The following is a 71,463-nucleotide window of genomic DNA, read 5'->3' on the forward strand; positions in this document are numbered from 1 at the left end:
TTGTTGTTGTTGTTGTCTGCCATGTGCTTGGTGTTTTGTTCTGTTTCTCCACTGCCCGCCTCCAGACTCCTCCCACTTCTACTCCCCTGCTCTGTCAGCACAGCTGCTGGCAATCCAGTTGATCACCTCCTGGGAGTATATCAACCCCGGTCCTGCACTCCAGCGCCGTCAGTCTGTTCTGTCTTCTCACCCGCAACCTGTCAGCGTACCTGCAGTCTACCTGACCCGTCCCACCTGACCCGTCCCCTTGTCTTGTGGACAGACGCACGAGCTAACTGTCTGCTAGAACTCTGTTTCAACGTTGGAAAGATGATTATGATAGATAATTCTTTTTATTTGTGAAGTTAGCATCGTCCCAGGATGGACTCAGAGGAGGAGCTAACTAGTGATGGTGAGATGAAGCCTCATGAGGCATCGAACCACTTCAGCCAATTGGTTCCAGAAAGGGTTCATTACTCGAAGCTTCATGTGCACACGAAACCACCTACTGGCCAAGTGTATAATCACAGGCAGCTGTATCTGAACCACATCATGTGATGCATTGAATGTTTGTGTCTGTTATGGCTGTTGGGAATGACTATGAATTACAAAAATGTATGACCAAATAATTTCTGTACATAAATTATCACATATGTGCATAATAAAATATTTTTTGAATGTATTCTGTGTTTGTAAATTTTCCCAAAATGGTAGTATCATATGATATGGCAGGTTGTGTAATCATGTTTTTCTGTCACTAGGAAAATGTCATGGGCTTCAGCAGGCAGAGGACAGTGGAAGTGCTTGTGGAACTAGGAAGAGGGGACTGAATATGCTTGTGTAACTTGGACAATGATGTACAGGACAGGGGACATTTTATTCATTTTTATTCAGAAATAACAGTTTCTCAACAGTTTTTGGTTTTAAACGATTCCTTTTTTTTGACACAACCTCTCCGGCCTTTGAAAACACCCTTTCACAGGGTACAGAAGATGCTGGCGTGCACACAAACGCAAGAGCAAGTCTATATAAATTTGGATACAGTAAATGTTGCCTCTCCCAGTACTCCAGAGGGTTTTCCAGCCTGCTTATATTTGGCTCTGACAGGTAGCGCTGGACCTCCACAGTGGCATCTGCTGTCACATTTAGAGTCTTCCGTGCCTCCATGACGCTGGTGTCGAAACGATGCCACAGTTTGCTACCTAAAAGGAAACCACAGATCATGTTTCTAAGTGTTCTCATAGGAATAATTGATCTCAAAATGTAAAATAATAGATTACCTCCTGTGACATCATGAGAGGTGGAAGCCTGGGGGATTTCCTCTCTGCTTTGTGTTGACCGTATAATGGTGGCACACTCGGAGGTCAGTCGTTTTATTGCTTCGGTGGCTTTTGTTTGGCTGAAAAATCCTATTACTTTAAATCGGGGGTCCAGGAGGGTAGCAAGAGACATGTTGCTCATCGACTGCAAAGTGTACAGCTTCTCCCGGAGTTGCCTGATGAGCTGGTCTCCCATTTCCAACGCTGCTGCAGGTGCCGGCTTTGTTATTTCCTCCTGAAGGGTGTGATCCAGCATCTTCACGAGGGGGACAACTTTGGAGGCAGACACATTTTCCTCTGCTGACAGCTCTACAGTGGCATCATAGAAGGGAGACAGCAAAGAAAGGCACCCTCCAACAATGTTGAACTCTTCTGATGTTAGGAAGGGGATGTCATGTTGTCACCCAGCTAACGCTGGTCCTACTGGCTCCCTTTGCTCCACCAAACGTTGCAGCATCAAATATGTGCTGCTCCATCTGGTCTCCACTTCTTGCATGAGCTTCATGTTTGCCATCCCCAGATGAAGTTGCACTTGTGTAAGCTTCTCCTTTAAAGATACAGATGAGTAGGCCATTAAATCACTGCAGTAGGAACACAGACAAACTATTAGCGTTATTAGAAATTGGAATAAAGGGAAAGAGCATACCTCAGCAGTGGTGCTGCTTCTAAAGAAGCCAACCAGCTTCCGTGCTTTGGCCCGGATGCCAGAGAGCACAGGCTGCTGGTCAAGTGTCTTCTTCACTATCAGATTCAGTGTGTGTGCAATGCAAATATGGTGCCGAAGCTTCAGCTCTCTCACACAGGCAACCATATTGGGAGCACCATCAGTGACCATACATGTCACCTTATTGGCGATTCCCCATTCCTCCATCAGGGAGGCTTTCACACGAGCTATATTTTCAGCAGTGTGTGATTGGGGGAATGCCTGCACTCCTAACAGCACTGAACTGAGTGTGTTTTCTCACCCACAAAATGGCATGTTACAGCCAGGTAGGCATCCATATTGATGGATGTCCACATGTCAGAAGTAAGGCTAACAGCAGCCACCTTTTCCACTTTAGCCTTAGCCTTCTCCTTAGCTGACTCATACTTGGCCTCCACCATGGCCTTCAGAGCCTCAAGGAAAAAATATATAGTGCTGAACTGTGAGACACAATAAAGTACTCATTTGTTTCATGCATGCACCCATACATACCTGCCTTGTAGGGAGAACATAATTAGGATCCAGTTTGGACACAAATGCCCTGAATCCAACATCATCCACAATACTGAAGGGCTGTGTGTCCTTCACTATCATGGAGACGAGGGCTTCATCCAGCTCTTGTTTTCTGGTGGCTGGTTAAAAGAGAATAAATACAGAGTCTGTTACCTGTCTTTATTTGAACAATAAACAAAAGTGAACAGGGAAAAATTGTGATGGTGCATTTGTAATATTGTAATGACTTACCTTGGCTGGGTGAAGCTCCAGTTTCCTCCTTATTCTCATGCAAGGCACGGTAACGCCTCAGCATGGATGATGTGTTGTTATTGTACCCCAACTCCTTGGAGCACAATAAACACCTCACCTTTGAATAAAATAAGAAACTGTGAAAAATACAGTTCTTGATAAGCAAACCTAATGTGTCTGAAATAGAGTTAGATTTAGCTTACCTTATTAGGAGTTATCAAATCAAAGTGTTCCCACAGGGGAAATCATCCTCTTCCCAGCTGGCTCCATCTTATCACCTCCTTCTCTCCTCACTCTCCTAAATCTCCAAACTATCTCTCTCTCTCTAACTTCTCCAAACTATCTCTCTCTCTCTAAACTCTCCAAACTATATAAACGCTATCCAAACTATCCAAACTCTCAACTGACCGCAACTCTCCACCAACAACCCACATTTTGAATGGAGCCTGAGGGGTTTATATTGCCGTCAAACCTCCCGGCAACACCTGAACCACTTCCCGAAGCAGTCACGTGGTACAGCCGGGCAGCGAGGCTTCGGACGTCATCATTTTTGGCTCCTCCTCTAAATGAAGCAAGCCTCGACACACGCTTCGAGGAAACGCCCCCTCCGTTACTCGACACACGCTTCGAAGCGTCGGCACATCTCGTAACATCACTAGAGCTGACGTAGAGATGAATCAAAGAAATCATCTAACATCAACTCAGGGACTTATTTGATGTTAAAACCTCCATGTGGAGGGTTAATGACAGGGAATAGAAAAACTGAAGAGTTTAATATCAACCTGAAGGAAGTGTCTTAAAGACAGTTTAATACGACTATTAGAGACATGTTAATAAACCTGGACAGACGGACGTGATGGAAACATGATCAGGTGACACATGCTACCTGGTGGGACATTACATACCCGCGGTCAACCATGAGTCCTATGATATGTTCTTTACAATGAGGAGGACAATCGATGAACAGCGTGAAGGAGTTGAAATTTGGTTAAATGAAAGAAGTACATGGATGAAGGGAAATGCTTTAGGATGGAGAATAAAACTTCAGATGAATATATATAATTATACATAATTATATATCATCTAAATAAGTGTAATTCCCCAAATTAATACATTTTACTTCCCCTAATAAATGAATGTTAATTCCGAGGGGTCACCGGCTTGTTTCATAGACTCTGGATGCAAGTCCAGGTCCTGTTCTACACACTCCCGTACAGTAGGTGGCGGTATGCACCTGAACTACTGTAATGCAATCCGCCAGTAAACGTTAAGAAGAAGAAGAAGAAGAAGAAGAAGAAGAAGAAGAAGAAACCCACGACGGAGAGGCCCACAAGGTCGTGTAGCAGCGAAGAGCCATGATGTCCCTGGCCGCCCGTTCAGGGGCTTTCTCCCCGTACATGCAGGCCACAGCCTTTACGGTCTCCGGGCCGCTCAAAGCTCTGGTTCCCGGGGTGGTGGTGAAGGGGGAGAAGGTTTTGTTGAACCCGAAGAAGCCGTTCCTGTGCCGCGAGTCGCTGGCCGGTCAGAGCCCAAAGACGGGTCCCGCTGTAACGGTTAGCATCAACGGTGAGTCCCGTCCTCTGTTAGCATTAGCATCACTGAAGCCTACCGTGAACCACCGCGGGCTGGCAGCGAACACATCATCGGTGTCCGTCACATCTGTCACCCGGTAACCTCCCCGGTTACCGGGTGACAGCTGGCTAACGTCACCAGCTCGCTGTTCCAGGGAGTTAGCTCGTCTCCTGTTAGCCCGGGAGGTTAAACAGCGGCTCCACCTCCCGGTGGGTCTGTGTGGGTGTAACGGTGTTTCAATTAACGTCACAGTAACACATCAGTGTAGTGATGGTTGGTTGGTTGGTTGGTTGGTTGTCGACATCAGTGTAGTGATGGTTGGTTGGTTGGTTGGTTGGTTGGTTGTCGACATCAGTGTAGTGATGGTTGGTTGGTTGGTTGGTTGGTTGTCGACATCAGTGTTGTGATGGTTGGTTGGTTGTCGACATCAGTGTTGTGATGGTTGGTTGGTTGGTTGGTTGTCGACATCAGTGTTGTGATGGTTGGTTGGTTGGTTGGTTGTCGACATCAGTGTTGTGATGGTTGGTTGGTTGTCGACATCAGTGTTGTGATGGTTGGTTGGTTGGTTGGTTGTCGACATCAATGTTGTGATGGTTGGTTGGTTGGTTGGTTGTCGACATCAGTGTTGTGATGGTTGGTTGGTTGGTTGTCGACATCAGTATTGTGATGGTTGGTTGGTTGGTTGGTTGGTTGTCGACATCAGTGTTGTGATGTTTGGTTGGTTGTCGACATCAGTGTTGTGATGGTTGGTTGGTTGTCGACATCAGTGTTGTGATGGTTGGTTGGTTGGTTGGTTGTCGACATCAATGTTGTGATGGTTGGTTGGTTGGTTGGTTGTCGACATCAGTGTTGTGATGGTTGGTTGGTTGGTTGTCGACATTAGTGTTGTGATGGTTGGTTGGTTGTCGACATCAATGTTGTGATGGTTGGTTGGTTGGTTGGTTGTCGACATCAGTGTTGTGATGGTTGGTTGGTTGGTTGTCGACATCAGTGTTGTGATGGTTGGTTGGTTGGTTGTCGACATCAGTATTGTGATGGTTGGTTGGTTGTCGACATCAGTGTTGTGATGGTTGGTTGGTTGGTTGTCGACATTAGTGTTGTGATGGTTGGTTGGTTGTCGACATCAGTGTTGTGATGGTTGGTTGGTTGGTTGGTTGTCGACATCAATGTTGTGATGGTTGGTTGGTTGGTTGGTTGTCGACATCAGTGTTGTGATGGTTGGTTGGTTGGTTGTCGACATCAGTATTGTGATGGTTGGTTGGTTGTCGACATCAGTGTTGTGATGGTTGGTTGGTTGGTTGTCGACATTAGTGTTGTGATTGTTGGTTGGTTGTCGACATTAGTGTTGTGTTGGTTGGTTGTCGACATCAGTGTTGTGATGGTTGGTTGGTTGGTTGGTTGTCGACATCAGTGTTGTGATGGTTGGTTGTCGACATCAATGTTGTGATGGTTGGTTGGTTGGTTGGTTGTCGACATCAGTGTTGTGATGGTTGGTTGGTTGGTTGTCGACATCAGTGTTGTGATGGTTGGTTGGTTGGTTGTCGACATCAGTATTGTGATGGTTGGTTGGTTGTCGACATTAGTGTTGTGATGGTTGGTTGGTTGGTTGTCGACATTAGTGTTGTGTTGGTTGGTTGTCGACATCAATGTTGTGATGGTTGGTTGGTTGGTTGGTTGTCGACATCAGTGTTGTGATGGTTGGTTGGTTGGTTGTCGACATCAGTGTTGTGATGGTTGGTTGGTTGGTTGTCGACATCAGTATTGTGATGGTTGGTTGGTTGTCGACATCAGTGTTGTGATGGTTGGTTGGTTGGTTGTCGACATTAGTGTTGTGATGGTTGGTTGGTTGTCGACATCAGTGTTGTGATGGTTGGTTGGTTGGTTGGTTGTCGACATCAATGTTGTGATGGTTGGTTGGTTGGTTGGTTGTCGACATCAGTGTTGTGATGGTTGGTTGGTTGGTTGTCGACATCAGTATTGTGATGGTTGGTTGGTTGTCGACATCAGTGTTGTGATGGTTGGTTGGTTGGTTGTCGACATTAGTGTTGTGATTGTTGGTTGGTTGTCGACATTAGTGTTGTGTTGGTTGGTTGTCGACATCAGTGTTGTGATGGTTGGTTGGTTGGTTGGTTGTCGACATCAGTGTTGTGATGGTTGGTTGTTGTCGACATCAGTGTTGTGATGGTTGGTTGGTTGGTTGGTTGTCGACATCAGTGTTGTGATGGTTGGTTGTTGTCGACATCAGTGTTGTGATGGTTGGTTGGTTGGTTGGTTGTCGACATTAGTGTTGTGATGGTTGGTTGGTTGGTTGTCGACATTAGTGTTGTGATGGTTGGTTGGTTGGTTGGTTGTCGACATCAGTATTGTGATGGTTGGTTGGTTGTCGACATTAGTGTTGTGATGGTTGGTTGGTTGGTTGTCGACATTAGTGTTGTGATGGTTGGTTGGTTGGTTGTCGACATTAGTGTTGTGATTGTTGGTTGGTTGTCGACATCAGTGTTGTGATGGTTGGTTGGTTGGTTGTCGACATTAGTGTTGTGATTGTTGGTTGGTTGTCGACATCAGTGTTGTGATGGTTGGTTGGTTGGTTGATTGGTTGTCGACATCAGTGTTGTGATGGTTGGTTGGTTGGTTGTCGACATTAGTGTTGTGATGGTTGGTTGGTTGGTTGTCGACATTAGTGTTGTGATGGTTGGTTGGTTGGTTGTCGACATCAGTGTTGTGATGGTTGGTTGGTTGGTTGGTTGTCGACATCAGTGTTGTGATGGTTGGTTGTTGTCGACATCAGTGTTGTGATGGTTGGTTGGTTGGTTGGTTGTCGACATCAGTGTTGTGATGGTTGGTTGGTTGGTTGGTTATCGACATCAGTGTTGTGATGGTTGGTTGTTGTCGACATCAGTGTAGTGATGGTTGGTTGGTTGTCGACATCAGTGTAGTGATGGTTGGTTGGTTGGTTGGTTGTCGACATCAGTGTAGTGATGGTTGGTTGTTGTCGACATCAGTGTTGTGATGGTTGGTTGGTTGTCGACATCAGTGTTGTGATGGTTGGTTGTTGTCGACATCAGTGTTGTGATGGTTGGTTGTTGTCGACATCAGTGTAGTGATGGTTGGTTGGTTGTCGACATCAGTGTAGTGATGGTTGGTTGGTTGTCGACATCAGTGTAGTGATGGTTGGTTGGTTGGTTGTCGACATCAGTGTAGTGATGGTTGGTTGGTTGTCGACATCAGTGTAGTGATGGTTGGTTGGTTGTCGACATCAGTGTAGTGATGGTTGGTTGTTGTCGACATCAGTGTAGTGATGGTTGGTTGTTGTCGACATCAGTGTAGTGATGGTTGGTTGGTTGTCGACATCAGTGTAGTGATGGTTGGTGGTTGTCGACATCAGTGTAGTGATGGTTGGTTGGTTGGTTGTCGACATCAGTGTAGTGATGGTTGGTTGGTTGTCGACATCAGTGTAGTGATGGTTGGTTGGTTGTCGACATCAGTGTAGTGATGGTTGGTTGGTTGTCGACATCAGTGTAGTGATGGTTGGTTGGTTGTCGACATCAGTGTTGTGATGGTTGGTTGGTTGTCGACATCAGTGTAGTGATGGTTGGTTGGTTGTCGACATCAGTGTAGTGATGGTTGGTTGGTTGTCGACATCAGTGTAGTGATGGTTGGTTGGTTGTCGACATCAGTGTTGTGATGGTTGGTTGGTTGTCGACATCAGTGTTGTGATTGTTGGTTGTTGTCGAGATCAGTGTTGTGTTGGTTGGTTGGTTGGTTGTTCATTCAGTCGGGATGGGCATTTCAAGCAAAACTTTTTTTCGAAATTTGCCCAGAATATGGTTATCAATCGAATATTTGATTGGTAGATATTCGCATGTACGAATAGATTTTGTAGATTACAATGACTGTTCAAAATGCGTGTTCCATCGGCAGTGTTTAGCGTAGCTGACGTGTGTTTGTCCGTTTGTCTTGCAGGCTGTGCCGGAGTCCGATTGGCCCACACAGATATCAGGGTCCCAGACTTCTCTGACTACAGGCGTCCCGAGGTTCTGGCCCCCAACAAGTCATCCCAGGAGAGCAGTGAGTCCAGAAGAACCTTCTCCTACCTGGTCACCGGTGCCACGGCCGTGGTGGGCGTCTATGCCGCCAAGACGGTGGTCACTCAGTTTGTGTCGTCTATGAGCGCCTCGGCCGACGTCTTGGCTATGTCCAAGATCGAAATCAAGCTGGGCGACATCCCCGAAGGGAAGAACATGACCTTCAAGTGGCGAGGCAAGCCCCTGTTCGTACGTCACCGCACCGAGAGCGAGATCGCCAAAGAGACCGCCGTCAACATCGCAGAGTTGCGGGACCCTGAGCACGACAAGGACCGGGTCATCAATCCCAGCTGGGTCATCGTCCTCGGGGTGTGCACACACCTGGGCTGTGTGCCCATTGCCAACGCCGGCGAATTCGGAGGCTACTATTGCCCCTGCCACGGCTCGCACTACGACGCCTCGGGTCGCATCAGGAAAGGCCCCGCCCCCCTTAACCTGGAGGTCCCCTACTACGAGTTCCGAGACGACGACACGGTGGTGGTGGGATAGAAGGAGCTTCCTGTTTGTGTTGTCATGACAACAAGATGCTGTCTCTGTGTTCCTTTTACATTGATGAGTGCAGATGATGTAATCCGGGAAGACATGGTGGACATGAAAACACACCTGCCATCTTTAACTTATACAGTCCATGTTGTATTCACCTCTAATCAATAAATCAATAAACACTTTATTTTATCTGACGTCTGTGTGTCGTCTTCCTTTTGTTTAAAACCCTGCATCACTACTTCCTGTTTCCTAACATGCCCTCTGGTACCTCGGTATGTTGCAGCATGGGTGGCCCCGTTTTCGTGGTCACGTCACAGCTGGAAGTTTGTGTTCATGGTAAAACAATTTAATACCTGCTACAGGTGAGTGAAAAAGGGTTTAAAGGCACAGTTACCTGTTATAGGTGGAGATCATCAGCAGGTTACCTGCTACAGGTGGAGGTCATCATCAGGTTACAAGTGGAGGTCATCATCAGGTTACCTGTTATAGGTGGAGGTCATCATCAGGTTACCTGTTAGAGGTGGAGGTCATCATCAGGTTACCTGCTACAGGTGGAGGTCATCATCAGGTTACCTGTTAGAGGTGGAGGTCATCATCAGGTTACAGGTGGGGGTCATCATCAGGTCAGCTGGTACAGGTGGAAGTCATCATCAGGTTATCTGTTACGGGTGGAGGTCATCATCAGGTTACAGGCGGAGGTCATCATCAGGTTACCTGTTAGAGGTGGAGGTCATCATCAGGTTACCTGCTGCAGGTGGAGGTCATCATCAGGTTACAGGTGGGGGTCATCATCAGGTCAGCTGGTACAGGTGGAGGTCATCATCAGGTTACCTGCTACAGGTGGAGGTCATCATCAGGTTACCTGGTACAGGTGGAGGTCATCATCAGGTTACCTGTTATAGGTGGAGGTCATCATCAGGTTACCTGCTACAGGTGGAGGTCATCATCAGGTTACCTGTTAGAGGTGGAGGTCATCATCAGGTTACAGGTGGGGGTCATCATCAGGTCAGCTGGTACAGGTGGAAGTCATCATCAGGTTATCTGTTACGGGTGGAGGTCATCATCAAGTTACCTGTTATAGGTGGCGATCATCATCAGGTTACCTGCTACAGGTGGAGGTCATCATCAGGTTACCTGCTACAGGTGGAGGTCATCATCAGGTTAGACGTGGAGGTCATCATCAGATTACCTGTTACAGGTGGAGGTCATCATCAGGTTAGACGTGGAGGTCATCATCAGGTTACCTGCTACAGGTGGAGGTCATCATCAGGTTACAGGCGGAGGTCATCATCAGGTTACCTGTTAGAGGTGGAGGTCATCATCAGGTTACCTGCTGCAGGTGGAGGTCATCATCAGGTTACAGGTGGGGGTCATCATCAGGTCAGCTGGTACAGGTGGAGGTCATCATCAGGTTACCTGCTACAGGTGGAGGTCATCATCAGGTTACCTGGTACAGGTGGAGGTCATCATCGGGTTACCTGCTACAGGTGGAGGTCATCAGCAGGTTAGATGTGGAGGTCATCATCAGGTTACCTGCTACAGGTGGAGGTCATCATCAGGTTAGACGTGGAGGTCATCATCAGATTACCTGTTACAGGTGGAGGTCATCATCAGGTTACCTGTTATAGGTGGAGGTCATCATCAGGTTACCTGCTACAGGTGGAGGTCATCAGCAGGTTACAGGTGGAGGTCATCATCAGGTTACCTGTTAGAGGTGGAGGTCATCATCAGGTTAGACGTGGAGGTCATCATCAGGTTACCTGCTGCAGGTGGAGGTCATCATCAGGTTACAGGTGGGGGTCATCATCAGGTCAGCTGGTACAGGTGGAGGTCATCATCAGGTTACCTGTTACAGGTGGCGATCATCATCAGGTTACCTGCTACAGGTGGAGGTCATCATCAGGTTACCTGGTACAGGTGGAGGTCATCATCGGGTTACCTGCTACAGGTGGAGGTCATCAGCAGGTTAGATGTGGAGGTCATCATCAGGTTACCTGCTACAGGTGGAGGTCATCATCAGGTTACCTGGTACAGGTGGAGGTCATCATCGGGTTACCTGCTACAGGTGGAGGTCATCATCAGGTTACAGGTGGAGGTCATCATCAGGTTACCTGTTAGAGGTGGAGATCATCATCAGGTTACCTGTTAGAGGTGGAGATCATCATCAGGTTACCTGTTATAGGTGGAGGTCATCATCAGGTTACCTGCTACAGGTGGAGGTCATCAGCAGGTTACCTGCTACAGGTGAAGGTCATCATCAGGTTACAAGTGGAGGTCATCATCAGGTTACCTGCTACAGGTGGAGGTCATCATCAGGTTACAGGTGGAGGTCATCATCAGGTTACCCACTACAGGTGGAGGTCATCATCGGGTTACCCGCTACAGTTGGAGGTCATCATCGGGTTACCGGTTAGAGGTGGAGGTCATCAAATTAAAGGTGGAGGAGATCATCAGGTTACAGGTGGAGGTCATCATGAGGTTACCTGTTATAGGTGGAGGTAGGGGGCGTGGCCTGTGGCCATAAATAAATGATAATTGAACTGATGGTAGGTGATAGTGTGTGCTGAGTAAACCCAGTGATGGTACCACAAGCCGTCATACAGAGACACAGGCGGAAATCACGGAAACACCACTGACTCCTCCTCCCCTCCATCCCTTATATACCGTCCACTGACTCCTCCTCCCGTCCATCCCTTATATACCGTCCACTGACTCCTCCTCCCCTCCATCCCTTATACACCGACCACTGACTCCTCCTCCCCTCCATCCCTTATACACCGTCCACTGACTCCTCCTCCCCTCCATCCCTTATACACCGTCCACTGACTCCTCCTCCCCTCCATCCCTTATACACCGTCCACTGACTCCTCCTCCCCTCCATCCCTTATACACCGTCCACTGACTCCTCCTCCCGATATCCCTTATACACCGTCCACTGACTCCTCCTCCCGATATCCCTTATACACCGTCCACTGACTCCTCCTCCCCTCCATCCCTTATACACCGTCCACTGACTCCTCCTCCCGATATCCCTTATACACCGTCCACTGACTCCTCCTCCCGACACGTCCACAGGAGACGCAGACTGGAAGAATGGATACCTTTAAACACACAGTTCTATCTCATGAACACAACATGAAGCAACACAGGACCCCTGATCAAATAGACAGACATGTTTATATGGGATATTTTACAGTTAATAATACAGGAACATATAATAAATATGACTCAGCAGGACTTCTCACAATAAAACCCCCTCAAGCCTCATGAGTGTAGTAACTCAACGTGTCCAGCAGAGAGACGTATAACTCTGTTCACATGCCAACCGATTTCAATAAGCAGCTTTTCTAATGCACATTTCAATATAAAGAAGTGATGAGACGATCGTGTGGACAAACCGAGAGTTTGTGAATGTGACCTGAACTGATCGTCATGTTCAGAGTTATTCCAGATATGAATGAAGACATCTCGTTGTTTCCTTCCTGACACAGAGGTCATCTACCTCTCCACACCGCTGCTATAAAAAGAAGATCCTTGTAAAAGCATTATGGCTCCCTGCAGGCGTCTGACCGATGAGTCACATCCCTCCACAATCAGAGCAGGTGATCATGAGGCTGTTAAACAGTAACCAGGCAGGTCAAAGACCTCAACGTGCAGCAACTCTTCTGAACTTTGTTTTAAAGGCGCTGCACACCTTGGTGAGAATGACTTCCTGTTTAATGTAACGTGTAGATAATGAAATAACATGATGAGGACAAGACGACAACCTGAGAGAATGAACTACTCTACACAACACTTCTATTATTTAACTAAATGTCCTGCTCTACCTGTTTATGAGTCTGAGCACCGGTCATGTTGAGAAGAAGAGAGGGAGGGATGACAGGACGAGCAGACTCCGCCCCCTGGACTTTGGAGGGTGTTTTAACTGTCCGTCTCCTTAGCGGTCAGACGCTGCATCGCTCCTCTTCATCTCAGCCAGAGACCGACATCACGGTGAGTACACCTGTAAGAACTGATCAGAGGACAGCTGATCGATAGCACTGATGGTCTGAAGGTGATTCACTGTTCTTAATGCAGGAGATTCTGTTCACCTGCTGCTCATCACCACCTGTATGATGGTCAGAGAAGGTTCTATGTTACAGCGATGGGCAGGATGATGTGTGTTGATCTGACATTCAACAGACGGCTGAAACGTTTTATCATGTTCATCTGTCTGATCATTTGCATTTGAAATGTGATGAGTCAAACTGAGGAAGATGCTGTAGAGCGTGGAGTCTCCTCTTCCAGGACTCCTCAGCTGTGTTCAACAAGCAGCTCTGAGTCTGTTACAACTTTACGAGACGAACTGGATGAGACGAATCCTGTTAGTACAGAAATAAATACAACCTCATTTAAAAAAAAATAGTGACGCTGTGTAGAACAGAAATTTAAAAAAAGAATGTGATGATTGTAAATGATGTAAAACCATATTTAATTGAAAATAGAGCAAAACCAACATATCAAATGTTGAAACGGGGAAATGTTATTGTTTTATAAAAATATCTGCTCATTTTGAATTTGATGGCAGTGAGGTGGATGATCATAGTTGTGGTGTCAGTGGGAACAACAGAGCAGCATGCAAGCAGAGTTTTTCAAAAACATAACTGAAATTTATTTGGAACAACAACAAAAAAGTACACCAGAGGATGCACTCCTCCACCTTCCTTTTAGACTTTGTCACTTCCTGTCTGCAGCCAATCAGGGAGGTTCTCTGGAGTTAGTTCCACTTCGACCCAAGTGGAATCCAACTGTCATGGATCAGTGCTGCTCGGTACTCAGTTCTACTTGATCACATAAGCGAGAGCAGTGTACGCCTTCCTGTTTGTATACACATCAACATGGAGTCAAGAAATTACATATTGAGAAGGGAGGAAGTCGATTCCAGCAACATAAATAACTCAAAAAAGTTGTTCCAGGATGATGTTCACCACTGAGCTGCATCACCTCTTCTTTTAACAACACTCTGGAAACATTGGGGAACTGAGGAGACCAGTTTCTGGAGTTTAGAAAGTGAAATGTGGTCCCATTCTTGCCTGATAGAGGATTTCAGCTGCTCAACAGTTCAGGGTCTCCTTTGTTGTATTGTTCATGTCCTGATGCTCCAGATGTTTTCAATGATTGACAGGTCTGGACTGCAGGAGGCCAGTTTATCAGCGGACTCTTCTACTAGAGAACCATGCTGTTGGAATACGTGCAGAATGTGGTTGGACGTTGTTCTGCTGAAATAAACAAGACCTTCCCTGAAAGAGACGTTGTCTGGATGGCAGCATATGTTGCTCCAAAACCTGAATATATCATTCAGCAGTAATGCTTCCTTCCAGATGTTCAAGCTACCCATGCCATGTGCACTAATGCATCCCTGTACCATCACAGATGCTGGCTTTAGAACTGAGCTGATAACAAGCTGGATGGTCCCTCTCCTCTTTAACCTGGAGGATGCAGCGTCCATGATTTCCAAACAGAATCTCAGATTGTGATCCATCAGACCTCAGGACAGTTGTCCACTTCACCTCAGCCCATCTTCAATGATCTCGGTCCAGAGAAGGCGGCGGTGTTTCTGGATCATGTTTCTATCTGGTTTCTTCTTTGGAGAGTTTTAACATCATTTGTGGACGCAGCGATGAACTGTGTTCACAGATGATGGTTTTCACAAGTGTTCCTGAGCCCATGCAGTGATTTCCACTCCAGAATAGTGTGTTTTTAATGCAGTGCTGCCTGAGGGCCCGAAGATCACCACCATCCAATATTGGTTTCCAGCCTTGTCCCTTGTGTTCAGAGATTTCTCCAGATTCTCTGAATCTTTTAATGATATTATGAACCGTAGACGATGAAATCCACTAATTCTTTGTAGTTTTACATTGAGGAACATTATTGTTGCACTATTTTCCAACACAGTCTTTCAGAGTGGTGAACCTCTCCCCATCTTCACTGCTGAGAGACTCCGCCTCTCTGAAATCATCTTTTTATACCCAATCATGTGACTGATCTGTTGCCATGGTAACCTCATTCCTGGTCAGATGTTCCACCAGGTTTCACCACTTTTTCAGTCTTTTGTTGATGCTGCAACCACTTTACGAGACGTGTTGCTGCCATCAAATTCAAAATGAACTTATATTTTTCAGATAACAATAACATTTTCTCCATTTTAATATTTGATATGTTGTCTTTGGTCTATTTTCAATTAAATATGAGATTTTACAAATGATCACTTTCTGTTTTAAGTTACATTTTACACCGATTTTTCATCTGTCAGTTCACTCTAGCAGTTTATATGTATGTTAGCTGTTGTGTAGATGTGTGTTTTCAGGGCTTGCTTTTTTTAAAGTGACATTGCTGTGATTTATGATAACAATACTCCATCCTCTGTAGATATGATCGATATCTGGATCTTACTGTTTCTCCTCCTGTCGGGTAAATTAAAGCTTTATTCACATACATTCATAACTGGTTTGCTAAATCAGCATCCATGAATGTAACACTGTCACCCTGTCCACTCCTGCAGGGGGGATGGCTTTCATGATCCACAACAACCAGCACAGCCTCTGTCTGGAGAACCCAGCAGGAACAGCTGAAGTCCTTCTGAAGCAGTGCAACCTGGACTCAGCGTCTCAGCAATGGATGTGGATCAATCAGGGCATGCTGATGTGTGTCGCATCATCCAGGTGTTTGTGGGCCCAGCACAGGGAGCCAGTCAGGACCCAGTCCTGCTACGGGCCGCAGATTGATGATGTGGGGTTAATGTGGGAGTGTGACAGGGACAGACTGATCAGCAGAAACACATCAATGCTGCTGTCAGTCAATGGCCAACATCTGGTTCTCTCACAACACAGCAAACAGTCAAAGTGGAGATCTCTGGATGAGGGGGACATCTGCCAAGAGCGACTGAGTGAGTCAGACGCCATCACTGTTTTCTGAACATGTGAAAATTTCTACTAGATTAATATAGTCCATGTTGGTTATTACTATAGTCTATGTTGGTTATTATTAATATAGTCCATGTTGGTTATTAATATAGTCTATGTTGGTTATTACTATAGTCCATGTTGGTTATTAATATAGTCCATGTTGGTTATTACTATAGTCCATGTTGGTTATTATTACTATCGTCCATGTTGGTTATTACTATAGTCCATGTTGGTTATTATTAATATAGTCCATGTTGGTTATTAATATAGTCTATGTTGGTTATTACTATAGTCCATGTTGGTGATTAATATAGTCCATGTTGCCAAGAGCGACTGAGTGAGTCAGACGCCATCACTGTTTTCTGAACATGTGAAAATTTCTACTAGATTTATATAGTCCATGTTGGTTATTAATATAGTCCATGCTGGTTATTACTATAGTCCATGTTGGTTATTAATATAGTCCATGCTGGTTATTACTATAGTCCATGTTGGTTATTACTATAGTCCATGTTATTGTAGTCCATGTTGGTTATTACTATAGTCCGTGTTGGTTATTATTAATATAGTCCATGTTGGTTATTACTATAGTCCATGTTGGTTATTAATATAGTCCATGTTGGTTATTAATATTGTCCATGTTGGTTATTACTATAGTCCATGTTGGTTATTACTATAGTCCATGTTATTGTAGTCCATGTTGGTTATTATTATAGTCCATGTTGGTTATTAATATAGTCCATGCTGGTTATTACTATAGTCCATGTTGGTTATTAATATAGTCCATGCTGGTTATTACTATAGTCCATGTTGGTTATTATTATAGTCCATGTTGGTTATTACTATAGTCCATGTTATTGTAGTCCATGTTGGTTATTACTATAGTCCGTGTTGGTTATTATTAATATAGTCCATGTTGGTTATTAACATAGTCTATGTTGGTTATTACTATAGTCCATGTTGGTTATTATTATAGTCCATGTTGGTTATTACTATAGTCCATGTTGGTTATTAATATAGTCCATGTTGGTTATTATTAATATAGTCCATGTTGGTTATTACTATAGTCCATGTTGGTTATTATTAATATAGTCCATGTTGGTTATTACTATAGTCCATGTTGGTTATTATTAATATAGTCCATGTTAGTTGTTAATATAGTCTATGTTGGTTATTACTATAGTCCATGTTGGTTATTAATATAGTCCATGTTGGTTATAACTATAGTCCATGTTGGTTATTATTACTATAGTCCATGTTGGTTATTACTATAGTCCATGTTGTTTATTACTATAGTCCATGTTGGTTATTATTAATATAGTCCATGTTGGTTATTATCAATATAGTCCATGTTGGTTATTAATATAGTCTATGTTGGTTATTACTATAGTCCATGTTGGTTATTATTACTATAGTCCATGTTGGTTATTACTATAGTCCATGTTGTTTATTACTATAGTCCATGTTGGTTATTATTACTATAGTCCATGTTGGTTATTACTATAGTCCATGTTGTTTATTACTATAGTCCATGTTGGTTATTATTAATATAGTCCATGTTGGTTATTATCAATATAGTCCATGTTGGTTATTAATATAGTCTATGTTGGTTATTACTAAAGTCCATGTTGGTTATTAATATAGTCCATGTTGGTTATTAATATAGTCCATATTGGTTATTATTAATATAGTCCATGTTGGTTATTAATATAGTCTATGTTGGTTATTACTATAGTCCGTGTTGGTTACTACTATAGTCCGTGTTGGTTATTACTATAGTCCGTGTTGGTTATTAATATAGTCCGTGTTGGTTATTACTATAGTCCGTGTTGGTTATTAATATAGTCCGTGTTGGTTATTACTATAGTCCGTGTTGGTTATTATTAATATAGTCCATGTTGGTTATTACTATAGTCCATGTTGGTTATTATTAATATAGTCCATGTTAGTTGTTAATATAGTCTATGTTGGTTATTACTATAGTCCATGTTGGTTATTAATATAGTCCATGTTGGTTATTATCAATATAGTCCATGTTGGTTATTAATATAGTCTATGTTGGTTATTACTATAGTCCATGTTGGTTATTAATATAGTCCATGCTGGTTATTACTATAGTCCATGTTGGTTATTAATATAGTCCATGCTGGTTATTACTATAGTCCATGTTGGTTATTACTATAGTCCATGTTGGTTATTACTATAGTCCATGTTATTGTAGTCCATGTTGGTTATTACTATAGTCCGTGTTGGTTATTATTAATATAGTCCATGTTGGTTATTAACATAGTCTATGTTGGTTATTACTATAGTCCATGTTGGTTATTATTATAGTCCATGTTGGTTATTACTATAGTCCATGTTGGTTATTAATATAGTCCATGTTGGTTATTATTAATATAGTCCATGTTGGTTATTACTATAGTCCATGTTGGTTATTATTAATATAGTCCATGTTGGTTATTACTATAGTCCATGTTGGTTATTATTAATATAGTCCATGTTAGTTGTTAATATAGTCTATGTTGGTTATTACTATAGTCCATGTTGGTTATTAATATAGTCCATGTTGGTTATAACTATAGTCCATGTTGGTTATTATTACTATAGTCCATGTTGGTTATTACTATAGTCCATGTTGTTTATTACTATAGTCCATGTTGGTTATTATTAATATAGTCCATGTTGGTTATTATCAATATAGTCCATGTTGGTTATTAATATAGTCTATGTTGGTTATTACTATAGTCCATGTTGGTTATTATTACTATAGTCCATGTTGGTTATTACTATAGTCCATGTTGTTTATTACTATAGTCCATGTTGGTTATTATTACTATAGTCCATGTTGGTTATTACTATAGTCCATGTTGTTTATTACTATAGTCCATGTTGGTTATTATTAATATAGTCCATGTTGGTTATTATCAATATAGTCCATGTTGGTTATTAATATAGTCTATGTTGGTTATTACTAAAGTCCATGTTGGTTATTAATATAGTCCATGTTGGTTATTAATATAGTCCATATTGGTTATTATTAATATAGTCCATGTTGGTTATTAATATAGTCTATGTTGGTTATTACTATAGTCCGTGTTGGTTACTACTATAGTCCGTGTTGGTTATTACTATAGTCCGTGTTGGTTATTAATATAGTCCGTGTTGGTTATTACTATAGTCCGTGTTGGTTATTAATATAGTCCGTGTTGGTTATTACTATAGTCCGTGTTGGTTATTATTAATATAGTCCATGTTGGTTATTACTATAGTCCGTGTTGGTTATTACTATAGTCCGTGTTGGTTATTGCTATAGTCCATGTTGGTTATTATTAATATAGTCCATGTTGGTTATTAATATAGCCCATGTTGGTTATTACTATAGTCCATGTTAGTTATTACTATAGTCCATGTTAGTTATTAATATAGTCCATGTTGGTTATTACTGTAGTACATGTTGGTTATTAATATAGTCCATGTTGGTTATTACTATAGTCCAAGTTAGTTATTAATATAGTCCATGTTGGTTATTAATATAGTCCATGTTGTTTATTACTATAGTCCGTGTTGGTTATTACTATAGTCCGTGTTGGTTATTACTATAGTCCGTGTTGGTTATTAATATAGTCCGTGTTGGTTATTACTATAGTCCGTGTTGGTTATTATTAATATAGTCCATGTTGGTTATTACTATAGTCCATGTTGGTTATTACTATAGTCCGTGTTGGTTATTACTATAGTCCGTGTTGGTTATTATTAATATAGTCCATGTTGGTTATTACTATAATCCGTGTTGGTTATTATTAATATAGTCCATGTTGGTTATTAATATAGCCCATGTTGGTTATTACTATAGTCCATGTTAGTTATTACTATAGTCCATGTTAGTTATTAATATAGTCCATGTTGGTTATTACTATAGTCCATGTTGGTTATTAATATAGTCCGTGTTGGTTATTAATATAGTCCATGTTGGTTATTACTATAGTCCATGTTAGTTATTAATATAGTCCATGTTGGTTATTACTATAGTCAATGTTGGTTATTAATATAGTACATGTTGGTTATTACTATAGTCCATGTTAGTTATTAATATAGTCCATGTTGGTTATTAATATAGTCCATGTTGGTTATTACTATAGTCCATGTTGGTTATTAATATAGTACATGTTGGTTATTAATATAGTCCATGTTGGTTATTACTATAGTCCAAGTTGGTTATTACTGTAGTACATGTTGGTTATTAATATAGTCCATGTTGGTTATTATTAATATAGTCCATGTTGGTTATTAATATAGTCCATGTTGGTTGTTAATATAGTCTATGTTGGTTATTACTATAGTCCATGTTGGTTATTAATATAGTCCATGTTGGTTATAACTATAGTCCATGTTGGTTATTATTACTATAGTCCATGTTGGTTATTACTATAGTCCATGTTGTTTATTACTATAGTCCATGTTGGTTATTATTAATATAGTCCATGTTGGTTATTATCAATATAGTCCATGTTGGTTATTAATATAGTCTATGTTGGTTATTACTATAGTCCATGTTGGTTATTATTACTATAGTCCATGTTGGTTATTACTGTAGTCCATGTTGTTTATTACTATAGTCCATGTTGGTTATTATTACGATAGTCCATGTTGGTTATTACTATAGTCCATGTTGTTTATTACTATAGTCCATGTTGGTTATTATTAATATAGTCCATGTTGGTTATTATCAATATAGTCCATGTTGGTTATTAATATAGTCTATGTTGGTTATTACTAAAATCTATGTTGGTTATTAATATAGTCCATGTTGGTTATTAATATAGTCCATGTTGGTTATTATTAATATAGTCCATGTTGGTTATTAATATAGTCTATGTTGGTTATTACTATAGTCCGTGTTGGTTACTACTATAGTCCGTGTTGGTTATTACTATAGTCCGTGTTGGTTATTAATATAGTCCGTGTTGGTTATTACTATAGTCCGTGTTGGTTATTATTAATATAGTCCATGTTGGTTATTACTATAGTCCATGTTGGTTATTACTATAGTCCGTGTTGGTTATTACTATAGTCCGTGTTGGTTATTGCTATAGTCCATGTTGGTTATTATTAATATAGTCCATGTTGGTTATTACTATAGTCCATGTTGGTTATTACTATAGTCCGTGTTGGTTATTATTAATATAGTCCATGTTGGTTATTAATATAGCCCATGTTGGTTATTACTATAGTCCATGTTAGTTATTACTATAGTCCATGTTAGTTATTAATATAGTCCATGTTGGTTATTACTGTAGTACATGTTGGTTATTAATATAGTCCATGTTGGTTATTACTATAGTCCAAGTTAGTTATTAATATAGTCCATGTTGGTTATTAATATAGTCCGTGTTGGTTATTACTATAGTCCGTGTTGGTTATTACTATAGTCCGTGTTGGTTATTAATATAGTCCGTGTTGGTTATTACTATAGTCCGTGTTGGTTATTATTAATATAGTCCATGTTGGTTATTACTATAGTCCATGTTGGTTATTACTATAGTCCGTGTTGGTTATTACTATAGTCCGTGTTGGTTATTATTAATATAGTCCGTGTTGGTTATTACTATAGTCCATGTTGGTTATTACTATAATCCGTGTTGGTTATTATTAATATAGTCCATGTTGGTTATTAATATAGCCCATGTTGGTTATTACTATAGTCCATGTTAGTTATTACTATAGTCCATGTTAGTTATTAATATAGTCCATGTTGGTTATTACTATAGTCCATGTTGGTTATTAATATAGTCCATGTTGGTTATTAATATAGTCCATGTTGGTTATTACTATAGTCCAAGTTAGTTATTAATATAGTCCATGTTGGTTATTACTGTAGTACATGTTGGTTATTACTATAGTCCATGTTAGTTATTAATATAGTCCATGTTGGTTATTACTATAGTCCATGTTGGTTATTAATATAGTCCATGTTGGTTATTACTATAGTCTATGTTGGTTATTATTAATATAGTCCATGTTGGTTATTAATATAGTCTATGTTGGTTATTACTATAGTCCATGTTGGTTATTAATATAGTCCATGTTGGTTATTACTATAGTCCATGTTGGTTATTATTACTATCGTCCATGTTGGTTATTACTATAGTCCATGTTGGTTATTATTAATATAGTCCATGTTGGTTATTAATATAGTCTATGTTGGTTATTACTATAGTCCATGTTGGTGATTAATATAGTCCATGTTGCCAAGAGCGACTGAGTGAGTCAGACGCCATCACTGTTTTCTGAACATGTGAAAATTTCTACTAGATTTATATAGTCCATGTTGGTTATTAATATAGTCCATGCTGGTTATTACTATAGTCCATGTTGGTTATTAATATAGTCCATGCTGGTTATTACTATAGTCCATGTTGGTTATTACTATAGTCCATGTTATTGTAGTCCATGTTGGTTATTACTATAGTCCGTGTTGGTTATTATTAATATAGTCCATGTTGGTTATTACTATAGTCCATGTTGGTTATTAATATAGTCCATGTTGGTTATTAATATTGTCCATGTTGGTTATTACTATAGTCCATGTTGGTTATTACTATAGTCCATGTTATTGTAGTCCATGTTGGTTATTATTATAGTCCATGTTGGTTATTAATATAGTCCATGCTGGTTATTACTATAGTCCATGTTGGTTATTAATATAGTCCATGCTGGTTATTACTATAGTCCATGTTGGTTATTACTATAGTCCATGTTGGTTATTACTATAGTCCATGTTATTGTAGTCCATGTTGGTTATTACTATAGTCCGTGTTGGTTATTATTAATATAGTCCATGTTGGTTATTACTATAGTCCATGTTGGTTATTAATATAGTCCATGTTGGTTATTATTAATATAGTCCATGTTGGTTATTACTATAGTCCATGTTGGTTATTATTAATATAGTCCATGTTGGTTATTACTATAGTCCATGTTGGTTATTATTAATATAGTCCATGTTAGTTGTTAATATAGTCTATGTTGGTTATTACTATAGTCCATGTTGGTTATTAATATAGTCCATGTTGGTTATAACTATAGTCCATGTTGGTTATTAATATAGTCTATGTTGGTTATTACTATAGTCCATGTTGGTTTTTAATATAGTCCATGCTGGTTATTACTATAGTCCATGTTGGTTATTAATATAGTCCATGCTGGTTATTACTATAGTCCATGTTGGTTATTACTATAGTCCATGTTGGTTATTACTATAGTCCATGTTATTGTAGTCCATGTTGGTTATTACTATAGTCCGTGTTGGTTATTATTAATATAGTCCATGTTGGTTATTAACATAGTCTATGTTGGTTATTACTATAGTCCATGTTGGTTATTATTATAGTCCATGTTGGTTATTACTATAGTCCATGTTGGTTATTAATATAGTCCATGTTGGTTATTATTAATATAGTCCATGTTGGTTATTACTATAGTCCATGTTGGTTATTATTAATATAGTCCATGTTGGTTATTACTATAGTCCATGTTGGTTATTATTAATATAGTCCATGTTAGTTGTTAATATAGTCTATGTTGGTTATTACTATAGTCCATGTTGGTTATTAATATAGTCCATGTTGGTTATAACTATAGTCCATGTTGGTTATTATTACTATAGTCCATGTTGGTTATTACTATAGTCCATGTTGTTTATTACTATAGTCCATGTTGGTTATTATTAATATAGTCCATGTTGGTTATTATCAATATAGTCCATGTTGGTTATTAATATAGTCTATGTTGGTTATTACTATAGTCCATGTTGGTTATTATTACTATAGTCCATGTTGGTTATTACTATAGTCCATGTTGTTTATTACTATAGTCCATGTTGGTTATTATTACTATAGTCCATGTTGGTTATTACTATAGTCCATGTTGTTTATTACTATAGTCCATGTTGGTTATTATTAATATAGTCCATGTTGGTTATTATCAATATAGTCCATGTTGGTTATTAATATAGTCTATGTTGGTTATTACTAAAGTCCATGTTGGTTATTAATATAGTCCATGTTGGTTATTAATATAGTCCATATTGGTTATTATTAATATAGTCCATGTTGGTTATTAATATAGTCTATGTTGGTTATTACTATAGTCCGTGTTGGTTACTACTATAGTCCGTGTTGGTTATTACTATAGTCCGTGTTGGTTATTAATATAGTCCGTGTTGGTTATTACTATAGTCCGTGTTGGTTATTAATATAGTCCGTGTTGGTTATTACTATAGTCCGTGTTGGTTATTATTAATATAGTCCATGTTGGTTATTACTATAGTCCGTGTTGGTTATTACTATAGTCCGTGTTGGTTATTGCTATAGTCCATGTTGGTTATTATTAATATAGTCCATGTTGGTTATTAATATAGCCCATGTTGGTTATTACTATAGTCCATGTTAGTTATTACTATAGTCCATGTTAGTTATTAATATAGTCCATGTTGGTTATTACTGTAGTACATGTTGGTTATTAATATAGTCCATGTTGGTTATTACTATAGTCCAAGTTAGTTATTAATATAGTCCATGTTGGTTATTAATATAGTCCATGTTGTTTATTACTATAGTCCGTGTTGGTTATTACTATAGTCCGTGTTGGTTATTACTATAGTCCGTGTTGGTTATTAATATAGTCCGTGTTGGTTATTACTATAGTCCGTGTTGGTTATTATTAATATAGTCCATGTTGGTTATTACTATAGTCCATGTTGGTTATTACTATAGTCCGTGTTGGTTATTACTATAGTCCGTGTTGGTTATTATTAATATAGTCCATGTTGGTTATTACTATAATCCGTGTTGGTTATTATTAATATAGTCCATGTTGGTTATTAATATAGCCCATGTTGGTTATTACTATAGTCCATGTTAGTTATTACTATAGTCCATGTTAGTTATTAATATAGTCCATGTTGGTTATTACTATAGTCCATGTTGGTTATTAATATAGTCCGTGTTGGTTATTAATATAGTCCATGTTGGTTATTACTATAGTCCATGTTAGTTATTAATATAGTCCATGTTGGTTATTACTATAGTCAATGTTGGTTATTAATATAGTACATGTTGGTTATTACTATAGTCCATGTTAGTTATTAATATAGTCCATGTTGGTTATTAATATAGTCCATGTTGGTTATTACTATAGTCCATGTTGGTTATTAATATAGTACATGTTGGTTATTAATATAGTCCATGTTGGTTATTACTATAGTCCAAGTTGGTTATTACTGTAGTACATGTTGGTTATTAATATAGTCCATGTTGGTTATTATTAATATAGTCCATGTTGGTTATTAATATAGTCCATGTTGGTTGTTAATATAGTCTATGTTGGTTATTACTATAGTCCATGTTGGTTATTAATATAGTCCATGTTGGTTATAACTATAGTCCATGTTGGTTATTATTACTATAGTCCATGTTGGTTATTACTATAGTCCATGTTGTTTATTACTATAGTCCATGTTGGTTATTATTAATATAGTCCATGTTGGTTATTATCAATATAGTCCATGTTGGTTATTAATATAGTCTATGTTGGTTATTACTATAGTCCATGTTGGTTATTATTACTATAGTCCATGTTGGTTATTACTATAGTCCATGTTGTTTATTACTATAGTCCATGTTGGTTATTATTACGATAGTCCATGTTGGTTATTACTATAGTCCATGTTGTTTATTACTATAGTCCATGTTGGTTATTATTAATATAGTCCATGTTGGTTATTATCAATATAGTCCATGTTGGTTATTAATATAGTCTATGTTGGTTATTACTAAAATCTATGTTGGTTATTAATATAGTCCATGTTGGTTATTAATATAGTCCATGTTGGTTATTATTAATATAGTCCATGTTGGTTATTAATATAGTCTATGTTGGTTATTACTATAGTCCGTGTTGGTTACTACTATAGTCCGTGTTGGTTATTACTATAGTCCGTGTTGGTTATTAATATAGTCCGTGTTGGTTATTACTATAGTCCGTGTTGGTTATTATTAATATAGTCCATGTTGGTTATTACTATAGTCCATGTTGGTTATTACTATAGTCCGTGTTGGTTATTACTATAGTCCGTGTTGGTTATTGCTATAGTCCATGTTGGTTATTATTAATATAGTCCATGTTGGTTATTACTATAGTCCATGTTGGTTATTACTATAGTCCGTGTTGGTTATTATTAATATAGTCCATGTTGGTTATTAATATAGCCCATGTTGGTTATTACTATAGTCCATGTTAGTTATTACTATAGTCCATGTTAGTTATTAATATAGTCCATGTTGGTTATTACTGTAGTACATGTTGGTTATTAATATAGTCCATGTTGGTTATTACTATAGTCCAAGTTAGTTATTAATATAGTCCATGTTGGTTATTAATATAGTCCGTGTTGGTTATTACTATAGTCCGTGTTGGTTATTACTATAGTCCGTGTTGGTTATTAATATAGTCCGTGTTGGTTATTACTATAGTCCGTGTTGGTTATTATTAATATAGTCCATGTTGGTTATTACTATAGTCCATGTTGGTTATTACTATAGTCCGTGTTGGTTATTACTATAGTCCGTGTTGGTTATTATTAATATAGTCCGTGTTGGTTATTACTATAGTCCATGTTGGTTATTACTATAATCCGTGTTGGTTATTATTAATATAGTCCATGTTGGTTATTAATATAGCCCATGTTGGTTATTACTATAGTCCATGTTAGTTATTACTATAGTCCATGTTAGTTATTAATATAGTCCATGTTGGTTATTACTATAGTCCATGTTGGTTATTAATATAGTCCATGTTGGTTATTAATATAGTCCATGTTGGTTATTACTATAGTCCAAGTTAGTTATTAATATAGTCCATGTTGGTTATTACTGTAGTACATGTTGGTTATTACTATAGTCCATGTTAGTTATTAATATAGTCCATGTTGGTTATTACTATAGTCCATGTTGGTTATTAATATAGTCCATGTTGGTTATTACTATAGTCCATGTTGGTTATTACTATAGTCCATGTTAGTTATTAATATAGTCCATGTTGGTTATTACTATAGTCCATGTTGGTTATTAATATAGTACATGTTGGTTATTAATATAGTCCATGTTGGTTATTACTATAGTCCAAGTTGGTTATTACTGTAGTACATGTTGGTTATTAATATAGTCCATGTTGGTTATTACTATAGTCCAAGTTAGTTATTAATATAGTCCATGTTGGTTATTACTGTAGTACATGTTGGTTATTAATATAGTCCATGTTGGTTATTACTGTAGTACATGTTGGTTATTAATATAGTCCATGTTGGTTATTACTATAGTCCAAGTTGGTTATTACTGTAGTACATGTTGGTTATTAATATAGTCCATGTTGGTTATTAATATAGTCCATGTTGGTTATTACTGTAGTACATGTTGGTTATTAATATAGTCCATGTTGGTTATTACTATAGTCCAAGTTAGTTATTAATATAGTCCATGTTGGTTATTACTATAGTCCATGTTGGTTATTAATATACTCCATGTTGGTTATTACTATAGTCCGTGTTGGTTATTAATATAGTCCGTGTTGGTTATTACTATAGTCCGTGTTGGTTATTACTATAGTCCGTGTTGGTTATTATTAATATAGTCCATGTTGGTTATTACTATAGTCCATGTTGGTTATTACTATAGTCTGTGTTGGTTATTACTATAGTCCGTGTTGGTTATTATTAATATAGTCCGTGTTGGTTATTACTATAGTCCATGTTGGTTATTACTATAATCCGTGTTGGTTATTATTAATATAGTCCATGTTGGTTATTAATATAGCCCATGTTGGTTATTACTATAGTACATGTTAGTTATTACTATAGTCCATGTTAGTTATTAATATAGTCCATGTTGGTTATTACTATAGTCCATGTTGGTTATTAATATAGTCCATGTTGGTTATTAATATAGTCCATGTTGGTTATTACTGTAGTACATGTTGGTTATTAATATAGTCCATGTTGGTTATTACTATAGTCCAAGTTGGTTATTACTGTAGTACATGTTGGTTATTAATATAGTCCATGTTGGTTATTACTGTAGTACATGTTGGTTATTAATATAGTCCATGTTGGTTATTACTATGGTCCAAGTTGGTTATTACTGTAGTACATGTTGGTTATTAAAATAGTCCATGTTGGTTATTAATATAGTCCATGTTGGTTATTAATATAGTCCATGTTGGTTATTAATATAGTCCATGTTGGTTATTACTATAGTCCATGTTGGTTATTAATATAGTCCATGTTGGTTATTAATATAGTCCATGTTGGTTATTACTATAGTCCAAGTTAGTTATTAATATAGTCCATGTTGGTTATTACTATAGTCCATGTTGGTTATTAATATAGTCCATGTTGGTTATTACTGTAGTACATGTTGGTTATTAATATAGTCCATGTTGGTTATTACTGTAGTACATGTTGGTTATTAATATAGTCCATGTTGGTTATTACTGTAGTACATGTTGGTTATTAATATAGTCCATGTTGGTTATTACTATAGTCCAAGTTAGTTATTACTATAGTCCAAGTTAGTTATTACTGTAGTCCGTGTTGATTATTACTATAGTCCATGTTGGATATTACTATAAACCATGTGAGTTTCAACACTGAGACAAGCCTTCACATGCAGGCAGACTGCAGTAGAAGCACTCAGATCTTTCATCTGTCAATTTAATACTACTACTACTTAATATAATACTAATATAATACCATATAATAATAATCTATAATAGAACAGGTTTTTCTGTGGTGTAACAGACAGCTGTGGTATTGTTGTGTTCCTTTCCAGGACTCAGGAGAGCTTCTGGTTCTGATCCAGCTGCAGAGGAGCAGACAGGAGAGCTGGCCGCCATGACCGAGGAGCAGAGAGAGTACCTGCGCTGGTTCTATCGCACAGAGGACCGTAAGTATGAACCAGGACCGTCTCCCAACCTAAAGTCCATTTAGACAAAAGTTGGGATTCTTTTTCAAATATAATGAAAACAAGAATCTGTGATTTGTTCATTTTTTGACGCTCCATCTAAAGGACAAAAGTACAAAGATTTAAAATGTTTTCACTTAACAACTTATTTATATTTTGTAGAAATTCATTTAGCTGCAACACTAAAATAAACTGGGACAGAAACAGTAAAGGTGGGAAGACTGCGACATTGATGAAATATCAGCAGGTGTGTTGGTTACATGACATGAGCATCAATCAAAGGTCCCATGAACCTGTACTTCTGGACCGAGGTGTTCATCTTTTTCCTGATGAAGTTCTGTGTTCGGCACTTTGCCACCATGGATGCCGATGAAGATCTCAGAGATCCTTGTTTGAATTGAGTTTTATAAAAGGTCCCACCTTTTCTTGAAATGTTTATTTTGAGCGTGGTGTCATGATGTTGTTATTCAAGCATCAGGCTGGTGAGGAGAGATTGAAGTTGATCACAGAGGGAAAAAACAGCTTCCCCTCACCGTCCTTCTCTTCAGCCTGTAGTTCCTCATGTTTTTCATGGTAAAGCACCTCCTCATATGATGTTCTGAGTTCTCGTGTGAGCTGTGTTGTCGTCACCCTGCAGCAACCACATGGAAGTTTGTTCTGCTGGGATTGGCCTTCATCTGTCTCCTCATTGGTTTCCTGCTGCTGGGAATGGGATCCATGGCCAACAAGTAAGACCAGTTATGAAGTTATACAACTACCATGTTATCAGAAAATCAAATTGCCATATGTAATTTTTTAAGTTGCTGAGTGACATCGTAGTCTGTCCTAAATACAGGAGCAGAAAGAAGATCGCTCAGTACAAAGCAGCAGCAGCTCTGGTTCACAGAAGTGAAGATGAGGAGCTTCGAGTGATTTCAGCGCTCAGCGACCTCAACGGCTTCATCACGGAGACGTCGTCGCCATCAGACCGGCTGCAGGGAGACAGAGACGAGCTCAGAGCAGGAAACATCGTGGTCACGTGGAAAAATGGCAACACCTCCTGCCTGTACTCCGACCCAGCAGAGGAGGAGGAGAAGCAGGAGGAAGAGGAGGAGGAGAAACAGGAGGAAGAGGAGGAGGAGAAACGGGAGGAGGTGTCCACTGCGCAGGTGGAGACTCAAGATGGAGTGACGATCACAGAGTGAAGCGTGTAACGTGAACGAGCCGGTCACAGCTGATGAGCTGTATTTTAAATGTGGTTCTCTTCCTCCATCTGCAGCTCTGGACAACAGAGCAGTTCTATCACAACCGGGTCTGTCTGCCTGCAGGAGTTCATTATTAATGATAGCAGATAGCAGCAGTCATGTTGAAAATAAAAAGATCAGATCATCAAACGTGTGATGTGTTGATATTATCTTACTGTAAACAAATCGTTCAATCCGTCGTATGTTTGTTTGTTTGTTTGTCCCTCGTATATCTAAACAACTGTTCAGGAGATGCAGCAGAATAAGACCCAAATGCAGAAACAGGACGGAGATCAGATAGATAGATAGATAGATAGATAGATAGATAGATAGATAGATAGATAGATAGATAGATAGATAGATAGATAGATAGATAGATAGATAGATAGATAGATAGATAGATATACAGATATAAATACATATGTGTATATATATATACATACATTGGTGTGAAACATTGTTTGCCCCCTTCCTGATTTCTTATTTGTTTGCATGTTTGTCACTTAAATGTTTCAGATCATCAAACAAATGTAAATATTAGTCAAAGATAACACAAGTAAACACAAAATGCAGTTTTTAAATGAAGGTTTTTATTATTAAGGGAGAAAAACAATCCAAACCCACATGGCCCTGTGTGAAAAAGTGTTTCCCCCTAAACCTAATAACTGGTTGGACCACCCTCAGCAGCAACAACTGTAATCAAGCGTTTGTGATAACTTGCAACGAGTCTTTTCCAGCTGTGGAGGAATGTTGGCTGACTCATCTTTACAGAGTTGTTGTAATTCAGACACATTGGAGGGTTTTCCAGCACCAACCTCCTTTTTAAGGTCATGTCACAGCATCTCAATAGGATTCAGGTCAGGACTTTGACGAGGCCACTCCAAAGTCTTCATTTTGTTTTTCTTCATCCATTCAGAGGTGGACTTGCTGGTGTGTTTTGGATCATCGTCCTGCTGCAGAACCCAAGTTGGCTTCAGCTTGAGGTCACGAACAGATGGCCGGACGTTCTCCTTCAGGATGTTTTGGTAGACGGTAGAATTCATGGTTCCATTTATCACAGCAAGTCTTCCAGGTCCTGAAGCAGTAAAACAGCCCCAGACCATCACACTACCACCACCATATTTTACTGTTGGTATGAGGTTCTTCTTCTGAAATGTGGTGTTACTTTTACACCAGATGTAACGGGACACACACCTTCCAAAAAGTTCAACTTTGGTCTCGTCAGTCCACAGAGTATTTTCCCAAAAGTCTCGGGGATCATCAAGATGTTTTCTGGTAAAAATGAGACGAGCCTTAATGTTCTTTGTGCTCAGCGGTGATTTTGGTCTTGGAACTCAGCCATGCAGCCATTTCTGCCGAGTCTCTTTCTTCTGGTGGAGTCATGAACACTGACCTGAACTGAGGCAAGTGAGGCCTGCAGTTCTTTTAATGTTGTTGTGGGGTCTTTTGTGACCTCTCGGATGAGTCGTCTCTGCTCTCTCGGGGTAATTTTGGTCGGCCGGCCGCTCCTGGGAAGGTTCACCACTGTTCCATGTTTTCTCCATTTGTGGATAATGGTTCTCACTAGTGATGTTACGAGATGTGCCGACGCTTCGAAGCGTGTGTGGAGTAACGGAGGGGGCGTTTCCTCGAAGCGCGTGTCGAGGCTTGCTTCATTTAGGGGAGGAGCCAAAAATGATGACGTCCGAAGCCTCGCTGCCCGGCTGTACCACGTGACTGCTTCGGGAAGTGGTTCAGGTGTTGCCGGGAGGTTTGACAGCAATATAAACCCCTCAGGCTCCATTCAAAATGTGGGTTGTTGGTGGAGAGTTGAGGTCAGTTGAGAGTTTGGATAGTTTGGATAGCGTTTATATAGTTTGGAGAGTTTAGAGAGAGAGAGATAGTTTGGAGAAGTTAGAGAGAGAGAGATAGTTTGGAGATTTAGGAAAGTGAGGAGAGAAGGAGGTGATAAGATGGAGCCAGCTGGGAAGAGGATGATTTCCCCTGTGTGGGAACACTTTGATTTAATAACTCCTAATAAGGTAAGCTAAATCTAACTCTATTTCAGACACATTAGGTTTGCTTATCAAGAACTGTATTTTTCACAGTTTCTTATTTTATTCAAAGGTGAGGTGTTTATTGTGCTCCAAGGAGTTGGGGTACAATAACAATACCTCATCCATGCTGAGGCGTTACCGTGCCTTGCATGAGAATAAGGAGGAAACTGGAGCTTCACCCAGCCAAGGTAAGTCATTACAATATTACAAATGCACCATCACAATTTTTCCCTGTTCACTTTTGTTTATTGTGCAAATAAAGACAGGTAACAGACACTGCATTTATTCTCTTTTAACCAGCCACCAGAAAACAAGAGCTGGATGAAGCCCTCGTCTCCATGATAGTGAAGGACACACAGCCCTTCAGTATTGTGGATGATGTTGGATTCAGGGCATTTGTGTCCAAACTGGATCCTAATTATGTTCCCCCTACAAGGCAGGTATGTATGGGTGCATGCATGAAACAAATGAGTACTTTATTGTGTCTCACAGTTCAGCACTATATATTTTTTCCTTTAGGCTCTGAAGGCCATGGTGGAGGCCAAGTATGAGTCAGCTAAGGAGAAGGCTGAGGCTAAAGTGGAAAAGGTGGCTGCTGTTAGCCTTACTTCTGACATGTGGACATCCACAAAACCAAAAACTGTTGAGAAACTGTTATTTCTGAATAAAAATGAATAAAATGTCCCCTGTCCTGTACATCATTGTCCAAGTTACACATTATTACACAACCTGCCATATCATATGATACTACCATTTTGGGAAAATTTACAAACACAGAATACATTCAAAAAATATTTTATTATGCACATATGTGATAATTTATGTACAGAAATTATTTGGTCATACATTTTTGTAATTCATAGTCATTCCCAACAGCCATAACAGACACAAACATTCAATGCATCACATGATGTGGTTCAGATACAGCTGCCTGTGATTATACACTTGGCCAGTAGGTGGTTTCGTGTTCACATGAAGCTTCGAGAAATGAACCCTTTCTCGAACCAATTGGCTGAAGTGGTTCGATGCCTCATGAGGCTTCATCTCACCATCACTAGTTCTCACTGTGGTTCTCTGGAGTCCCAAAGCTTTAGAAATGGCTTTAGAACCTTTTCCAGACTGATAGATCTCAATTACTTTCTTTCTCATTTGTTCCTGAATTTCTTTGGATCTCGGCATGATGTCTATCTTTTGAGGATCTTCTGGTCTACTTCACTTTGTCAGGCAGGTCCTATTGAAGTGATTTCTGGATTGAGAACAGGTGTGTCAGTAATCAGGTCTGGGTGTGGCTCGAGAAATTGAACTCAGGTGTGATAAACCACAGTTAAGTTATGTTTTAACAGGAGGGGACAAACACTTTTTCACACAGGGCCATGTGGGTTTGGATTGTTTTTCTCCCTTAATAATAAAAACCTTCATTTAAAAACTGCATTTTGTGTTTACTTGTGTTATCTTTGACTAATATTTAAATTTGTTTGATGATCTGAAACATTTAAGTGACAAACATGCAAAAAAATAAGAAATCAGGAAGGAGGCAAACACTTTTTCACACCACTGTACATCAGTACAATCAGAGAGCTGAAGAATCATTTTCAGTGATGTGTCTCTGAGGATTCCTCCTATTCCTCATATAACTCATCTCTGTATGACTGAGGCCAAAAGCCAGTACTGCTTTTTCCTACAGTATGTGAAGGCATCAGTTCTGCAGGAGGAAGATCTTCATCTTCTACTGCTCATCACACTGAAACAGCTTCAGTCGGACATTAAACTTAGAGACTCTCTCTCTCTGACACATCAGTCAACTGTTTCTATTTATTTTTGTTTTATCGTGTTTAAACTTTTAACTTCAGGATTTTAACTTATCACATTTGATTCTATTTTGGTTAAAACCAAAAGCTGTAATTTTAGGAACTTTATGTTCCCTTTGTGATCATGTGTCTGAGCGGTGATTCTTAGCTTCATGTTATTAGTATGTGCTTCATGTTCAGTGTTGTGACTGTGTTGGTGAGGAAACATGAACTACTTGTATGTGGTTACATACTGTCTAAGCACTGTGAAGGACCTCTGAAGTGGTTCTACTAGTCCAAGTGTCCACACAGGACCAAGAGTCTGAACAGGTGCTTTTATTCATCCAGCAGAGTTTCAGTGTTCATCCTGGAGGTGTCAGAAGATCTTGAAGCCTTTGAGCAGGATGAGTGTTGCGGCCCTTCGTTTCCTCTGAGCTCTGGACGTCTTCACTGTGACCAGCTTGGCGGTAGATGGAGCCGGCAGCTCCTTGAAACAGGGAGCAGTGAAGGAGGGGAGGCCAAGCAGGGCTTTGTCCTCACTGCCCCCCCGCGCCCTCCTCACCGCCTCATAGAAGATGTGCTGCACAGAGAGGAAGTCCTGACAGGCCGACACCTCGAAGAACAAACAGCCGAAACGAGCTGCGAGGGCCTCCCCGTCACACGGACTCACCTGTCTGAGAGGAGAAATCAGCCTTTACAGGTGTTCACGCTGAGACCGACATTTTCATATGGGAGGGAAGTGTTTCAGTCATCATAGTCATTAACAATTCTCTTAGTTTGAATATTACAAGACGCATGTACAGTACATGTTTTACAGTCTCAGATCTCCAAACTGTTCTTTCTGTTTCTCGTGGACTCATTAAACCCGGTGAGGCGTTTACAGTCTGCACGGTTCTCTGGAAATCACAAATAAAACATCGGTTCTACTTTAGGCTGTTTAAAGATGTTTACACACAATAGGACGATTACTTTCACAAGGACAGATACAGGAGATCATTCCTGATACAGGAGATCATTCCTGTCCACTGCAATAAGACTGTACAATAACTCACCTCTGGCAAAATCCATCACACAACAATAACACTGTTGTCTGTTTTTCTTGTTTGTTTAAATATATATATAAAAAACAAAAAAAACCTTTGCACTATTGTTCAGTTAGTATTAATTTAATTTAATTATTATATTTTATTTTATTCTATTTTATTGTATATGCTGTGTATTTTTATATTCAATAGTTTTTTACTGTTATTTTATTTCTTTCCTGTACCTATAAATGCTGCTGTAGCGAAATAATTTCCCCTTGTGGACTAATAAAGTATCTATCTATCTTCCTATCTTCCTATCTACCTATCTATCTATCTATCTATCTATCTATCTATCTATCTATCTATCTATCTATCTATCTATCTATCTATCTATCTATCTATCTATCTATCTATCTATCTATCTATCTATCTATCTATCCATGACATCACACTACTTCCTGCACTGAATTCATGTTTTCAATAATTTATTAAACAACTATAAAACAACTTCAGGACACTTCAGCCAGAGAAACAGAATATTTCACACTGTGTACTTACGTATTTACACTTTCTATTCTGAGTGTACTTACAGCATCATGCCTTCCTCAGACGGTGGACTCAGTACAGTCAAAATATAACTATAGTAAAACACTGGACTCCTCCCCTCAATGCTGTTTATCTTTTAAGCAATATATTCCAATGATACAACAAGTTACCAACTAAATAAAAACATGTAATCTAAATTTGTTCATATTGTGGAGCAATTCACTCTTAAAATACAAAACTTTTTGTTATTGTGAGCTCTGTTTCCATGGCAACACATGGCGGGTAGTACACAGTCGAGGCATGTGGTACACACTACTGGCAGGAGGTACACACTAGAGATGAGTGGTACACACTACACGCATGTGTACCACACGCCTCTAGTGTGTACTACCCACCTGTAGTGTGTACCACACACCTGTAGGGTGTACCTCCCGCCAGTAGTGTGTACCACACGCCTGTAGTGTGTACTACACGCCTCTAGTTTGTACTACACGCCTGTAGTGTGTACCGCACGCTTCTAGTGTGTACCTCCCGCCTGTAGTGTGTACCACACGCGTGTAGTGTGTACCACATGCCTCAGGAGTTTCTGACCAATGAAACCTGATCCCGGTGGACTGATCTGTTTTATAGATTGATTTCAATCGTGTTTGAGTAGATCACATTTAAAATGTAAAATACGACAAACATTGAGTTGCAAACGAAAAGTCTGCTCATCGGGACTGAGACGTGTTTGTATTCACACCTTTCTTCAACCTGACAATTAATACAAAACAATGATAACATCCATTACTCAACATGACACACACAGTTACCTGCCTGTATCTGTCCATGTCCAGCTTGTTGCCCAGCAGCATGATGGGAGTTGGAGGCCTGCAGCTCATGTTGTGTGAGCTGAGTGTCTGCAGGTACAGCTGGCTGCCGCGAAAGCTCTCTATGTTGTTGATGCTGTAGACCACCAGGAACACACTGGCCCAGGACAGGTACCGCTCACATCTACCAGGACCGTCCTACAGACACACACACACACACACACACACACACACACACACACACACACACACACAGACTTCACTAAGAGGAGCCTCTCTGGACTTTTTGATTTAAACATCCCGACGTTCCTACAGTGACTCGTCTGTTCATGTTTGATCAAATCTCACCTGCTGTTCTGTGTGATGACATCATCTCTCTCACCTGCTGTTCTGTGTGATGACATCATCTCTCTCACCTGCTGCTCTGTGTGATGACATCATCATCTTTCAGTCTTTACCTTCAGTCGCTGTACAAAATGTTCTCCTGGTTTATGAATATGGAACCTTCCAGATGTGTTACAGGTGTGTTCAGCTGTTCTCTGCTGCTGTCTGATCATTCACTGATAATATCTCATCACAGCTCAGTGGGATGTTTCTTCTCATCTGAGATTCAGAGATGAAACTGATTTAAACTCATTGATCCTGATGAGGACCTGAGAACTGATCCTCTGTGTTTCTGTAGAGGAGCTCTGAGGAAGGTGAGCACCTTTCTAAATTTGAGTCCTCCCAGTGCCAGCATGTCTCTGGTGACACAGTCAGCTGTCATCTGAACACATGATGACATGAAGGGATCTGTGTTCACACTGTTGGAGGATGGTTGGGAGCCTTTTCATTCCAGTCTGGTATTAACTGCATGTGTTGTATCTCAGTGAACACTTCCTGTTTTCACCAGCAGAGGTCAGGCCTCACTCACAATGGTTCTGAAGTTTAGTTGGTGTCCAAAGAGTTTATCAGCAGCGACCTCTTCCCTCCCAAACACAGTAAGACCTCCAACGTTATCAAAGACTTCACCATGTTCTGTTCAGCCCACCGGACCCCGAAGAGAGAACCACCAGACTGTCTGGATTGACCCAGATCTAGAACCACCAGACTGTCTGGACTGACCCAGATCTAGAACCACCAGACTGTCTGGATTGACCCAGATCTAGAACCACCAGACTGTCTGGACTGACCCAGATCTAGAACCACCAGACTGTCTGGATTGACCCAGATCTAGAACCACCAGACTGTCTAGATTGACCCACTTCTGGAACCACCAGACTGTCTGGATTGACCCAGATCTAGAACCACCAGACTGTCTAGATTGACCCACTTCTAGAACCACCAGACTGTCTGGATTGACCCAGTTCTAGAACCACCAGACTAACCCTCCCTCTGTGGTGTTGATGTTGTTACTCTATACGGTGGTTCATACCTGGTCACACGTGTCCATCAGTCTCACTGTGACTGGCTGCTGGTCCACAACCTCTTCTGATGAATAGACGTCCTCTTCATCAACCAAGAACACAGAACACCAAATCACATTTCTGCAAATACAGCCAGTTATTTCTGACAGTGGTAGAAGAAGTATGTACATTTTTTTACTTCAGTAGACGTACCAAAGGAGCAAAGTATGAATTCTCCGTAAACCACAAACCATATCACAGGCCTCGAACTAACACACTTCCTGTTTTATTTTGGAAACTCTCCTTATGTCTTGTTTCTTTCATCTTGACTTCCTGTCCTCTTGTCTGTCCACCTGTCTCTGATTGTTTCCAGCTGTGGGACAAGACTGGAAACCAATATTGGATGGTGGTGATCTTCAGGCCCTCAGGCAGCACTGCATTAAAAACACACTATTCTGGAGTGGAAATCACTGCATGGGCTCAGGAACACTTGTGAAAACCATCATCTGTGAACACAGTTCATCGCTGCGTCCACAAATGCAGGTTAAAACTCTCCAAAGAAGAAACCAGATAGAAACATGATCCAGAAACACCGCCGCTTTCTCTGGACCGAGATCATTGAAGATGGACTGAGGTGAAGTGGAAAACTGTCCTGAGGTCTGATGGATCACAATCTGAGATTCTGTTTGGAAATCATGGACGCTGCATCCTCCAGGTTAAAGAGGAGAGGGACCATCCAGCTTGTTATCAGCTCAGTTCTAAAGCCAGCATCTGTGATGGTACAGGGATGCATTAGTGCACATGGCATGGGTAGCTTGAACATCTGGAAGGAAGCATTAATGCTGAATGATATATTCAGGTTTTGGAGCAACATATGCTGCCATCCAGACAACGTCTCTTTCAGGGAAGGTCTTGTTTATTTCAGCAGAACAACGTTCTGCACGTATTCCAACAGCATGGTTCTCTAGTAGAAGAGTCCGCTGATAAACTGGCCTCCTGCAGTCCAGACCTGTCACCCATTGAAAACATCTGGAGCATCAGGACATGAACAATACAACAAAGGAGACCCTGAACTGTTGAGCAGCTGAAATCCTCTATCAGGCAAGAATGGGACCACATTTCTCTTTCAAAACTCCAGAAACTGGTCTCCTCAGTTCCTGAATGTTTACAGTGTTTTTTTTATTTATATTTTACACAGTGTCACTACTATTTGGAAACAGAGTTGTATTGTTATCATTATTAAGTTAATATTATTAAAGAAGGAAAGTCTCACCTAGAAGAGGGTCGTATTCACTGATGAAGCGTTTTGTGAGGAATTTGACTGTCAGAGCTGTAAATCAAAAAGAAAGCCATGAGAGCGACCTTGGAGTCTCAGGGGACCGAGGTCAGTCAGGGCCCTGAGAAAACCGCCGCTATATAAACATTCACTTGTAACATTAGTGAAACTCGGACATAAAAAGCACACTGGAAATTATGGAACTGACCATCTGATGCAACAACTTCCTGTGAAAAGTCCAGACTTTCATCTATTGTTAAAAACTGAAATAAAGTCCATCACATTCAAGAAGAAACAGCAAATATTCAACCAAAACAAACATTTTCTTCATGAAACTGCTGAAAAAGAATAAAGTTTTGTTAAAACAAGAACAAGTCATTGACTACATTACATTGACAACAGGGGAAAAGGAGAACATGAAGGCATTTAGCTGCTAGTAGTAAATGAAAAAAAAAAAATCCAAGTTACAAGTAGAAGCAAATTGTACGGAGCAGAGTACATAAACTGTAATGTTTCAGTCCAGCCACAGTTAGAATAAGACAAAGGAAGTGTTTTGATTCAGACCTGATTTCCCTGAGCCCATCACACCGAGCAGCACCAGGTTACATTCAGCAGAGCTCCACGTCTTCACCTTCCCAAACATCACGGACATGATGTCCTCAGACGGACGGCGTCCCGTTTCAGCTCACCACCACAGAGGAGACAGAGACAGATGTCCTGGACAGATGGACATGTTGACTTCTTCTGGTGAGCCCAAAGATGAAAATAAAAAGAGGAGGACTGAAGATGTTGTGGATCAGTGGTCAGTGTGTGATGAAAGGAAGAGTGTCGTGTGCAGCTGATAACAGGAGATCTCCATTTTAGGAAGAAGCCTGTAAAACTAGAAGGAAACAGCTGATTCACAGAAGACAGGCTGGATGTTTGTGTCTCAGACATCTGTCTGTCCTCATGTATGTCCTCATGTATGTCCACATATACATGTTAGTAATTATGTTTTTTTATACTGTCTCATCATACACAGATCTTCAGCACCAACACAGTCTGTTTGTATATGAAATATTAAATGAGCAGAAGAGTCTGTCAGCAGCTCCTCCTTCGGGTGTTTCAGTTCAGACACTCATAACCATCAGTGGATCACTGCGACACTGAAGAAAAGATAAAAACACAATAATTATCAAGCAACTTCAGCTTCAGGTGTTTGTCTGATTTCCAGGTGACCTTCTGGAGATTTATTCAGCGTGGACATCAGGGACCATGAATCTTTAACTTGAACTCTCAGACAACACAGCAGGGTGAAATAGAGAGGAATGATCCGTTAAGTTCAGAACATGAGTAAATGTCCTGAGGTTCCACCAGTGATTGTCGTTATGACAACCATGTCTCCAAAAAAAGTGGAGATGCTGTGTGAAATGTCAATAAAAACAGAATGTGATGATTTGTGAATCATGTGAACTCATATTTAATGGAAAATAGGTCAAAGACAACATATCAAATGTTGAAACAGAGAAATTTATTTCAAAAAATATCTGCTCATTTTGAATTTGATGGCAGCAACACGTCTCTAAAAAGTTGTGACAGGATCAACAAAAGACTGAACAAGTTGTGTGAAGATTAAAAAAAACACCCAGTGGAACATGTGACTACTAATGAGGTTACCATGGAAACAGATCTGCAACATGATTGGATATAAAAATATGATTTCAGAGAGGCAGAGTCTCAGCAGTGAAGATGGGGAGAAGTTGTGTATCATTTGTTGTCTCCTCACTTCCATCTGATGTGAACAACATCAAAACATCAGTTATTCAAACGGTCAAGTCTCTGCAGCTTTATTTTCATCCAGAACATCAACATTTGAAGAGATTACGGGTTTTTTATACTGAAGACTTTGTAGTAATTATCATTAAATAAGTGTATTTTTTTCTAATCCTCAGTATTTTCTTCCAACTTTTTCTACTTCATAAGTTTATCTGTTATCATGTAGCTCTGATTCCATTAAAAACTAACAGTGGAACATTTACTAGGTTCTTTGATTTGTTGGGATGTGACTTCATCTCGGATGATGATGTCTGGATTATAAAGAGGAATAATCTCTTCATCAGAGACGTTGATTCATGCTTGATTCATTCACGTCCACTCGGACGTCCACTGGCTGCTGACAGAGAAGCATGTTTAACATGTTTAACATGTTTATCACGTGACCAGAGGGACACGCTATTGTTCCAGTTTGTCGGCTGCTCAAGGACGAATGTTCAGCTGTTGCTCAACAGTCCAACACAAACAAAGAGTGAATCATCAGCACATTCAACCATCCAGCTCCTCTTTCTGTCTGGCTGCATGTCATCATAACCTACTTGAACTGTGTCACACGGCGCTGCTATGTTTAGAGTGTCCTCAGCTGCAGGGAAGCTGCTGTCGACACCAGCTGCTCTGAATGAAACACTTTCACTGGTGGTAAAACACAGAGTCTGTGCAGTGGATCAGACCTGCACGGAGGTGATGGAGTCCAGCACGAAGGTGATGGAGTCCAGCAGGGAGGTGATGGAGTCCAGCACGGAGGTGATGGAGTCCATCAGGGAGGTGATGGAGTCCAGCACGGAGGTGATGGAGTCCATCAGGGAGGTGATGGAGTCCAGCACGGAGGTGATGGAGTCCAGCAGGGAGGTGATGGAGTCCAGCACGGAGGTGATGGAGTCCAGCAGGGAGGTGATGGAGTCCAGCAGCTGTCCATTGGTGAGTCTGATGTCGGGGCGGTGTGAGGCGCCAGGCAGCCTGAGGGTCAGAGTTCACGGCCGTGTGTTCGCAGTGGACCGAGCTAAGGTGGCTGAGAGGTGTGAGTTCTTCCGAGCTCTGTTCCAGTCGGGGATGAGAGAGTGCTGGCAGGAGGAGGTCCAGCTGCGCTGCGTGGGGCTGCTGGGCTTCCTGGTGCTGCTGCAGGTGCTGGACGGGCAGCGACCCGTGCTCAGCGGGGACCAGATCGTGGAAGCCATCGAGTGCACGGCATTTCTCCAGGTGCCGTCTCTCACCAAACACCTGATCAACATCATCAACTCTGAAAACTGCTTGCTCATGTACCACACAGCTGCAACCTTCGGAGTGTGGGAGCTGTCCCACTGCTCGGCCCTGTTCATCAGGGACTCATACGCCGACCTGAGGGACCACGTCCACACCTTACCCAGCCAGCTGGTGGACTACGTCCAGTCTCTCCTCCCCAGCAGCTACGTGGCCGTGTGCAGTCACTCTCCGTCCTCTGAGCTGCTGCAGGACGTCCAGAGGACGGTGTGCTACCTGGACGAGGAGCGCAGGGAGTGGAGGGTCCTCACACACCTGCCCGGCAGCACCAGCACCACCATGGCCGGCGTGGCCGTCCTCGACAACAAACTGTACATCATGGGAGGAGTCCACGATGTGAGTAAGAGGGTGGTGGAGGCGGGGTTCTGCTACAACCCCACAGCTGACAGCTGGACCACCATCTGTGGCCCCCAGCAGCTGCGCTACAACTTCCCTCTGATAGGTCTTGACGGCTGCCTGTACGCGGTAGGGGGGGAGTCCCACCTGAAGGCGCTGTCCTCTGTGGAGAGATACCGGCCGTCTGACGGCAGCTGGACGTCTGTCTCCTCCCTCCCCTGTCCCGCAGCATCTGTGGTGTCTGCAGTAGCCATGGACAGGATCTTCATCTGTCTCTGGAGAGGGATGGGGGCCACAGATGTACACGAGTACGTGCCCGAACACGACCGCTGGCTTCTGGTCACAACGCTCATCCGCCCACACAGTTACGGTCTGTACATGGTGGCCCATCGGGACAACCTGTACGTGATGCGGAACGGACCCTGTGACGACTTCCTGCTGTGTGTGATGGACTGTTACAACCTGAGCTCGGGTCAGTGGACGGCCATGTCGGGTCAGTACACCAACAGCAAAGGCTCTCTGTTCACGGCAGTGGTGAGAGGAGACTCGGTGTTCACGCTCAGCCGACAGGTGACCTCCGAGTACATGGTGGACGAGCGGCAGTGGAGGCCAAGGCGGGAGATGAGCGGCTTCGGAAGGATCGGATCCATTTACACATTTCTGATGAGGCTGCCTAAAGTTGTCCCCCTCACAGGAAACTGTCTGGACCTGACTCAGAACCAGAACCTCAGAGACGTTAAGGTGTGTCCCAAATTCTCCCTGCAGTGTTCTCACAACCTGTAGGAGGCGCTGTTCTTTAAACCAAGTTCATTACGACATGCTTCTCATTGTGCTGGATGTGTTTCTAAGAGGAACATCAGGCAATTTAAATGTAAATAAATACAAAATGTGATGATTTGTAAATCACATAAACTCATATTTAATATAAAATAGACCAAAGACAACATATCAAATGTTGAAACAGAGAAATTGTATGGTTTTATAAAAATATCTGCTTATTTTGAATCTGATGTCAGCAACACGTCTCTATAAAGTTGTTCCAGGATCATGGTCACCATTGAGCTGCATCACCTCTTCTTTTAACAAAACTCTAGAAACGTTGGGGAACTGAGGAGACCAGTTTCTGGAGTTTTGAAAGTGAAATGTGGTCCCATTCTTGCCCGTGTCACGACCCGGCTAAGAGAAAGGACAAAGTGTGGAGACCACACATGATTATATAAGAAAAATGAATTTATTTAAGAAAACAGCTCATCAGCAATGTGTGTACTTTTGGGATGTATGAAGATGTGCAGGTGTAAGAAAACAAAATGAAACCAAACCAGAGACCCAGAGAAGGAGAGAGACTGACTGCTGTGGCATCCATATATATGGGTTAAATCACAGCAGCTCAGGTGTCAGTCATCTGGTCCTGAGGCCTACAGGCCGTCAACCCAGATACAGGATTTCAGCTGCTCAACAGTTCAGGGTCTCCTTTGTCGTATTTTTCATTTCATGATGCTCCAGATGTTTTCAAGTCCATCTTCAATGATCTCGGTCCAGAGAAGGCGGCGGTGTTTCTGGATCATGTTTCTATCTGGTTCCTTCTTTGGAGAATTTTAACCTGCATTTGTGGACGCAGCGATGAACTGTGTTCACAGACGATGATTTTCACAAGTGTTCCTGAGCCCATGCAGTGATTTCCACTCCAGAATAGTGTGTTTTTAATGCAGTGCTGCCTGAGGGCCCGAAGATCACCACCATCCAATATTGGTTTCCAGCCTTGTCCCTTGTGTTCAGAGATTTCTCCAGATTCTCTGAATCTTTTAATGATATTATGAACCGTAGACGATGAAATCCACTAATTCTTTGTAGTTTTACGTTGAGGAACATTATTCTTAGATTGCTGAACTATTTTCTCACACAATCTTTCAGAGTGGTGAACCTCTCCCCATCTTCACTGCTGAGAGACTGAAATCATCTTTTTATACCCAATCATGTTACTGATCTGTTGCCATGGTAACCTGATTAGTTGTCAGATGTTCCACCAGGTGTTTTTTATTTTTACACAACTTTTCCATCTTTTGTTGATCCAGTCACAACTTTTCAAAGACGTGTTGCTTCCATCAAATTCAAAATAAGCAGATATTTTTCATAAAACAATAACATTTCTCAGTTTCATCATTTGATATGTTGTCTTTGGTCTATTTTCAATTAAATATGAGTTTATGTGATTTACAAATCATCACATTCCATTTATATTTACATTTTACACAGCATCAACTTTTTTTGTAAACTGGGTTGTACACTACACACTCCTCTGTACAGGTACAACCCAGTTTACAAAAAAGGTTGATGCTGTGTAAAATGTAAATATAAATGAAATGTGATGATTTGTATCACATAAACTCATACTCAGTGTCAAAGTCAGTGTCACACCTGTCTGACAGCTGGTTTGTAACTGATTGACTTTAAGAACACTCAGTGATGTGAAGCAGAGTTCTGTGTTCATGAGAAGCAAAGCAGCTTCTGTTCCTGTTTTCACAGACAACACTCCTCAATGAAGTCATTTGTTCCAGGAGAAAAATAAAGAAACAAACAAACAACCTCAATGTGAATTCAAGAACTTTAATACATCTCTTCAGGATTACAACAAACTCCCATAACTCACTGATCATCTGATGGTGTTTGTAAATGAACAGAGTTACACTGTAACAAAAAGAAGGAGAATGTGGTTCTTCTTCTTCTTCTTCTTCTACTTCTTCTTCTTCTTCATCATCATCATCATCATCATCTGAGCATTACTCTTTTCCTGCACTGTTCTCCTTTACACATAATAATGAATCTGTGTGTATATGTGTATATATGTAGGTGTGTGGTCAGGCCACCCTCATCATCAGCTCCTCCAAAGCTTTCTCTCTGTGGTTCTCGTGGACCAGCAGCACCTCTTTGATGGCGTTTTGCTGGAAGCCCATCTCGTTAAACTGACTGAGCAGGTGGAGGAACTCCTGAGCCTGAACACCAACAAACAATCATGTTTTAGACTTTCGTTATGAGTAAAAAACAAAAACAAAGACATGGTCAGGTTTATTCTTCAATAAAGACTCTGTTCTTTAATAAATCTGACTCTGCTCTTTAATAAACCTGACACTATTCTTTAACAAACCTGACTATGTTCTTTAATAAATCTGACTGTGTTCGTTATTAAACCCGACTCTCTTTTCTTAATAAACCTGACTCTGTTCTTTAATAAACCTGAATCTGTTCTTTAATAAACCTGACTCCTTTCAACTTGACTCTGTTCTTTAATAAACCTGACTCCTTTCAACTTGACTCTGTTCTTTAATAAACCTGACTCTGTTCGTTAATAAACCTGAATCTGTTCTTTAATAAACTTGACTCTATTCTTTAATAAACCTGAGTGTGTTCTTTAATAAACCTGACTCTATTCTTTACTAAACCTGACTCTATTCTTCAATAAACCTGACTGTGTTCTTCAATAAACCTGATTGTGTTCTTTAATAAACCTGACTGTGTTCTTTAATAAATCTGACTGTGTTCATTATTAAACCTGACTCTCTTTTTTAATAAACCTGACTCTGTTCTTTAATAAACCTGAATCTGTTATTTAATAAACCTGACTCCTTTCAACTTGACTCTGTTCTTTAATAAACCTGACTGTTTGTTAATAAACCTGAATCTGTTCTTTAATAAACCTGACTCTATTCTTTAACAAACCTGACTGTGTTCTTTAATAAACCTGACTCTATTCTTCAATAAACCTGACTCTGTTCTTTAATAAACCTGACTGTCTTTGTTAATAAACCTGACTTTATTCTTCAATAAACCTGACTCTGTGCTTTAATAAACCTGACTCCATCATGTCTCTGAGAGTGGAGGTTCTCTACAGGTCTTACCTTTGTCTCACAGTTCTGAAACATCTCCAAAGCCTCTTCTACCTGAACCATGTCATAGCCCAGCTGACACAGGTGGTCACAGGCCACCAGGTAAGTCAAGATCTGCAGACACACACACACACACACATGTATTCATTCAGACTGCTGTATACAGTATGCAGTACACTGTACACAGTATACTGCTGAATAGGTTCATGAAACATCTATTTTTAAGGTCAGCATCTGTCAAATATTTGCAGTAAAATGTTTCCACATGTTTTGTGACAGCAGATTTCTGATGTTTCTGTCTGCAGGACTTTTAACAGCTCTCTGATCTCACACTGATCTGCTGTCTGTTACTGAGTTCACTAAATCTTTCTGAGAGCCCACTGACCCGAGGTGTAATATAGGACACACTGTGACACACCGTAACACACCGTAACACACAGTAACAGACAGTAACACACAATAACACACCGTAACACACTGTAACACACAGTGACCAGCTGACAGATCTAAAGTCAGACTGGAAACCAATAGAACCATCAACACGTCACTGTGTCTTATTGTTTCCATAAGACCAAGCAGGCAGCATATATCTATATATTCATATACAGTATCTATAAATTCATATATCTATAGTGATATTCACTGTAGACAAGATGTTTATGTTTATGTCTATAGTGATATTCACTGTGGAGTAGATGTTTATGTTTATATCTATAGTGATATTCACTGTAGACTAGATGTTTATAACTATACACCCTCCTACTGAAGACATGTGACTGTGATTTTCCAGTCAGAGACTGACATGTGTGTGTCCGTCTTCTCCTCATGGTAAACATGTTGGATGTGTTTCCCATCAGCCCCGGGCCCACTCATGAGAAAACACAGGGCAGGACGGCTTTCTATTTTTAGACCGGTTTAAAGCAGCCTCTAATCCTGAGTGATTTCCCTGTGCTAGTTGGAGCTCCTTACAGCTGGAACAGCCTCCACTTTGTGACTGAAATACAAACACGTGTTGGCCACTTTACTTGAGAAGGACTAAAACATATCCATGTGTCTCCTAGCAATGCTCTGGGTGTGTCTCTGACCTGATCTGGGGTCTGCTGTCCGGTCCTCTGCAGAGCCAGGATGGCGGTGCGGAGGGAGTATCCCCGGGCCGTAATGGCCTCCAGCAGCTCCCTCTCCTCTGGGCTCAGAGCTGTCAGGAGCTCCACGGAGGAGTCCGAACCAAAGGAGGGGAGCCCCCGGGGAGGGGGGGAGGCCAGGGGGAACCTGCAGGAGTCTGGTTGGATACCTGTCTGAGGAGCAGCAGGCTGCAGTGACGAGTAGAACAGATCAGTGAAGTGGTTCTCATGGTCTGCAGCACTGACAGCAGAGTATACCTGACACACGGCTTTGTTAATCCTCATGAACTTTTTATATCCTGCTGCATTCAGCCAGAAGACTTTACACAGTTTATTTTTAGAGTGCAGATCCCTAAAAACATTTTGGAAATGTGAGGTGAAACAAGGCTCAATGCTGAGGATGGATTTCACCAGAGGAAACCAGAGTTTAAAGATGTGAGGGACTCAGTGTTCAGATCTCAAGCTTAATATAAAGTGGTGCACTGACAGGTTCAGTCTGCTGATATGTGCAAGTTTATTCTGCCATATTCATAGAGAGAGACTGCTCTCTATACTGCAGGCTGCACAGCAGGAGGTCTCCCTGTGTCACGCGGTCAACTCTCCTCTGAGCTCAGTGACCTGTTGCAATAAGAGAGCACTCAGCTGTTGCAGCATGAAGAGGCTGGCATGTGTCAGCTGCTCTCATTCACAGTTTTATATGTTTTATATCAACAACACCATCATCATCATCACCATCATCATCACCATCATCACCATTATCATCATCACCATCATCATCATCATCATCACCAGCACCATCAACATCACCATCATCACCATCATCATCACCATTATCATCATCACCATCATCATCATCATCATCATCATCGCCATCATCACCCCCGTCACCATCACTATCATCACCATCATCACCATCACCATCATCACCCCCATCACTGTCACAATCACCACCATCATCATCACCATCATAACCATCATCATCACCATCATCAACATCATCATAACCATGATCATCATCAACACATCACCACCAACATCACCATTACCATCACCTTCACCTTCACCATCATCATCACAGTCGTCATCATCATCACCATCATCATCTATCCTGGCTCCTAAATGGTAGAATGAGCTCCACCAACATCAGGACAGCAGAAACTCTGAACATCTTCCACCACAAACTAAAAACACACCTCTTCCTCCTTTACCTTAAATAGTAGAATTTTAGTATCTTAAAATAGAACTTACTGATAGAACTTTGTAGTTTGGCTTTCTTGAGGAAATTGTGTTTTCTTGATTCTTGTTGTTCTGGTTTTGTACCCTCATGGTTGAAATTAACTTATTGTAAGTCGCTTCGGATAAAAGAGTCAGATAAATGAAATGTAATGTAATCATCATCATCATCACCACCATCAAAACCATCATCATCATCATCACCACCATCATCACGATCACCGTCACATCACCACCATCACCACCGTCACATCACCACCATCATCATCACCATCATCATAATCACCATCATCATAACCATCATCATCATCAACACATCACCACCAACATCACCTTCACTATCACTATCATCATCATCACAATCACCATATTAATCACCATCATCACCCCCATCACCGTCACCATCACTATCATCACCATCACCATCATCACCGTCACCATCACCATCATCACCATCACCACCATCACCGTCACCATCACCATCATCACCCCCATCACCATCATCACCATCATCATCACACCCATCACCATTTCTTTGTTTAGTAATCAGTGGTGAGTTTCCATTCCCGCCCATTTGTAACACCTGGTGACGGGAGGTCTAGCGAGCAGGAGGTGTGGTCTAACGAGCAGGAGGTGTGGTCTGACCAGCTGTAGCCAACCCTGTTATAAAACCAGGAAGTGTTTGAAGCGTCAGCGAGGACTCGTTGTATGAAGACTCGGTGGATAAAGACAGAGGAGTCTTTTGTTGGAGTCACAGGAGGGAGGCTGAGTATAGCTGAGTAGTACTACTGCCATCTGAGTATGTGTGTACTTTCCGTCCCTGTGTGTATATCTACTCGTAGATACTACAGGCCTCTCACTCGTTCACACCAACACCGTAACCTTTCCTCTGTTATCTGTCCCACCCGTTCCACTCATACCCAACACCTCGTCACAGGAGGACTCTGGAACTGTCAGTCAGCTGAAGACAGACTTCATCTCTGGACTTCCTTGGTCTCACTGAGACCTGTTATTTGTTTTAAATATTGCTTTTTATGTTACCCATTTTCTGTAATGCTTAACATGTTGTACAAAATGTTTTGCAGACTAAATTTTTCCAGCCGTTTTAATTTTTTGTATACTTAAATACATTAAATTGTCTTATACTGTCAATGCTTGTGGTAAAAAACAATCTATAGTGAATTTTTGCTTTCAGGAACGAATTCTTTATTTTAAAAGAATTGGTTTTGGTTTAGTGGAATGGATCGTTAGTCTCTTCTACTAAAAATGAGGCTTTCACATATTGTGGCTTTAAATTACATCACAGTAACAAATGATTTGACACTTCTGACTTTTACAAAATCTGAAATAATCATGATGTGACCTTAATTAATTCTGTTAGTGCAGTCTGGAAAGACTCACTGATCGAATATAATTTCTATACCGGACAACATCCACCCTGCTGCTCTCTCCTCTGCCATATGTATCTATCTCCTTCAGCCACACCCCCAGACCCACTGGTAGGAGGAGGAGGGGGGGTACAGGTCTACTCATCTCCCTAAATGGAGGTTTTCTCTTTACCCACTTCCACTTCCTACCTCACTGTCTCTTGAGTTTCATGCTGTGACAGTTACTCATCCGGTACAATTAAACATTGTTGTCCTCTACCGTCCTCCAGGTCCTTTGGGAGATTTATTGGACGAATTAGACGTCCTCCTGTCAAACGTCCCAGAAAATGGTCCTCCACTTGTCCTTCTGGGTGACTTTAACATCCAGACTGAGAAGTCATCTGACCTTGTGCTCTTCCTGTCTTCCTTTGCTGTCTCCCTCAGTCCTTCCCCTCCTCCTCACAAAGGTTGGAACCACCTGGACTATATTTCACCAGAAACTGCTCCACATCTAACCTCACTGTAACTCCACTTCATGTCTCCGACCACTTCTTTATCTCTGACTCTCTCAAACTGACAACCTGACCACATCAACAGACTCTGGACCTGTCCGTCACAACATTCACTCCCTTTCTCCCTCCTCTCCCTCCTCTCCCTCCTCTCTCCCTCCTCTCCCTCCTCTCTTCCTCCTCTCTCCTTCCTCTCTCCCTCCTCCTCTCTCCCTCCTCTCCCTCCTCTCTTCCTCCTCTCTTCCTCCTCTCTCCCTCCTCTCCCTCCTCTCCCTCCTCTGTTTTATCTGCCCTCCCTTCAACTGACTCTTTCTCCCTCATGCATCCAAACTCTGCCACAGACACTCTCCTTTCGACTCTGTCTTCCTCTCTTGATTGTCTCTGTCCTCCTCCATGTCCTCCAGTCCTCCCTAACTCCGTGGTTGTCTGACTCGGTGCACCCAGAGAGCCACTATGAGAGCATCAGAAATGAAATGTAGAAAATCTAACCACCCTGATGACCTGCTCACTTATCAATCTCTCCATCTTCTCTCCCTCCTCTCCCTCCTCTCTTCCTCCTCTCTCCCTCCTCTCCCTCCTGTCCCTCCTTCTCTCTCCCTCCTCTCTCCCTCCTCTCCCTCCTGTCCCTCCTTCTCTCTCCCTCCTCTCTCCCTCCTCTATCTCTGCAGCCAAAAGCTCCTTCTAGCAAACCAGAATTCAATCCTCATTTTCCAACCCCAAAAAGCTCTTCTCCATCTTCTCCATCTTCTCCATCTTCTCCAACTACCTTGACCCCTCCTCCCCCCTTCCCCTCCCCCCTCCATCCTTCCATCAAGCCACTTTGTCAACTACTTTACTAAAAAGATCGATGACATATGCTCCTCATTTTCAAACCCATCTTCTATAACTACATGTCCATCTTCTTCATCTTCATCTTCATCCCCTTCACTTTCCTCTTTCACTCCCCTGTCTCCCAATCAAATTGTTACCTTGGTAACCTCCACCCCCCCCCCCCAACCACCTGCCCCCCCCCCTCCCCATCCCATCTCACATTCTCCAGTCTATTGCTCCAGACCTTCTTCCTTTTCTCTCCATCTCATCAACTCTTCTCTGTCAACGGTCTGTTTCCTGAACTCTCTGAAGGAGAGAGTGAACCCTCTCCTGAAGAAACCCCCCCCCCCAACCCGTCTGAAGTAAACAACTACAGACCGTCTCTCTTCTTCCCTTTCTTTCCAAAACTCTGGAGTGAGCTATCTTTAACCAACTCTCCTCCTATCTCCACCATAATAACCTTCTTGACCACCAGTCTGGTTTCAACAGAGACGGTCCTCCTTCTGTCTCTGAGCAGCTTCACACTGCTAGAGCAGCCTCTCTGTCCTCTGTCCTGATCCTTCTAGACCTTCTGCTGCATTGGACACAGTGAACCACCAGATCCTTCTTTCCTCCTTCAGGACCTCGGTGTCTCAGGCTCTGCTCTCTCCCTGTTCTCATCCTACCTCAACGACCTCACCTACCGGGTAACTTGGAGAGGATCTGTGTCTGAACCTTGTCCTCTCACTACTGGTGTCCCTCAAGGCTCCGTCCTGGGTCCCCTCCTCTTCTCTCTGTACACCGACTCTCTCGGCTCTGTCGTTCACTCGCATGTCTTTTCCTACCACAGCTTTGCTGATGACACCCAACTGATCCTCTCTTTTCCAGATCTGAAACACAGGTAGCAGCATGAATCTCTGCCTGTCTGACTGACATCTCTCAGTGGATGTCCTCACACCACCTGGAAATCAACCTCCACAAGACCGAACTGCTCTTCCTTCCAGGGAAAGACTCTCCCACCCTCGACCTGACTACTACCTTCAACAACTCTGTTATCCCGACCCTGACTGATAAGAACCTCGGAGACACTCGACAGTCAACTCTCTCTTACTGCCAACATCACTGCAACAACACGTTCCTGTATATACAGTGGGTACGGAAAGTATTCCGACCCCTTTAAATTTTTCACTCTTTGTTTCATTGCAGCCATTTGCTAAAATCAAAAAAGTTCATTTTATTTCTCATTAATGTACACTCAGCACCCCATGTTGACAGAAAAAAACAGAAATGTAGAAATTTGTGCAAATTTATTAAAAAAGAAAAACTGAAATATCACATGGTCATAAGTATTCAGACCCTTTGCTGTGACACTCATATTTAACTCACATGCTGTCCATTTCTTCTGATCCTCCTTGAGATGGTTCTACTCCTTCATTGGAGTCCAGCTGTGTTTAATTAAACTGATTGGACTTGATTAGGAAAGGCACACACCTGTCTATATAAGACCTTACAGCTCACAGTGCATGTCAGAGCAAATGAGAATCATGAGGTCGAAGGAACTGTCCAAGGAGCTCAGAGACAGAATTGTGGCAAGGCACAGATCTGGCCAAGGTTACAAAATCATTTCTGCAGCACTCAAGGTTCCTAAGAGCACAGTGGCCTCCATAATCCTTAAATGGAAGAAGTTTGGGACGACCAGAACTCTTCCTAGACCTGGCCGTCCAGCCAAACTGAGCAATCGTGGGAGAAGAGCCTTGGTGAGAACAACTCTGTGACCATTCTTGACTGGCCCAGCCAGAGCCCTGACCTAAACCCAATTGAGCATCTCTGGAGAGACCTGAAAATGGCTGTCCACCAACGTTCACCATCCAACCTGAGGGAACTGGAGAGGATCTGCAAGGAAGAATGGCAGAGGATCCCCAAATCCAGGTGTGAAAAGCTTGTTGCATCATTCCCAAGAAGACTCATGGCTGTACGAGCTCAAAAGGGTGCTTCTACTCAATACTGAGCAAAGGGTCTGAATACTTATGACCATGTGATATTTCAGTTTTTCTTTTTTAATAAATTTGCACAAATTTCTACATTTCTGTTTTTTTCTGTCAAGATGGGGTGCTGAGTGTACATTAATGAGAAATAAAATGAACTTTTTTGATTTTAGCAAATGGCTGCAATGAAACAGAGTGAAAAATTTAAAGGGGTCTGAATACTTTCCGTACCCACTGTACATCAGACACACACACACACACACACACTCCTCGCAGTCCTGACATGTCCAGCTCTCACCCTATGTGCTGTGCTGCGGGTGCTGATGGTGGGGACCCTGTTGAGTGTCCTGGTCCAGGTGCTGGGGGTACAGGTGCTGGGGGCTCTGTGTGAGGACAGGCTCTGGAACATGCTGTCTGCGTTGGGGCGGTGTGGGAGGGGCGTGTCCAGCCCTGAGAGGGAACACTGGCGCAGATTCTTCCTGCGTTGGTGCGGCAGGCTGCTCAGACAGGCCGGAGGGTTGAGCAGGTCGGGGACAAAGGCCTTCTGAGCTTTCCTCTGACCACGCCCATGTGCAGCAGCAGGACACTCCGAGCCAGCTTCCACCGTCTGACACGTGTCGGCTCTCTGAGCGTCCTCCTCCTCCTCTGACTCTGAGGCGGCCGTGTTGCTGCGCAGGACGCTCAGGTTCAGGCTGCGGGAGCGCTGCCGAGGGTTCGGCTCCCAGAAGTCTGAGCTGTGGCGGCTGGCCAGGCGGCTCTGCTGAGGGCTGCTGAACATCATCCAGTACGGAGGACAGGACGGCAGCAGTCCTGAGGACGAGTACGAGGAGGAGGATGAAGAGGAGGAGGAGCACGGCGGATTCCGGGGTTGATTGGTGAAGCCCCTCTGCAGTCCAGTTATCACCCAGTTCTCCAGGCTGAACTCATACTGTCGATGAAGAGACATGTTAGTGTTAGTAGTCCCCTCACCGTCCTCTTCATCATCACAAACATTACACAGTCCTTTCACCCTCCTCTTCATCATTACACAAACAGCAGGATGCTCAGTGTGAGACAGAAAGATGATTTTATATTGATGTATTATTTGCTCCTCCGCAGCTGCAGCTGAAATGATGAGGCTAAAACGTTTGTACATGTCATGAGAATACATCTAATAATACATTAATTTAATGAAATATGCACATGATTAGAGTGATCTTCCTGTGGTCGTCATGGTGATATTATAAGTCTTTCAACTTCGTCTACATTCATAGTCAGTGATTTTTTTTTTACATCACATCCTTCATCATTCAGCAGCTGCAGCTGCGCTGCTTTCAGTTGGATTATGTGTTTAACTTCGTTATGTTTTATTTAAATTATAGATTGCTCCTCAATTTTTAAATATGTTGCTTGGCTGTCAGTCCACTTGTCCATGTTTGTGATTGTCAGATGCTACAAACTCCTCCTCTTTTATGTGAGAGCGCTCCGAGCCGAAAACAGAAAGCCTGAGTTAACAGAGAAAGTTGATAACCAGTCGTAGTACCAATGATCTCTGATGGACAGTTTCTGCTTTGTTGAACAGCTCAGAAAAAAGAAAGTCTGGATTTGTTGAACCTGCTTCGTAGTCCAGCTGTATTCCAGTCCTCCTGTTCTGGACTGACTCCCGGTCTGCACTGACTCCTGGTCTATAACCTTCAGTTTTCAGGCTCCTCCCCTGTGGAACCAGCTCCCAGTTTGTGTTGGAGGGGCAGAAACCCTCTCTAGCTTTAAGATTAGACTCAAAACGTTCCTTCTTGATAAAGCCTATAGTTAGGGCTGGCTCAGGTAGACCTGAACCAACCCTTAGTTATGCTGTTATAGGCCGAGGCTGCTGGAGGACCTCGTTACATGCTGAGCTTCTTTTCTTTCCTCCTACTCTTTAACTGACTCATACCTCACCATCTTCTTCTCTCCCATAGTTTCTTATTATTATCTGTTGTCTCCATTCAGTTCCTTCACTCGTGTAGTTTCTGTTCTTTCTTCTCCAGATGTTCCGTCATGGAGCTGCATGTCTCTGCTCTGTGATTGTCGTCTCCACCAACAGTTCTTCTCTTATATCTCTATGCTGTCCTTTTCTCTCTCTGCTCTCCTCTCACCACAACCGGTCGAGGCAGATGCTCCGCCCACCTCTGATCCTGGTTCTGTTAACAGATGTTCTCCACCTCCGATCCTGGTTCTGTTAACAGATGTTCTCCACCTCTGATCCTGGTTCTGTTAACAGATGTTCTCCACCTCTGATCCCGGTTCTGTTAACAGATGTTCTCCACCTCTGATCCTGGTTCTGTCGGAGGTTTCTTCCTGTTAAAGGATGTTTTTCTTCCCTCTGTTGGAGGTTTTTCTCCCTTAAAGAGGAGTTTTTTCCTCCTAGTTTATGTGGGAATTGTTGAATTGTTGGTTTCTCTGTATAATATTGTAAAGTTCTGATGTAAGGACTTTAATGTGTTAAGTGCCATGAAATAACCTTTGTTGTGATTTGGCGCTATAGAAATAAAGTTGAATTGAATTGAATAGTGACTCCTGGTCTGCAGTGACTCCTGGTCTGGCCTGACTCCTGGTCTGGCTTGACTCCTGGTCTGTAGTGACTCCTGGTCTGGACTGACTCCTGGTCTGGCTTGACTCCTGGTCTGTAGTGACTCCTGGTCTGGACTGACTCCTGGTCTGTAGTGACTCCTGGTCTGGACTGACTCCTGGTCTGTAGTGACTCCTGGTCTGGGCTGACTCCTGGTCTGTGTGTGATGTTCAGGTAAAGACTGCAGCTTCTTGACTTCCTGACTATTAATGAGACTAAATAAATAAATATTAATAATAATTCTTATTTAAAACTATGAGGAGCTCTGAACCTTTTTAAACATCAAGTATCTGAAACATTGATATCATTAGTACTGGAAGACAGGAAAGACACAAAAAGGACAGACAGAGACAAACAGAGGACAGACAGAGGACAGATAGATATAGACAGAGGATAGACAGAGACAGACAGATGACAGACAGAGAACACACAGAGACAGACAGAGACACCAGGAGGACAGACAGAGGACACACAGAGACAGACAGAGACACAGACAGAGACACACAAAGGTCACAGAGACAGATAGAGGTCAGACAGAGACACATGTAGAAAGACAGAGACAGACAGAGGACAGACAGAGACACTGAGGACAGGCAGAGACACACAGAGGACACAAAGACACACAGGGGACAGACAGATACAAAAAGAGGACAGACAGAAACACATAGGACACACAGAGACAGACAGAGAAACACAGAGGCAGACAGAGGACAGACAGAGACACAGATACAGACAGAGAAAAACAGAGACAGACATATACAAAGAGGACACAAAGAGACAGACAAAGGAAAGACAGCACACACAGAGACAGACAGAGAAACACAGAGACAGATGGAGGACAGACAGATAAAAACAGAGGACAGACATACACAGAGGACACAGAGACAGACAGAGACACACAGAGGACACAGAGATAGACAGAAATACACAGAGGACACACAGAGACAGACACAGAGGAGAGACAGAGACACAGAGGACACACAGAAACACACAGAGGACAGACAGAAGAAAGACAGAGAAACACAGAAGACACACAGAGACACACAAAAGACAGACAGACACACACACACAAAGTACAGACAGACACGCACAGAACACACACAGAGGACAGACACACACCTCTGTGTCCTGCAGGACGGTGAGGTAATCAGGGACAGTCACTTTGACGTCCTCTTTGACTTGCTGTAATGCAGCAGCCTGGGGCATCTTCAGGGGGACACCGTCCATCCTGCTCCGTCCACTGAGAGACACACAGTGTCCAACCAGTTCAAGTTCTGCTCAGCCTCTAACTTTACATCATTTCATTCACAGTGACATCAGTGTCACCTGTTTCAGGACATATCCAGCCCGAGGAACACCGAGGACATCCTCCGGCCCCAGGGACACCGAGGGAACCCTCTGGTCCCAGGGAAACCAAGAGCGTCCTCCTACGTCCTCCGGTCCGAAGGGCGTCCTCCTACGTCCTCTGATACGAGGGACACAGAGGGCATCCTCCTATGCCCTCCGGTCCGAGTGATGCATTAGTGTGTGTTTCTACTTTAGTGTGTGTTGCTATAATAGTGTGTTTCTACATTAGTGTGTGTTGCTATAATAGTGTGTTTCTACATTAGTGTGTGTTTCTATAATAGTGTGTTTCTACATTAGTGTGTTTCTACTTTAGTGTGTGTTTCTACATTAGTGTGTTTCTACTTTAGTGTGTGTTTCTACATTAGTGTGTTTCTACTTTAGTGTGTGTTTCTATAATAGTGTGTTTCTACATTAGTGTTTCTACTTTAGTGTGTTTCTACATTAGTGTGTGTTTCTACTTTAGTGTGTTTCTATATTAGTGTGTTTCTACATTAGTGTGTTTCTACATTAGTGTGTGTTTCTACTTTAGTGTGCGTTTCTACATTAGTGTGTTTCTACATTAGTGTGTGTTTCTACATTAGTGTGTTTCTACTTTAGTGTGTGTTTCTACATTAGTGTGTTTCTACTTTAGTGTGTGTTTCTATAATAGTGTGTTTCTACATTAGTGTGTTTCTACTTTAGTGTGTGTTTCTACATTAGTGTGTTTCTACTTTAGTGTGTGTTTCTATAATAGTGTGTTTCTACATTAGTGTTTCTACTTTAGTGTGTTTCTACATTAGTGTTTCTACTTTAGTGTGTTTCTACATTAGTGTGTGTTTCTACTTTAGTGTGTTTCTATATTAGTGTGTTTCTACATTAGTGTGTGTTTCTACTTTAGTGTGCGTTTCTACATTAGTGTGTGTTTCTACTTTAGTGTGTGTTTCTACATTAGTGTGTGTTTCAGCATTAGTGTTTCTATATTAGTGTTTCTATATTAGTGTGCGTTCCTACATTAGTCTGTGTTTCTACATTAGTGTGTTTCTACATTAGTGTGTGTTTCTACATTAGTGTGTTTCTACTTTAGTGTGTGTTGCTATAGTAGTGTGTTTCTACATTAGTGTTTCTACTTTAGTGTGTGTTTCTATAATAGTGTGTTTCTACATTAGTGTGTTTCTACTTTAGTGTGTGTTTCTACATTAGTGTGTTTCTACTTTAGTGTGTGTTTCTATAATAGTGTGTTTCTACATTAGTGTTTCTACTTTAGTGCGTTTCTACATTAGTGTGTGTTTCTACTTTAGTGTGTTTCTATATTAGTGTGTTTCTACATTAGTGTGTGTTTCTACTTTAGTGTGCGTTTCTACATTAGTGTGTTTCTACATTAGTGTGTGTTTCTACATTAGTGTGTGTTTCTATCATAGTGTGTTTCTACATTAGTGTGTTTCTACATTAATGTGGGTTTCTACATTAGTCTGTGTTTCTACATTAGTGTGTTTCTACATTAGTGTGTTTCTACATGAGTGTATGTTTCTACTTTAGTGTGTGTTGCTATAGTAGTGTGTTTCTACATTAGTGTGTTTCTACTTTAGTGTGTGTTTCTATAATAGTGTGTTTCTACATTAGTGTGTTTCTACTTTAGTGTGTGTTTCTACATTAGTGTGTTTCTACTTTAGTGTGTGTTTCTATAATAGTGTGTTTCTACATTAGTGTTTCTACTTTAGTGTGTTTCTACATTAGTGTGTGTTTCTACTTTAGTGTGTTTCTATATTAGTGTGTTTCTACATTAGTGTGTTTCTACATTAGTGTGTGTTTCTACTTTAGTGTGTGTTTCTACATTAGTGTGTGTTTCTATCATAGTGTGTTTCTACATTAGTGTGTTTCTACATTAGTGTGTTTCTACTTTAGTGTGTGTTTCTATAATAGTGTGTTTCTACATTAGTGTTTCTACTTTAGTGTGTTTCTACATTAGTGTGTGTTTCTACTTTAGTGTGTTTCTATATTAGTGTGTTTCTACATTAGTGTGTTTCTACATTAGTGTGTGTTTCTACATTAGTGTGTGTTTCTATCATAGTGTGTTTCTACATTAGTGTGTTTCTACATTAGTGTGTTTCTACATTAATGTGGGTTTCTACATTAGTGTGTGTTTCTACATTAGTGTGTTTCTACATTAGTGTGTTTCTACATTAGTGTGTGTTTCTACATTAGTGTGTTTCTACATTAATGTGGGTTTCTACATTAGTGTGTGTTTCTACATTAGTGTGTGTTTCTACTTTAGTGTGCGTTTCTATATTAGTGTGTTACTGCATTAGTGTGTGTTTCTACATTAGTGTGTTTCTATATTAGTGTGTTTTTACATTAGTGTGTGTTTGACATTAGTGTTTCTACATTAGTGTGTGTTTCTATATTAGTGTGTGTTTCTACATTAATGTGTTTCTACATTAGTGTGTTTCTACATTAGTGTGTGTTTCTATATTAGTGTGTTACTGCATTAGTGTGTGTTTCTACATTAGTGTGTTTCTATATTAGTGTGTTTTTACATTAGTGTGTGTTTGACATTAGTGTTTCTACATTAGTGTGTGTTTCTATATTAGTGTGTGTTTCTACGTTAGTTTGTTTCTACATTAGTGTGTTTCTATATTAGTGTGTTTTTACATTAGTGTGTTTCTACGTTAGTTTGTTTCTACATTAGTGTGTGTTTCAGCATTAGTGTTTCTATATTAGTGTTTCTATATTAGTGTGCGTTCCTACATTAGTGTGTGTTTCAACATTAGTGTGTGTTCCTACATTAGTGTGGGTTTCTACATTAGTGTGTTTCTACATTCGTGTGCGTTTCCACATTAGTAAGTGATTGTCCGTTAGTGTGTGTTTCTATGTTAGTGTGTGTTTCTACAGTTGCGTATTTCTACATTAGTGTGTGTTTCTACATTGGTGTGTGTTTCTACATTAGTATATTTCTACATTAGTGTGCGTTTCTATACAAGTGTGCATTTCTACATTAGTGTGCGTTTTTATGTTAGTGTGTCTTTCTACGTTAGTGTGTTTCTACATTAGTGTGTTTCTACATTAGTGTTTTTCTACATTAGTGTTTTTCTACATTAGTGTGTGTTTCAACATTAGTGTATTTCTACATTAGTGTGTTTCTGCATTAATGTGTGTTTCTATATTAGTGTGTTTCAACATTAGTGTATTTCTACATTAGTGTGTGTTTCTACATTAGTGTGTGTTTCAACATTAGTGTGTTTCAACATTGACGTGTGTTTCTACATTAGCATGTGTTTCTACATTAGTGTTTCTACACTAGTGTTTCAACATTAGCGTGTGTTTCTACATTAGTGTGTGTTTCAACATTAGTGTGTTTCTACACTAGTGTGTTTCTACATTAGTGTGTGTTTCTACATTAGTGTGTTTCTATACTAGTGTTTCAACATTAGTGTGTGTTTCTACATTAGCATGTGTTTCTACATTAGTGTGTTTCTATACTAGTGTTTCAACATTAGTGTGTTTCTACACTAGTGTGTTTCTACATTAGTGTGTGTTTCTACATTAGTGTGTTTCTATACTAGTGTTTCAACATTAGTGTGTGTTTCTACATTAGTGTGTGTTTCTACATTAGTGTTTCAACATAAGTGTGTGTTTCAACATTAGTGTGTTTCTACATTAGTGTGTGTTTCTACATTAGTGTGTGTTTCAATATTAGTGTTTCAACATAAGTGTGTTTCTACACTAGTGTTTCAACATTAGTGTGTTTCTACATTAGTGTGTTTCTATACTAGTGTTTCAACATTAGTGTGTGTTTCTACATTAGTGTGTTTCTACATTAGTGTGTGTTTCAACATTTGTGTGTTTCTACACTAGTGTTTCAACATTAGTGTGTGTTTCAACACTAGTGTGTTTCTACATTAGTGTGTTTCAACATTAGTGTGTTTCTACATTAGTGTGTGTTTCTACATTAGTGTGTTTTTCGACATTAGTGTTTCAACATTAGTGTGTTTCTACATTAGTGTGTGTTTCTACATTAGTGTGTGTTTCAATATTAGTGTGTTTCAACATAAGTGTGTTTCTACACTAGTGTTTCAACATTAGTGTGTTTCTACATTAGTGTGTGTTTCTACATTAGTGTGTTTCTATACTAGTGTTTCAACATTAGTGTGTGTTTCTACATTAGTGTGTTTCTACATTAGTGTGTGTTTCAACATTTGTGTGTTTCTACACTAGTGTTTCAACATTAGTGTGTGTTTCAACACTAGTGTGTTTCTACATTAGTGTGTTTCAACATTAGTGTATTTCTACATTAGTGTGTGTTTCTACATTAGTGTGTTTTTCGACATTAGTGTTTCAACATTAGTGTGTTTCTACATTAGTGTGTGTTTCTACATTAGTGTGTGTTTCAATATTAGTGTTTCAACATTGGTGTGTGTTTCTACATTAGTGTGTTTTTCAACATTAGTGTGTGTTTCAATATTAGTGTGTTTCAACATAAGTGTGTTTCTACACTAGTGTTTCAACATTAGTGTGTTTCTACATTAGTGTGTGTTTCTACATTAGTGTGTTTCTATACTAGTGTTTCAACATTAGTGTGTGTTTCTACATTAGTGTGTTTCTACATTAGTGTGTGTTTCAACATTTGTGTGTTTCTACACTAGTGTTTCAACATTAGTGTGTGTTTCAACACTAGTGTGTTTCTACATTAGTGTGTTTCAACATTAGTGTATTTCTACATTAGTGTGTGTTTCTACATTAGTGTGTTTTTCGACATTAGTGTTTCAACATTAGTGTGTTTCTACATTAGTGTGTGTTTCTACATTAGTGTGTGTTTCAATATTAGTGTTTCAACATTGGTGTGTGTTTCTACATTAGTGTGTTTCAACATTAGTGTGTGTTTCTACATTAGTATTTTTGCAGGAGGACGATCAGAGATGGTTGATCACGATATAGTGAAATGAAACAGCTGGTTTTAGATGAGGAGCCGATGGCAGACAGCAGCTGTCCGTCTGTCCATCTGTCCACTCATAGCTAATTAGGTATTTGCTGCAGGAGGACAGGGACAGATGGAGCCGGGACATCCATCAACACAGATCATCTCTGACTCTTATTTATCTGCTGATGTTTGTGGACCGGTGACATTAAAGAATTAGGAAATAGAGACTTCACCTGTCAGGTGTAAATATCTGACTTCCTGAGCACCACTGGAAACAGTTCAGTTTATTATTTGACTGTCAGTTCACTTTACTTTTATTAATCGATATTGGATGTTTTAGTTTGATCGCTGGTCAACTTTTTGACAGATGATCAACAGACTCCTGTAATCATTAAACATCATTCTAACATTACTTTATTCATAATGGATGTGTCGCCAAAACAACAAACCGTATCACACACAGAGAACAGTAGAGAGCCTACCTGTCTGATGTCGAGCTGCAGTCAGAGTGACGCTGACACTGATCAAAACCACCTGCAGCTCTGATCCACCGACCTGCAGTAACCCGGTCAGCTGACTGACGGCTAGTGACAGCAGCTGATTATCATCCTGAGTCCAACACGTCTGCAGGACGTCCACAACGTTGTCTCATTACTGGACAGGTGTCAGAGCTGCACTGTGGGATTAACCCTTTTAGTGCCACAGGAAACTCTGTAGATACACACCATGATGTTCATCTGTTTCCTTCCAGCTGCTCTACTCGGTGGATCTGTCATTAAAAACGATGTTGGACTTTGCTTCATCAGGTGGACGGAGAGACTTGGAGACGATCATGTGATGACTGCTTGATGTTGTATGTTGGTGTGCTGCTCACCATCATGTTCACCACAGCTCTCCTGTTGACTGTCCTACAGCTAAACTCTTCTTCTCATGACGAGGCGTCGACTCACTTGTCCATTATTTAATTCATTTCATGTGTGACTTTATTTCATTTCAACTCATTCAGAAAATCACAGAAAAACTCTTCAAAATAACTTCTGACAAATAAAACCCACAAACACGGAGCAGGAGTGCGACACCTTCTCAGGTGTCACACAACTGTGAGACAGCGTGAGTCAGAGTCAGAGTGAGACAGCGTGAGTCAGCGTGAGACAGCGTGAGTCAGAGTGAGTCAGTGAGAGAGTGTCAGCATGAGAGTGAGACAATGTGAGTCAGTGAGAGAGTGAGTCAGCATGAGTGAGACAGCATGAGTCAGTGAGACAGCGCGAGTCAGCGAGAGAGAGTGAGTCAGCGTGAGACAGTCAGCATGAGTCAGAGTGAGTCAGTGAGAGAGTGAGTCAGCGCGAGAGAGACAGCGTGAGACAGAGTGAGTCAGTGAGACAGAGTCAGTGTGAGTCAGAGTGAGTCAGTGAGACAGAGTCAGAGTGAGTAAGTGTGATTCAGCATGAGTCAGAGTGAGTCAGTGAGAGTGAGTTAGCGTGAGTCAGTGAGACAGATTGAGTCAGAGTGAGTCAGCGTGAGTCAGAGTGAGACAGAGTCAGCGTGAGACAGTGAGACAGATTGAGTCAGAGTGAGACAGCGTGAGACGGCGTGAGTCAGCGTGAGTCAGCGTGAGACAGCGTGAGACAGTGAGTCAGTGAGAGAGTGAGTCAGCGTGAGTGAGACAGCATGAGTCAGCACGACACTGAGAGAGTGAGTCAGTGAGACAGATTGAGTCAGAGTGAGACAGCGTGAGACAGCGTGAGACGGCGTGAGTCAGTGAGACAGATTGAGTCAGAGTGAGACAGCGTGAGACAGAGTGAGTCAGCGTGAGTCAGTGAGACCGATTGAGTCAGAGTGAGTCAGAGACAGTGTGAGTCTGTGTGTCAGTGTGAGTCAGTGAGAGAGTGAGTCAATGTAAGTGAGACAGCATGAGGCAGCGCGAGACAGTGAGAGAGTGAGTCAGTGGGACATATTGAGTCAGTGAGACAGCGTGAGACGGCGTGAGACAGTGAGTCAGTGAGAGTGAGTTAGCGTGAGTCAGTGAGACAGATTGGGTCAGAGTGAGTCAGCGTGAGTCAGAGTGAGACAGAGTCAGCGTGAGACAGTGAGACAGATTGAGTCAGAGTGAGACAGCATGAGACGGCGTGAGTCAGCGTGAGTCAGCGTGAGCCAGCATGAGTCAGTGAGAGTGAGTCAGCGTGAGACAGAGTCAGCGTGAGTCATTGAGTCAGAGTGAGACAGCGTGAGTCAGCGTGAGTCAGCGTGAGTCAGAGTGAGACAGCGTGAGACAGCGAGTCAGAGTGAGAGAGTCGGTTTGAGTCATTTCAGATAAAAGACAATGAACACATCAGATCTGAAGTTCTTCAGTTTAATGTCACCTTCAGTAACTGTCGTCAGTTAGCTTCAAGTTCAGAGACATACTTCAGAGAGACGTTAAACAGTCATGTGTTGAGGAGAACTGTGCAGTGGGAGGGGCTTCTTTCTGGGTCCTCTTCAGCTGCTTCACAGCAAGTCATTCAGACTCAACAGTTTGCAGGACAGAAGCCCAGACCTGGTCTGATGGAGGGTCCGGCAGGATCCAGCTCTGAGGAACCGAGGAACCGTCAGGATGATCCGCCGCGACCACAAAAACGTCCCACTCCCTCCTGAAACAGAAGCACATGACGATTATATCACTGCCGACCAATCATCATCCCGCAGTGACAACACCCATTGGTTTGTGAACTTTATGAATCCTCCAGTTCAGATTCTGTCCGTCATCATCTTCCTAGTTCGGAGCGGTTTGGAGCAGGAAGTGACCATATTTGGACGAGCTGGGGGAGGAGCCAGTGGTGGATCTGACCGATCTGATTGGAAACCTGACGATACTATGTCCCGCCCACCGATAGCTGTAACCTGACTGCACCACAGGCCTGTCAATCAAACAGACACGCCCCCAAAAACAGGTCTTCTTGAATCTTCTTTTCTAATGAATGAGGGATTATTTTCAGATGGACCTCCAGAAAACTAATAAGAAGGAGTGACTTTAGCTAACAACACCGAGATAACTGATGGACACATTTTATTCACTTTGGATTTGATGAGAGAAGTTGAATGGGAGTCTATGGAGATGGTAAAAGATGGCGCCGTGCTAGTGGCAGCCTGTTACAGCAGCTCCCTGTGTGTTTTAATTTTAAGTCTTTTTTCACTTTTTTTTCTCTCTTCCGAGTTGTTTTTCTTTCACGTTTTTCTTTAAAGTTGCTTCTCAATACACTATATAGTGTGAAATGAGTTGCTGAAAGCATGTGCAAAGCTAGAAAACTTTGTCGCACTGAAATGTGGAGTTAGACCGTTGAACAGTTTCTTGCACGTCTTCAGCTCAGATTTTTGTAGGCGGTGCGAAAACCCAACCTATCTACGTCACAACAACCTATCTACGTCACAACAACCTATCTACGTCACAACAACCCATCTACGTCACAACTACCCATCTACCTCACAACAACCTATCTACAGTGCATCTGGAAAGTATTCACAGCGCTTCACTTTTTCCACATTTTGTTATGTTACAGTCTTATTCCAAAATGGATTAAATTCATTTTTTTCCTCAAAATTCTACACGCAATATCCCATAATGACAAAGTGAAAATAGTTTGTTTAAAATTTTTGTAAATCTATTAAAAATAAAGAACGAAAATATAACGCGTACTTAAGTATTCACAGCCTTTGCTTGATACTTTGTTGAAGCACCTTTGGCAGAAATTACAGCCTCAAGTCTTTTTGAGTATGATGCTACAAGCTTGGCTCCTATTCTTGGGCAGTTTCTCCCGTTCTTCTTTGCAGGACCTCTCAAGCTCCATCAGGTTGGATGGGGAGCGTCGGTGCACAGACATCTTCAGATCTCTCCAGAGATGTTCAATCGGGTTCAAGTCTGGGCTCTGCCTGGGCCTCTCAAAGACATTCACAGAGTTGTCCCGAAGCCATTCCTTTGTTATCTTGGCTGTGTGCTTCGGGTCGTTGTCCTGTTGGAAGATGAACCTTCGCCCCAGTCTGAGGTCCAGAGCGCTCTGGAGAAGGTTTTCATCAAGGATGTCTCTGTACATTGCTGCATTCATCTTTCCCTCCATCCTGACTAGTCTCCCAGTTCCTGCCGCTGAAAAACATCCCCACAGCATGATGCTGCCACCACCATGCTTCACCGTAGAGATGGTGTTGGCCAGGTGATGAGCGGTGCCTGGTTTCCTCCAAACATGACGCTTGGCATTCAGACCAAAGAGTTCAATCTTTGTTTCATCAGACCAGAGAATTTAGTTTCTCGTGGTCTGAGACTCCTTCAGGTTCCTTTTGGTAAACTCCAGGTGGGCTGTCATGAGCCTTTTACTGAGGAGTGTTTTCCGTCTGGTCACTCTACCATACAGGCCTGCTTGGTGGAGTGCTGCAGAGATGGTTGTCCTTCTGGAAGGTTCTCCTCTCTTCACAGAGCAACGTTGGAGCTCTGTCAGAGTGACCATTGGGTTCTTGGTCACCTCCCTGACTAAGGCCCTTCTCCCCCGATCGCTCAGTTTGGCCGGGCGGCCGACTCTAGGAAGAGTCCTGGTGGTTCAAACTTCTTCCATTTACAGATGATGGAGGCCACTGTGCTCATTGGGACCTTCAATGCTGCAGAAATGTTTCTGTACCCTTCCCCAGATCTGAGCCTCCATACAATCCTGTCTCAGAGGTCTACAGACAATTCTTTGGACTTCATGTCTTGGTTTGTGCTCTGACATGCACTGTCAACTGTGGGACCTTATATAGACGGTGTGTGTCTTTCCAAATCATGTTCAATCAACTGAATTTACCAGGTGGACTCCAATCAAGTTGTAGAAACATCTCAAGGATGATCAGTGGAAACAGGATGCACCTGAGCTCAATTTTGAGTGTAATGACAAAGGCTGTGAATACTTATGTACATGTGATTTTTTTTCATTTTTGATTTTTAATAGATTTGCAAAAATTTCAAAAATTTGTATTTCATGTTATCATTATGGGGTATTGTGTGTAGAATTTTGAGGGAAAAATGAATTTAATCCATTTTGGAATAAATCTGTAATATAACAAAATGTGGAAAAAGTGAAGCGCTGTGAATACTTTCCGGATGCACTGTACGTCACAACAACCTATCTATGTCAGATCACAGACGGTTTATATAGCCCTCTGCATGGCTCCTCCTCTCATGGTGAAACGTCATAAAAGCCTGCAGCTCATTTGCATAAGAGGTCGTCCCACTGGACTTCAGTTCTAGTCCTGACGTAGTCAGATTGTTATTGTACATCAGCTAGCTGCTGATGTCTCCCTCCACCTGCAAGTGCATCTTTCCTGGAAGCAAGAACCTCCAAAGCAGCGCTGCATCGCTATTTAAATGTCCTACTAATGAAGGAAAAAGAGGTGGATTGATTTCATGAAGAGCTAAAGGAGACTTTAGGATTAACACCAACAGCCTCCTCTGTAGGGACCATTTCATGGTGGATAGTTTCACCAACTTCCACCGGAGATGGACGGAGTTCACGGACACACCACAGTAAGTTCTGTGCTTGTTATAATTATACTAGATAACTTTTCCACAGTAACTCTGCTATATTTAGTCCGCGGTGCAAACACTCAGTGTAGAATAACTTTATTTTGGTGAAATGGGAGCTAACATGCTAATTAGCTTCTATTGAGCTCGTAGCAGAGTTCAGAGGAAAATGCTCCGATAACTGCGGATTGTTTTATGCGTCTCAATAAAGCTCCAATAAGGAACTATAATACATGTAACTCTGTATTTTACATGTCGGGGTGATGGTGAACATGGACCAGAGGAGATCTAGTCCTCACATTAATGAGGGGAGGGTTGTTGTTTTTGTACTCCGGTGTAACGTTACAATCACCGACCCTCTCGGTTACATGTACCGATACCGGTCCGGATAAACGAGCCCGACTACATGTGGAGGAGGCTGCAGAGAGGAGGAGGAGGAGGAGGAGTTGGTGGAGGCTGTAGAGAGCAGGTGGAGGGACATCAGTGGAAGAGAAAGACTATCGGCTCGACCTGAGCAGGTTCAAAGTTTGAATTGATGTGATGTAATGAATTGAAGAAACCCCCCCCCAACCCGTCTGAAGTAAACAACTACAGACCGTCTCTCTTCTTCCATTTCTTTCCAAAACTCTGGAGTGAGCTATCTTTAACCAACTCTCCTCCTATCTCCACCATAATAACCTTCTTGACCACCAGTCTGGTTTCAACAGAGACGGTCCTCCTTCTGTCTCTGAGCAGCTTCACACTGCTAGAGCAGCCTCTCTGTCCTCTGTCCTGATCCTTCTAGACCTTCTGCTGCATTGGACACAGTGAACCACCAGATCCTTCTTTCCTCCTTCAGGACCTCGGTGTCTCAGGCTCTGCTCTCTCCTTGTTCTCATCCTACCTCAACAACCTCACCTACCGGGTAACTTGGAGAGGATCTGTGTCTGAACCTTGTCCTCTCACTACTGGTGTCCCTCAAGGCTCCGTCCCAGGTCCCCTCCTCTTCTCTCTGTACACCGACTCTCTCGGCTCTGTCGTTCACTCGCATGTCTTTTCCTACCACAGCTATGCTGATGACACCCAACTGATCCTCTCTTTTCCAGATCTGAAACACAGGTAGCAGCATGAATCTCTGCCTGTCTGACTGACATCTCTCAGTGGATGTCCTCACACCACCTGAAAATCAACCTCCACAAGACCGAACTGCTCTTCCTTCCAGAGAAAGACTCTCCCACCCTCGACCTGACTACTACCTTCAACAACTCTGTTATCCCGACCCTGACTGATAAGAACCTCGGAGACACTCGACAGTCAACTCTCTCTTACTGCCAACATCACTGCAACAACACGTTCCTGTAGATACATGCTGCACAACATCAGGAGAATACGTCCTCTTCTCACTCAGAAGGAGGTGCAGGTTCTGGTCCAGGTTCTGGTCCAGGTTCTGGTCATTTCACATCTGGACTACTGTAACTCCCTCCTGGCAGGTCTATTTGTTAGTACCATCTGACCTCTGCAGCTCGTCCAGAATGCCGCAGCTCGATTGGTCTTTAACATCCCAAAATTCACTCACACTACTCCGCTCCTCCTCCTCCTCCTCCGCTCCCTTCACTGGTTACCAGTAGCTGCCCGCATCCATTTCAAGACATTGGTACTTGCGTACCGTGCTGCGAACAGATGGGGTCCAGTGTACATCCAGGACATGGTCCAACCTTACATCCCAGCCCCTCCCTCCACTCTGCTTCTACCAATCGGCTTGTTGCTCCTCACTGAGTTAAACACTCTACAAAATCACAACTGTTTGCTGTCCTCCTCCTAAATGGTAGAATGAGCTCCACCAACATCAGGACAGCAGAAACTCTGAACATCTTCCACCACAAACTAAAAACACACCTCTTCCTCCTTTACCTTGAATAGTAGAACTTTAGTATCTTAAAATAGAACTTACTGATAGAACTTTGTAGTTTGGCTTTCTGGAAGAAAATTTATTTTCTTGATTCTTGTTGTTCTGGTTTTGTACCCTCATGGTTGAAATGTACTTATTGTAAGTAGCTTTGGATTAAAGAGTCAGATAAATGAAATGTAATGTAATAATGAATTAACATGATATAATGAGTTGATGTGATATAATGCAGCGTTGTTCATGTTGCAGTCGTTACAGGACTAAATCAACTCCTCCTCTTATTATCTCCACTATTGAAATGCAGATCGTTAGAAGTAGTTGGAGACTCACTGTCTGCTGTCTCTGGTGTCCAGTTTGACTCCTGTTACAGGTGAGGGGGACAAGCTGGATTTGATTGCATCTGTATGTTTCACTCATTGGACAAATAAATTCTGATTCTATTGTTTTCATAAAGCAGGCTGCTCCGTCCACCAGAGAGACAGAGGACCAGTGGGACATCATGCATAAAGTCACCGAGAGGTTGGATGTCAGACGGACCGCTTAGTGGGGAAAAGAACTGCAGCCACAAGACTGTCATACAGAACACTGAACACCTTCCAGTGAGGGGGCGGAGCTTTAGCTCCTTCAGGACACGCCCCCCCAGTCTCAGAGCAGAGAAGACTGATGATTTTCTCACTATTTCAAACCCTAATTTAACAAACTTGTCGGTGTGTTTTTTCAGCAGTGGACACCATCTACTCCACTGTGTCCAAACTTCAGACTAATCCCGGAACAATAAAACTCTGGACTTACTGTATGCTAATGCCATGGATGCATACAGTGCTACTGCCCCCCCCCCCCCCCCCCCCCCTTGGTAGATCAGACCACAACCTGGTCCTGCTGACACCAAAGTATGTTCCTCTGGTGCAGATGCAGCCTGTAACCACCAGGACTGTGAGGAGGTGGACACAGGAGGCTAAAGACGCCCTGCAGGACTGCTTTGAGTCCACGGACTGGGATGTGCTGTGTGGACCACATGGGGAGGACATCAACAGCAGGACGGACTGTATCACAGAATACATTAAATTCTGTGAACACACCACCATACCATCCCGGACTGGACACTGCTTCCCCAACAACAAGCTGTGGATCACCAGTGACCTGAAAGTTCTTCTTAAGAAGAAGAAAGCAGCCTTCAAGTCTGGGGACAGGGAGGAGCTCAGGAGAGTGCAGCACGACCTGAAGGAGAAGCTCAGGGAGGTCAAGGACTCCTACAGGAGGAAGCTGGAGGCAAAACTCCAGCAGAACAATGTGAGGGAGGTGTTGACCAGTATGAAGGAGATTCATACCGGAACCGGTGACTCTGTGAGAATCACTTTCTTTGATTTCTCCAGTGCATTCAACACCATCCAACCACTGCTGCTGAGTGAGAAGCTGCATGTGGTGGTGGGGGTAGTGGGGGTGGACACGTCCACCGTCTCCTGGATCACCGACCACCTGACAGGCAGACCACAGTTTGTCCGTCTGGGCAGTGTGCTGTCTGATACGGTGGTCAGTGGTACTGGAGCTCCTCCGGGAACTGTTCTGTCTCCTTCCTGTTCACCTTATACACCACTGACTTCCAGAACAACTCAGAGTCAAGACATCTACAGAAGTTCTCTGATGACTCTGCAGTGGTAGGATGTATAAGGGATGGACGGGAGGAGGAGTCAGTGGACGTTGTATAAGGGATGGACGGGAGGAGGAGTACAGGGCAGTAGTGGAGGACTTTGGGGAGTGGGCTGGTAGAAATCACCTCCTCCTGAACGTGGCCAAGACCAGAGAGATGGTGGTTGACTTCAGGAGGAAGACGACGGCTCCACAACCGCTGAGAGTTCTGGGAGAGGAGGTGGACATGCTGGAGGAGTACAAGTACCTGGTGTCTCCATGACAACAGACTGAACTGGAAGACCAACATCAACGCTGTCTACAAGAAGGTGATGAGTTGACTCTTTTTCTTGAGGAAACTTCGATTCTTCAATGTGT

General features: G+C 41.7%; 6 protein-coding genes across 6 annotated transcripts in view; 3 read left to right on the forward strand and 3 right to left on the reverse strand.

Annotated features, from left to right (window-relative positions):
* Nucleotides 1-4,034: 4,034 nt before the first annotated feature.
* On the forward strand, nucleotides 4,035-9,082 carry uqcrfs1 (ubiquinol-cytochrome c reductase, Rieske iron-sulfur polypeptide 1). The gene is made up of 2 exons (XM_069147220.1): nucleotides 4,035-4,311; nucleotides 8,281-9,082. Exons 1-2 carry the CDS (start codon nucleotides 4,101-4,103, stop codon nucleotides 8,889-8,891), a joined length of 822 nt encoding a protein of 273 aa, XP_069003321.1. The 5' UTR covers nucleotides 4,035-4,100; the 3' UTR covers nucleotides 8,892-9,082.
* A 3,733-nt stretch (nucleotides 9,083-12,815) lies between these two features.
* On the forward strand, nucleotides 12,816-30,224 carry LOC138196838 (uncharacterized). The gene is made up of 6 exons (XM_069147217.1): nucleotides 12,816-12,881; nucleotides 15,297-15,338; nucleotides 15,430-15,813; nucleotides 28,720-28,833; nucleotides 29,489-29,579; nucleotides 29,687-30,224. Exons 2-6 carry the CDS (start codon nucleotides 15,299-15,301, stop codon nucleotides 30,033-30,035), a joined length of 978 nt encoding a protein of 325 aa, XP_069003318.1. The 5' UTR covers nucleotides 12,816-12,881; nucleotides 15,297-15,298; the 3' UTR covers nucleotides 30,036-30,224.
* Nucleotides 30,225-32,889: 2,665 nt separating this feature from the next.
* Nucleotides 32,890-39,719, reverse strand: rasl12 (RAS-like, family 12). The gene is made up of 5 exons (XM_069147223.1): nucleotides 39,503-39,719; nucleotides 38,936-38,992; nucleotides 37,692-37,765; nucleotides 36,281-36,475; nucleotides 32,890-34,567 (listed from the first exon to the last, which is right to left on the reverse strand). Exons 1-5 carry the CDS (start codon nucleotides 39,588-39,590, stop codon nucleotides 34,274-34,276), a joined length of 708 nt encoding a protein of 235 aa, XP_069003324.1. The 5' UTR covers nucleotides 39,591-39,719; the 3' UTR covers nucleotides 32,890-34,273.
* Nucleotides 39,720-41,427: 1,708 nt separating this feature from the next.
* On the forward strand, nucleotides 41,428-44,939 carry kbtbd13a (kelch repeat and BTB domain containing 13a). Its single transcript, XM_069147221.1, has one exon. The coding sequence runs from the start codon at nucleotides 41,435-41,437 to the stop codon at nucleotides 43,124-43,126; it is 1,692 nt and encodes a 563-aa protein (XP_069003322.1). The 5' UTR covers nucleotides 41,428-41,434; the 3' UTR covers nucleotides 43,127-44,939.
* Nucleotides 44,932-54,270, reverse strand: ubap1lb (ubiquitin associated protein 1-like b). The gene is made up of 4 exons (XM_069147222.1): nucleotides 53,527-54,270; nucleotides 47,310-47,534; nucleotides 46,237-46,338; nucleotides 44,932-45,333 (listed from the first exon to the last, which is right to left on the reverse strand). Exons 1-4 carry the CDS (start codon nucleotides 54,250-54,252, stop codon nucleotides 45,199-45,201), a joined length of 1,188 nt encoding a protein of 395 aa, XP_069003323.1. The 5' UTR covers nucleotides 54,253-54,270; the 3' UTR covers nucleotides 44,932-45,198.
* Nucleotides 54,271-63,006: 8,736 nt separating this feature from the next.
* The window catches only part of pdcd7 (programmed cell death 7), an 11,306-nt gene continuing 2,849 nt past the window's right edge, over nucleotides 63,007-71,463 (reverse strand). The window contains 1 exon segment of the mRNA XM_069147224.1: nucleotides 63,007-64,683. Within this exon segment, the coding sequence (XP_069003325.1) occupies nucleotides 64,551-64,683 (133 nt within the window). The 3' untranslated portion in view covers nucleotides 63,007-64,550.

The sequence above is a fragment of the Embiotoca jacksoni genome, unplaced genomic scaffold, assembly GCF_022577435.1.
Source record: "Embiotoca jacksoni isolate LCO1_2020_lvr unplaced genomic scaffold, fEmbJac1.0.p SCAF_136, whole genome shotgun sequence".
Classification (NCBI taxonomy): domain Eukaryota; kingdom Metazoa; phylum Chordata; class Actinopteri; family Embiotocidae; genus Embiotoca; species Embiotoca jacksoni.

Excerpts from the sequence above, each read along its gene's own strand:
- ubap1lb (XM_069147222.1), bottom strand. The coding sequence starts at position 54,252 with ATGATGAAGAGGAGGGTGAAAGGACTGTGTAATGTTTGTGATGATGAA. Across the intron at positions 47,535-53,526 it reads CCCGCAGCACAGCACATAGG|CCTGCTGCTCCTCAGACAGG; the intron begins GTGAGAGCTGGA and ends TCGTCACTGCAG. Across the intron at positions 45,334-46,236 it reads TTCAGAACTGTGAGACAAAG|GCTCAGGAGTTCCTCCACCT; the intron begins GTAAGACCTGTA and ends GTTGGTGTTCAG.
- uqcrfs1 (XM_069147220.1), top strand. The coding sequence starts at position 4,101 with ATGATGTCCCTGGCCGCCCGTTCAGGGGCTTTCTCCCCGTACATGCAG. Across the intron at positions 4,312-8,280 it reads TGTAACGGTTAGCATCAACG|GCTGTGCCGGAGTCCGATTG; the intron begins GTGAGTCCCGTC and ends TTTGTCTTGCAG.
- kbtbd13a (XM_069147221.1), top strand. The coding sequence starts at position 41,435 with ATGGAGTCCAGCACGAAGGTGATGGAGTCCAGCAGGGAGGTGATGGAG.
- LOC138196838 (XM_069147217.1), top strand. The coding sequence starts at position 15,299 with ATGATCGATATCTGGATCTTACTGTTTCTCCTCCTGTCGG. Across the intron at positions 15,339-15,429 it reads ACTGTTTCTCCTCCTGTCGG|GGGGGATGGCTTTCATGATC; the intron begins GTAAATTAAAGC and ends CCACTCCTGCAG. Across the intron at positions 15,814-28,719 it reads CATCTGCCAAGAGCGACTGA|GACTCAGGAGAGCTTCTGGT; the intron begins GTGAGTCAGACG and ends GTTCCTTTCCAG.
- rasl12 (XM_069147223.1), bottom strand. The coding sequence starts at position 39,590 with ATGTCCGTGATGTTTGGGAAGGTGAAGACGTGGAGCTCTGCTGAATGT. Across the intron at positions 38,993-39,502 it reads GATGGGCTCAGGGAAATCAG|CTCTGACAGTCAAATTCCTC; the intron begins GTCTGAATCAAA and ends TTTGATTTACAG. Across the intron at positions 37,766-38,935 it reads TGAATACGACCCTCTTCTAG|AGGACGTCTATTCATCAGAA; the intron begins GTGAGACTTTCC and ends TGGTTGATGAAG.